Below are 72,089 nucleotides of genomic sequence, written 5' to 3' on the forward strand. Positions count from 1 at the left end.
TGTAGCTTCATCCCATGCCTCTTCTCAAGAAAGATAGTGGGAGAAAATTCCAAGTTAAACATGGACCTCTGCACCACTCTTGTTCTTTAGATTTGTGACTTTTATCCCAATACACTTAAAGCTATTTCTTGAAATGAATTTGTGCTAAAAATAAGTACAATTGAACCCAAATGTGCCAGAACTCTATACATCTGATTTGCAGGGAGTCTGCCTTTCTGCACTGCCAACTTTGTGATTTTAAGCTGAAATCTTCTGGCGTTTGCTATTTAAGTTAATGACCAGTCTCCTGAAGACTGGTGATTGTAAGACAGTCTGCTTTCATTCAGGTGAATTCTCTAGGCCAGTAACAGCATAGGAGAGTCTGAAAATTTTTTATGCTCTGTTCACTTTACACTTTCAGATACACAAAAACTTTCATTTAAAAAATAAATCAATCATGATCTGAGCTTTTTCTTATCTTTTTAAAATCGGATTGCTTTTTGTGTTGAGGAATTTAAGGTTCATTTATGAGGCCATGGATTTATTCTTATCACTTCGGATTATCTTTCCACTTGGCAAAACAATGCATTGACTCTATTTCATTTTTGTCACTGTTGTTGAGGAGTCATTACCTCTTGAAAATTGCTCTGAAGAATTTTCACATTACTAATTCTTATTAAGTCTGTTTAATAGGCAGGGTTACCACAGCATAGCAATTAGCCAGCTGACACAGGAATCCCTATGTAAAAATCATTTGCATTTGACTTCTTCTCAAGAATGGAATGTATTGCAGTTGTTGGATGAACTCATGCTTGTTCTTGACCAAAGATAACCTATTGATAATACTTAAGTGGTTTTAAGTGTAAAGAAACTGAATTACAGGTGTATGCTTCAAAACAGGAAGAAACATAGGAAGGTTTTAAGAGGAAAGGAAAATAAGATAATCCTGCATTGGGATGTGCAGAATGATGTACTAGGACTTAAACTACACCACTGGCTCGCTCCCTGGCACTTCTTGTCCCATCTTCCTCCAAATTTCTTTGCCTTCCTCCAGGAACCAGGAACAGCAGGATTTCTTAGCCTCGCCAGAAGCTGGCTGCCACTTCATGATACCAAAATGAGGTTCAAGCAGTATATACAGCAAGTATAACTGGCCTCTTTCGAGTATCTAGTTACTGTTAGCCAGCAGCTGAAAACTAGCCAAGATAAGGCAATTCAGAAAAGACAAACGGGGTTAGGGATGTATCCATTCCTTATTACTGATGAACAGAAAGCAGTAGTTAGATTAAAGATCTCTCTCAGCTCCCTAAAAATCACTTACATAGGTTGACACTGACCAATACATATGAATCTACATTTGAAATTATGCAGCTAGTGCTGCAACATATTTGCAGTGTAGTCCTGTTTCACCATCTGTGTAAAAAAGAGGGTTCCATTCTGTAAACATAGAAAGTGCCCTGATTTTTATCTAAATTGGTCCTTAATTATCTGCACTATAATCAGAAAGGAGTAAGTTTATTGAATTCTATGTATTGCTTATTTGCTCCATTATTTTCAAAAGAGCTACTAGTGTGCTCTGTGTGAATCGATGTGAAGGCTATAGGAAAGTGAAGTGTTTCCCTAGCAGAAACCAAAAATATTAACTTCTTCATCAAGCACCCACTCATTTTAATATGCTCATGGCTGAGCAGGGATTTTCCTCTAGAGCTGAGATGGAAAAGAAATGACCACTGGAAGCAAGGCTGGGTAACACCAAAGGACTATAGAGATACTCTTCACCATCGTAGGGTGAGAATTCATGTGGCTAAAGATTAGTTAGGAATGTTGTCAGTACTATAGGGAACAAAAAAAAAAGGGCCTTTTAAAATATGCAAATAGCAAAAGGACTAGAGACGACACTGATCCATTACTTGATAAAGAAGGTCACCTCACAGATAGGAATGAGTTTGAGGACTATGAGTCTGGAATGATAAACTTCCAGACTCAAACCTGCGCATGATTTTATTCTTCATTTACGTAAGCATATGGAGCCTGTTGGGATTCAGCCCAGGGTACTCAAACAGTTAGTTGATGTCATCACAGGGCTTTGCTCAATTATTTTTCAATGGTCTTGGGAACCTGGAAATGTCCTAGTTGACTGGAAGCTGGCAAACACTGTTCCAGTTTTCAAGAAGGGGAAGAAAGAATGAGCTGGTAATTACAGATCTGTCAGTCTCACTTCAGTGTCTGGTAGAATTGTGAACAAGATTACTATGGGAGCTATTGAAAAACACCCGAAAGACAATGTAGTCACTGGTCACAGTGAACATAGGTTCACAAGGGTAAAGTCCATTTAATGAGCTTAATCTCCTTTTACGACAAGGCTACCCACCCTACTGACCACGGGAAACTGGCTGATGTTACCTTTTTTTATTTCAGCAAAGCCTTCAATTTTACTCTTCATAGTATACTTCAAAAAGGATCAAAATATCCAGCATACCTCTAGACAAAAACATAATGTGATAGTCAAACAATTGGCTGAATATCTGAGCTCAGAAGTTTGTAGTAAATGGAGTTACACCAGGCTGGTGGCAGTCACTAGTGAGGCACAATAGATCTCCATTTTGTGGCTAATTCATTTCAACATTTTTATCAATCTCTTGGACAAAGGACTTGAAGATGTACAAAGAAAGTTTGCAGACAACAATAAATTGAGAGTAGCTGTTGACTCCTTCAAGGGTAAAGCAGACTTGCAGAGAGACTCTGGCAAATTAGAGGGCTGGCAGTCACCAACAACATAAAGCTTATCAAGTGCTGGATTGTAAACCTGGGAAAGAGCAACTCTGGCTATATGTACAGGCTGAGGAACGAGAGACAGGAGAGCAGCCCTATGTGGGCTATCTTGCTATCTGGCTGATAGCAAATTAAACATGAGGCAGCAGTATGCCCTAGCAGCCCAAAGGGCCAACAGTACCCTGGGATACATCAAATCATGGGAAGGGTTATCCCACTGTGCTCTGCACTGTATGGCCTCAACTGGAGCACTGTTTGCAGTTTGGGTTCCACAATACAGGAAGGACACAAAACTATTAGAGATCATCATTTGAAGCTAGTGAAGGGTCTGGAGGACAGGGTGTACAAGGAGCAACTGAGGTGCCTTGGTTTGTTCAGCCAGGAGCAGAGACTGAGGGGAGGCTTCATGGCAGCCTACAGCCAGGCTCTGCTCTCTGGTGATGGTGACAGAACCCAAGGGAATGGCACTGAGCTGTGTAAGGGGAAGGTCAGGTTGGGGGTTAGGAAAAGGTTCTTCATTACAGGATGGTGGTCACAGAACAGACTGCCCAGGGCAATGGTCACAGTCCCAAGCAGCTGGAGTTCAAGGAGCATTTGTCAGTGATCTCAGACATGAGGTTTGAACTTCAGTGATTCTGTGTGGAAGTAGGTGTTGAACTCAATGATCATTCCAACTCAGGATATTTTATGATTCTGTGATTCAAAAAGTGCTATTTTCTTTCACTAAGGCAGGCTCCCGTTACTTAAAAACCTCATGCTGAATCTGTGTAAAACTTCATTGGGAGGTAATTTTTACAACTCCTAGAGGAGCAGAGAAGCAAAGGTGACTGAAATACAAAATGTTAATAGGGACTGAAAAAGAGAACAGCCTGCAGAACACGCTGCGGCATTGCCAAGGTTCCTTTTGTAGACCAGGAGAGACACTGCCACCAGGGAGATCATTATGCAGGGGCTGATACCCTAAAGCTTTGCCTCACATTATAAAGTAGCAAAAAAGAAGTTACAGCTATAGCTCTAGGACCTCAGCATGGCCTGTATCACCTCAGAAATAGGTGATACTTGCTTTCTCAAACCCCTAAGAGAGCAATTATAGAATTATTTTGAATAATAAAACATATAAGAAATTTCATTCTCAGCTGGTACCTTATCTTGATCTCAAATGCAAGAAATCCCAGCTTACAGCAGAGGCAGTGGCAGAAGACAAGTAGAGGAAGTTTACAGGTTATAGTTTTTGGTGTTTTGAGTTGGTGTGCAGGAGGTAGATTTCTTGCACAGAAATGTTTTGAAAGTCTCCAGGTTAGTGGCCGTAGTATTACGATGCTTTCAGCACATATTTTCAATTTTCCTGTTTTCAGACGACATACAGAAATAATAACCCTGGGAGATGATTTGGTATATGAAGTCCTATACCTAGTCCAGTAGCTATCTGGATGTCCCACCAAGGGCAGAGGCTGGTCCTCCCCAGGGTCCCACTTGTTACAGCCTAGAAACACACATAAAATGGGCTCTTCCAGCCCACCCCTCAGAAAGGATAATTTGCAGAATGCCCTATGACAGATTTCAAATTAGGGTTATTTCTTTGTTACTGGCACTGCCTGATGCTCTAAATGGTCTGCTGTAACTTTTGTGGTCAATGACTCTATGTTCAGTTGGAGGCTAGGAAGAAGTGATGTCCCTCATGACTCTATCTTGAGTATTCTACTCTTTAATATCATTTTCAGGGATGGGATTGAGTTCACCCTCAGCAAATTTGCTGCTGACACTAAACTGAGCAGTGCAGCTGATACTGGAGAACGAAGGAATGTCAAATAGAGAGACCTTGATAAATTTGAAAGGTGGGCCCCTGCGTACCTAATAAGCATCAACAAAGCAAGATGCCAGGTTCTGCACTTGGATCAAGGTAATCCCAGGTATGTAAACAGACCAGGAGAAGTACCCCTTGACAGGAGTCCTGCAGAGGAGAACTTGGATGTCCTGGCTGATAAAAAACTTAACATGAGCCAGCAGTGTGCTCTTGCAGCCTAGAATACCAATGACATCCTGGGTTCTATCAGATGAGAGGTGGCCAGCAGGGTTAGGGAGTTGATTGTCTCCCTCTGTTCTGCCCTCATGAGGCCCCAGCTGTAGTATGGTGATCAAGTCTGATGTCTCCAGCACAGGAAAGATGTGGAGCTTTTAGAGAGGGTCTGGAGGAGGACTATGAAGATAACACAAGAGCTGCAGCATCTCTCCTGTGAAGATAAGCTGAAGGAACTGTTTGTTGTTGGGTTTTTTTTGTTTGATTGTTTCTTGGGTTTTTTTTGTTTGTTTGTTTTTTAATACAGGTAGACAGTGATAGGACAAGGGGGAATGGTTTTAAACTCAAGAAAGGGAAATTCAGATTGGACGTCAGAGGAAATGTTTTCCTGAGGGAGTGGTGAGGTGCTGGAACAGGTTGCCCAGAGAGGTTGTGGATGCTTTGTTCCTATACATGATTAAGGTCTGGATGGATGGGGCCATATGATCTAACACTTGATCTAGAGGCTGGCAACCCTGCCTGTGGCTGGGAGGATGGAACTTGATGATCCTTGAGGTCTCTTCCAACCCAAGCTGATTTATGATTCCATGATTCTCTGATTCTAGGTTTCTTCTTGTACCTGCAGGCTGAAGAATGAAGCAGTGACGATGGAATGGGGAAGCAATTTCTGCATCCCATGATGCAGGCCCAGGGAGCTTTCTCTTTGCTTTGTGGGTCTGATTATATTAATATAGCATGTTATCTGTCTGCTTCTCTTTGAACTAATGTTTGTATGAAATATGTGTAGAAATACCTCTTGTGCAATGTAAAATTTGCAGTATGAGTGCACAGCTTGTCTTCAGAACAGATATTAAGGGAAGACAATTGGAATGGTTGTTTTACCCTACTAAAATTACTTACTTTTTCATTTATATCATCATCTCTTTGTGAAATGACTGGATTTTCACTTTAAAAGTGTCCCATTACATGTTCAGATTTTCATTGTGTTTAAGAAAAATAAAAATTAAAAAAATAATAATAATTAAAAAAATCCTGGGAGTCCCTCAGTAATCCTTTAGAGCAAAGACCAGATCATATTCATTTCTATAGCTATGAAATTCAAAACTGCAGCTACTGAAGCTAACACCATAAATTTCAAGAAGATTCACAGAGATTTTACAGGTTAAGTATTGATGTACATGGAGGCGTTGCAGTAAGAAGCAAAAAATTAAAAATTTAAACTGACTTGATTGGCATTGTTTGGAGAAAGAGTTAATTAAAATTAGTTAGATCATTTCGAATATAGCGTTGGTACATAAAAGGTTAACATCAAGTAATATGACTGTTTCAGAAACATCTCAGCCAGAACTGACAGTTTTATATCTTCCCAGAAAATATACTTTTATTTTGCTTAGCAACACTTCAAAGCCTTCATATATCAATTGGCCCAGAAGGAAAATGTGAACGTTATTGTTTTGGCTAAACAAAAATAAAGGCTGTTCCAATAAATTTTGTGACCAAAATTAATGGGACTAAAACAACCTGTCAAAACCAATGTGTGCTTAATATTATTGTGTTGTTTACTTGTTTTCCTTTGGATCTATATACAAGCAAACATTTAAAGGATTTGAGAGTCCTTGTGAAACAAGTCTACATGGGTTTGGAGCCAACAGATAAACTTAGTACAAGAATGCATGTTACTGATGAACAAAAGTTGAAATACTACTTCAGATTTACTGAAAGATGCAAAATTCTTATATTCCCCTTTTCAATCTGTTCTATGGGAAATACTGCTATACATTGTTGAATTCGCAGTGGGGTATACATAGGTTAGCTTCGATCATAGATAATTATGCATTACACACATCTTTCAAACTTCTCACATCCCAAATCATTTTTCTGGAGGTAACTGTGGATTATGAGGAAGTTATGCAAATTCCAACCATCAGATATCAAGTTTAGCAGAGTGCAAGGCACTTTCTTTTGCATTACAGCTAAATTCTCATAAGCACCTCTACCCAAAAGAAAAATGAGCTTTTAACTTTGAGACAAAACTGATAATATTTATATGCATGATATATATATTTATCATTTATCACTTTTTATATTATATATAATTTATATATATATATATAATTAACATTATATAATATATATAATAATATATAATTAATATATATAATTAATATATAAATAATTTATATATTAATCATAGATTGATATATATTTTTAATTTCAGAATACCTCAAAATACTTTAATTCATGCAATTATTCTTACACCACGGTAAATCATTATAATTTTGGTTGCTTGCAAAACACAGAACTGTTGTTCTTCTCAAGTGCCTTGTAATTTGTGGTCACTCTGGTAATACTGGGAGATCCTCCATCAGGCAGACTATAGCAGTTGTGTTTTGAAAACAGTGAAGTTGTACTACTGAGTTAAACAGACAACTCCCAGAACACAAAGCAAGAAATACAATGTTAATGTTAATGAAATTAATCTAGAAATTTGTTTGTTTGTTTGTTTGTTTTACCATCCACAAAATGTCTATATAAAACACTCAGTTTGGCAGCAGAATCCTTTATTCAAGGTTCCTGTAGGAACAGAAAGAAATTGTATTTAACTAATACTATTAGAGCAATGATATCTGCTGTTAAAAACTGGAGTTTTATTACCATATTTGGAGTCACTCTCTAGCAACTAGGAAGAGGAATTTTCTTTTCTCCTCCATACATACCATTAAAAGATGGTCATGATGAAAATGAGTGATAAGGAGAGCATTGTGACAGTTTTATATTTGCCATGATAAAATAATGAAATAGAAGTAACAGAGGGACAAATCAAAGAGATGAAAAAAATAAAAAATGAAGGTTCAAGCTTCTTTGTGTTTCATGACAATATGTAATATTCACTAGCTATTGGAAAAAGCATCTTAACATCAAATCAAGTACCATTTTAGTTTTTTTAACTTCTACATTGCTATTATTGATACCTTCTATCAGCTATCATGGATACCTATAAAAATGCACAATAATGCCAACTCTGATAAGTTCTTACTTACAAGGTTATAGAATCACAGAACTATTTTAAGTTGGATCAGACAATTAAAGGTCATCCAGTCCAATTCCCCTGCAGTGAACAAGGATATCTACAGCTCAATCAGGTTGCTCAGAGCCAGGCTGTCCAGTCTGGCCTTAAAGGTTCCAGATATAAAGCATTCACCACCTCTCGGGGTAACCTGTTCGAGTGCTTCAATGCCTTATCATTAAAAGTCCTTTTTCATTACATCCATTCTAAATCTCTTTTTAGTTTGAAGCCATCATTTGTTGTCCTATCACAACAGACCTTGCTAAAGACCTTGTCCCCTTCCTTCTTATGTCCCCCCTTTAGATACAGAAAGACCACCATAAGGTCTCACCGGAGCTTTCTTTTCCCCATGCTGAACTGCTCCAGATCTCTCAGCATGCTTTCATAGGAGAGGTGTTTCATCCCTTGGAACCTTTTTGAGGCCCCCCTCTGGATGTGCTCCATCGGGTCTATGTCACTCCTGTACTGAGGACTCCACATCTGGATGCAGTACTCCAGGTGAGGTCTCACTGGCACAGAGTAGAGGAGCAGGATTACCTTTGACCTGTTGGCCATATTTCTTTGGACAGAGACCAGGATACAGTTGGCTTCCTGAGCTATGAGTGCACCTCGATGTCTCATGTCCAGCTGCACCCATCAGAGTATGCAGTGCCTTTTCAGCAAGGTTGGGCTCCACCCTCAAGTCTCCCAACCTTGCACTTGGATTTGTTGAATCTCATGAAATTCTCCTGTGCCAATCACTGTCTAGGTCTCTCTGGATGGCATCTACTCCCTCAAGGATGCCAACCACACCAAACAGCTTGGTGTCATTAACAAACTTGCTGAGCGTGCACTTGATCCTACTGTTGATGTCATTGATGAAGATATTAAATAAGTTCCAAATAGTCTAAAAGGGATGATATTCTGATGAGATTTTTTTCATCTAACTTTTAAATGTAAGGGGTTATTTGCTGCTCGTTAAAACTGGGGAATTTAAAATAACTGAATCCAAATAAAAGTTTAAGGCCTGTGGAGAACATCATTCCCTACATAAAATTATCTTTGCCTTAGAGGGACCATATTTGTAGGGTGTGTGGCTGTTTTTTAATCAATACTAAAATGATCCATATAAGTCTTCAAGATAATAAATTCTTTCCCCTGAAATTCAATATTACTTTACATCTACAAATTTCTAAGAGGACTCTAACAGTGTTTGCTAGATTTTGAGTCATGCCCTGGATATTGTCAGAAATATTCCATCCTGCTAAAGGATGCCTTTTACTGCAGAACTGAGTAGATGAAAGGAATGTTCACACAGGGTCATGTACAGTCTTGTTATATATATGGTTTATCATCATTCCTGAAGAGTGAGACTTTTTCAGCTTTGCTGAAAAGGTCAAGGAAGCAAAATGAGGAAATGAAATTGCATTTCTTCACCCTACACTCTTACACCCACTTGAGATCAGTCTGCTGTTTTTTATTGTGGAAATATATATTTCTGCACAGTCCATCATAAGAATTTGTTAGGATTTTTTTTACCTAAGTGGTAGAAATAATTAGTACCTATTCTCTTATTTTACTAGATTTTCTTTAAAAATGATTATGTGCTGTTGTTCAAGCTAAAGTGTCATGCCATTGATTTTTAAGAGGTTCCCAATACACCACAGATTCACTGATTTTAGGATGCCTAAGCAAACTGCATGTAGGTGTTCAAATTGTGCTTAGCTGGCTCTGTACTGATTTTGACTGTAGTGACCTATTATTATAGGTTTCCTTTCTAACATTTGAACGTAGGTGGAAAAGGGAGCATGACTTTCTTTTTATCAATATTGCTATTTTATTTTTTTTCCTAATGGCTAGGAAGCCATGAAAATTCCAGATATGCTCTGTCATTGTGTTTTCCAGGGCAACTTTTTTGTTTCTGATCATGGGACACAACACAGCAACATGACTTCAAATCACTGAAGTCTTTCATCTAAAGTCTGTACTCATTACTGGAACTCTCAGAAACCAAACCACATGCTAAAAACATGAAGGCTTTAATTTCAGCACAGCTGAAATGCTATACTGTAAGCAGTTTACTCCACGTGACAAGGTAAATAGTACCTCTGAACCTGAAAGCAAGAAAATAATTTTAGGTAATCTTTTGTGGCTTATTTTGTTTACAAAACAACAAATATACCTAAGCAGAACATGTACAGAGCATAACCTTTTTATTCCATTGAGGAAGGTATTGACACTGCAGAATCCATTAAAATAATACTTTGCTTATGTAGTGTCTTTGGAAATCTGACTGGTATCATCATCATCAGCAACAAAAACTAATGTAGACAGAAAATCTGAAGAACATGGATGCATTAGGCATTGCATGCCAAAAAATTTTTAAAAAAATAATAAAATAACAGAATCTAGGAGAGCTGTGGTTGCTCAGCTGTTCTGACCAAAAATATTTCTTGCAAGTTGAAAACCTTTCCTAAGGTAAGTTGTACTGACATTAATATATGAAGTCCTTAATATTAAGTTGTGTAATAATTACAGCTTCTTCTGTTTCATTGTCTCTGCATAGGAAGAGCTGAATATCATAGAGCTGAATTTCTACAGATATTTCTACATTTGTCTTTAATGGGGTTGGAGGGTAGAATGTTGTTTTGTTCTGTTTTGTTTTGTTTTTTAATTTCTGGCTTTCTTTTCTTTTCTTTTCTTTTTGGTTTTACTATGCACATACTCTCTCGAAACGGTAGAACTACCACAATCAGTTTCTTCTTCAGGTGGTTTCTTCCACTGTTGTACAGTTTTCCATCAAATTGGAGAAATAAGTGTTATTTAGGCCTCAACTTGGTCTGTCTTCCAGAGCTTTCTGATGCTCTGTTAAGACTAGTATGGAGGTAGAACAAAATATGCCTGCCATTGTGTTCATGTGGAATGCAGTGCAAGTTCCAGTATTAGTTACATATCCATGTGAGATTACTAAGAACCAATATACACGTTCACCATCTTCCAATGGTAAGAAATCACCAGAAAAGTTATGAAAATACACATATAAGAAATATGTAAGAAAAAAATCTCAGAAAAGAATGCAAAAGTTCTTTTTGCTGGTCTGCACACTCCAGTTCTAGTGAAACCCAGCCTCTTAACTGTAGCATTAGGTGTTACATATTAGCACTGTTAAAATAGTAAAAGAATAAAGAGCATCTGATTTATAAAAGGAAGGGAAGGCTGATTAATCAAAGCTAAATGATAAAAAGTTAGGCAGAGATTAGGAAACTTGCTTAAAATGTGTAAACTTCATTTATCAATCACATTAATTACTGAGGAACTTGTCTTCCTTACATCTTACAGTTACTGCTCATTCAAATTTTTACTTCAGTGGAAGTTAAACACTTAAGGTACTTGCTGAATTGCATTCTAAATCTTCATAATATACTTATAATTAGTTAATAGCCATTTTTCAGTAAGAAAAATAAAAAATGTCATTTAACCTAGCTCACAAAATTTTGCAAGTGCAAAGGTAAATTGTTTGTCTCTTGCATCTATTTATCCATGATTGTGGAACTTTTCCAGAATAAAATAAAATAAAAATCTGCAGAACAGTAGGAGGGTAAAAAACACAGCATCCTAACTTTCAGTCTTCAGGTACTTATTCTACAGGTCTGGTAACTGTTGAAATAATGAAACAGATTGTGCTGTTCTTTTTCCCATACTTCAACAGCAGAATATGAAATGAATGATACCTAAGGCTTTAAGTTGCCAGTGGGTGAGCTTACTTAAGTGCGCTCCTCAGCTCTATGATTCCCTTTTGACCTCAGGCAAATCAGTTTTCCAGACATAAAACATCTCCCCATTCCTTGAAGTGTTGTGAAATGTTGTATCAGAATCTCAAGAATGAGGATGCCAGCAGAGTAAAATATTTCAGAGATGACAGGCAGTATGCCTTCTTGAAACTTAATGTTGGATGATAATTCAACCTAATATTCCTAAAACCATTTAGATATGCTTAGATACTTGAGAGAGAGAAAAGCATTAAAACACAGAAGAAAAGTAGTCAGATTTCCATTGTAGCTTAAGGCACTGAAGAAGAGTATTCTTGTCACTAGTGTAATGCTACTGGAGTGGCTATAACCGGTGATCGGATCGAGCTTTCTAGCAGAATAAAGATTTCAGTTGTCCAGCTTAAAAAGGCCATTATTTGAAACATGATCCTGTAAATTTCACATTGATTAGTGATTCAAAAGCAGCCAGTTGAAGTCATTAGTCCACCTTAGAAATCTTGGTCTTTATTTTAGAATAGATAACTACATTAGATGAATGGGCTCTTACTAACTCTCCTTCAGAAGTTTGGGACATAACAGCTAGTGTAAGCGATTTCTACAGCATTAGTCGTGGGGATAGTTTTCAGCTTAGGCACAAATACTGATAATGTTAAAGATCTGAAAAATGAGCACAGAAGAGAAGAGCTGGCTCAGTGTTAACCTTCTACAGTTCAATCAATAACGTAATACAGACCCTCTTGCTAAGACAGCATCACAGTTCCTGATTGCTCCTACTTTCTGAATGCTGCAGTGCACTGAGTAAATGCTCCCTTTACCATTACAGGAAAGAAAATGGAATTAAAAATAGAAATGAGGTGGAATGGTTACTTTGGGGCTGTTTGTTTGTTTGTTTGCATGTTTATTTGTTTGAAAGGAGGTACGTTACAGAAAAACTTACCCTTTCCTTCTAAATGCATTTGGTAAGAAAGAGATCTTGCCTTAGCCATGCAGACTGAATTCTCAAACTGCAGTGGTAAAACTCTTGTTTTTCCAGTCTTCTTACAAGTTTAAGAGCCCTAAAGTAGGAGTACACTTTCAAATTTGATGCAGAATGCATTAGATTTCCTTCTGGCTCTGTGATCCTAGAAACTTACCTGGAAAGTTTCACAAATCACTATGTGGTGTGTTTACTGTTGTTCAGAGCTCAACCAATAAAAGCACCACATAACTAAAAATATTTTTCTTAAATAGTCTTAAAAAATTGCATTTCATTTTTAATTATTTCCCAATTTACAAAGCCACGTCTCTCTTGTAAATGCATATAAGCCTTTTATTTTTTTTTTTTTTTAATTCTTAGATTTATACTTACAAGTCAATATATTCTGACACTGCATGTTTGCTTTTTTCTTACACATCATTTTTCTTTTTTGTTAATTAATTTTGTCCTAAAAATTTGAATAATTAGGAGTATGAGTTTTTATTAAATATATCGTTCATCTTAAAGCCGTGCCTAAGTCTGTCCAGTGGTCTGTTTAAACTATGTGTGTTCTCTGACCAGTCTTTAGCATTACAATCTGCCTTACATCACTCTTAAACAAAACAAAACAAAACAAAACAAAAAAAACCACACTGTCAAAACTGATTCCATTATTGGTAGTCTTGCTGAGCAGCTCGAAGTCTAAATGTACTGCAGGGCTGATTAGGATTCTGGAATGGTCATATTTCTCATCTGCAAAGGTTGGCTGTTTGGAAGGACACTGAAGAGGACAAAGGTTGTTAAAAAAAAGCTTTTCTTTTGTCATACACACCTACTGTGTTACTTTTCATTTTATTTCATGAAAACATAGAAATATATCCAACATGGCATGGCAACATGATGGAAACTATAATATGATCCATGATGATTTTGAAGATTTGAAATAAAACTGAGCACTATAGAACTTTTACTAATTTCTGATAAAATTGCAGGGTTTTTTTTTTTTCAGTATTATTTTTGTGATGTTAAATATAAGCTGAATGTAAAGCATTTCATTTTAAAATATTAAGGAAATAGTGCCTATCTAATAAAGCTGTAGCCATAAAGGAAAATATAAATAATTATCTCAAGCAGATCGTGTTTGTTTCTTTTTTATTTTACTCGCACTTTAATAATTTCACCCATCAACACTTAAAATATAGATCTTTGATTCTAAAATGAATTTGCTAATTTTGCCTACATCTCATTCTCTTCTCTGATTTTAATCGTATTAAAGAGAATGTGCCTTTTATTATTAATTCATTGAAACACTCTCCTCACACCTTCACTTCTGCTGCTTCAACTGATACACTTTGGTAATTTAATGCTGAATACAAACCCATGTTGCTACAAAGCTGCCAAAGTGGTTGTTTTACTTAGACACAAATCTCTTGTTTTAAATTATGTTCTGATTTGTCAGACAGCATTCTTGGGTCTTATTTTGTTTGTTTGTTTTTTAATAATTGTGATGACTAATAGACTCTGTGTAAGAAATTATTTTTTATGGCTTCTAAGAATGCATCACCCATTTTGCTTTACCAGTTTTAAACATGTATCTGAATAACCTACTTTTGTGCTTACCGTGTCTTTTCTATTTAAGAATATTCAACATCCTCCTGGTTCCCATTGGAGACCTTAGCTAGTTCTGGGTTCTAGTGTTCCATCTTTTACTCAGAGTTATTTAACGACATGGTTCAACACACCAGGCACAGAATCTCATTCATCCTCTTCTCGCTTTCAACTCAAAGAGTTTTTAGAGAGTAAGGATACAGTAGCGTCATAAGAAAACCTGTTATCTGTGTTGCTTAGTGGCAGGCAACATGGTGTTCTGTTACAGAGGGGCTTCTTCGAGTCTCTACCCTTTGCCAGCTACAAGCCAGGAAAGAATGACACTGCCCAAAGTCAGTGTGAGAGAAAAAATAATGTGTATTGTTGATGTGGTTTTTTTGTTTTTTTTTGTTGTTTTGTTTTTTTTTTGGTTTTTTGTTTGTTTGTTTGTTTGTTTTTGTTTTTGTTTTTCTGGTAGTGTTCCCAGTGACTTTGACCCAATCTATAACCACTTTCTCAAAACCTCTTACTGAATTATTTACTTGGTTATATGCAGTGTATGTATGCATATATACCCACACAGAGATATCCATAAATATAGATGTACATGAAACAAAAGGTATTGGATAGTCCTCTAAAAATCATCTTTGTCAAACAGACTTCACCATCATAAGAAATGCTGAAAGCTGTATTGAAATAGATATGCAGAAAGCTTTCAAAGTAGTTTCTCTTGAAGCAGTCTCATTTGAAATAATAGATTCTTCATTTCAACAGAAAAAGATTCTTGAGTGAATTTAATGATGTACAATTGTATCTAAGAAATGAAGTGTTAAATTTACCTAAGTAACAGCAGAAGCTGTATTTATTACTCTTCCATTCATTTTGTCTTTGAAATGAATAGATGAGAAGTGGACACATCAAGATTCTGGACCTGTGTTTTTGTCTTAATGAAGCCAGAAGTATATGCTTACATTTCAATATGAAAAGATAAAAGATATTCTCAACAGTCCCATCTCCAACTTTAAAGGTCCCATAAAGTATCTGTGTCTCATGGTGCTGGTAAGAATGTGACTGTAGGTTCAGTGTACTTCATACCACAAAAAGAAGGCAAGGCTCCTTGCCCCTAGGGAATTGACCATAAAGGAAGAAGCTAGTCTTTGCTTTTAGATGCAGTAAAATACCATGGCTATTACCAAGTGTGTGTTCTTACTTCAAATACTACATTACATAGCTATAAAGTGTGTCTGACAAAGTGTCACAGCTACAAACCATGCACAGCTTGTAATCTGTACTTACAGCTCAGCAGCAAGATAAAAAGTCAATGACAACTCTGTGCAAAAATCCTAAAAAAAACAAATAGGGAATTTACTGATTGAATTATCACCTGGTAACAGGATATTTGAGTCCCTCTGTTCTGAATTATATTTCAGTCACCCTGTTGCTCTCATTTCGCTTCTCCAGAGATGCCACACATATAAATACATTGCGCGAATTTTCAGGCACTGTAGTTATTCTGCTACAACTAAGTTTTCATTTAAGTTTTACTATTTTCACACCCTCAGAGACAGCATTTTTCCAATGAGAGACTTCAGGAAGAGACACTGATTTCTACCTATGTTTAATGACTAACAGGCAGATGGAAAATCTATGTGACTAAAATAAAAGTCAGGAAAAAACACCTAGCACTTTAATTGAGAATTAAAATATAGCTGCAACAATACCTAACTACTATTACAGAACCTACAGCTTTCACATTATTTCATTTTTATATGACACATATCATTCATCAGAATGATGGAAAAGGATACTTCTATTCAGCTCATTAAACTGAGCTAACAGGAAGCGTTTTCATCATAATTCCTACTTTCTTTAATTACCTTTAACTTCAGTTTCTTGACTTCTTCTCTATTAGTAATGCATAAAAGTTGATCTCAAGGCGTGAAGTGGCCCTTAGCAAAACTCTAATATTTTTCTATATAATGCAGAGTTCATAAAAATCCTTAAATCCTGTTTGTGCCTAAATATTGTTTACACTTAATCACACAAGTAAAAAGGTGTAGAGAATGCATTGATGTAAATGAAGTAATTAAGCTGCATGAATACTGCATGAAAGTTTTTGTTAAAAATAAGACTTGTGTGATTTATAAAAAGTATGCTAAAATGGAGTAAATAGTTACTACAGTCTATAATAAAAAGCTTAAGATGGTTAGCAGCAGTATTCTGAAGATCTGTACATATTTTGAAGTGTAGGATAGTTTACTCTCCCCCTTTTAAACAAGTTTGTGATAGTTTTAAACAAGGTGATCTTTTATTTTGCTTAAAAAAAGAAGAGAAAAATAAACTTGCACCTAAGAAAATATACTGCCCATGCTTCTTTTTGAAAAAGTTAACTGAGTAATTATTACTGGAAATCCGGATTGTTTTAATAGAAACTGGATTTCCTGACATGATTTTGTTTTCTCATTACAGAAGTCTGTGGTATTCGTGTTTTTAACTATGTACTCAGATATATTTTTAAGTTCTGTTTTAGCAAATGGCATTTTAATTAATTATTTCATTCTTGTTTTAGACAAAGAATAAATATCTATCAAAGATCTGGATCCAGTTCCTATTATTATTGAAGTTCTCTGAAACAAATCACTTCCAAACAATATGCCACTTAAGAGGAGAGGGATTCTACTGTTTTCCTTGTCAGGCTCTGAAATGCAGTTTGCTTTGAAAGTGGGTGTGAAGACCTTCATACTAGATGGGAGGTTTCCTTCCCTGCTTTGCTCATAGGACAAAGCAGAAATCTTGTGAGACATGAAGTAGTGTTGGAGACACATTTAACAAAGCAAATATAAAGGATTAAGGTTGGGCTGAGCTACCACTGAGAACTTAATAGAAGGTGGCTGGAAGGTTTCAAACTGGAAACTGTTCTGATGCAAGCATGGCTTTTGGCATCTCAAAATTTTTACAGCAGTCTGTGAGCACAAAGTTCTAATATGTACTTGTAACATTTTGTATTTGTCTTGCTCATTTAACACTAGTAAATGGTAAGTCAGCAAATGAAGACTTGGAACCTGGCTCAGTCATTTGACTTACTTAGGTTACTTGCGGTTTTCATTAAATAAGGAAAAAGATACTTCCTCAACTGAGTCAAATTCTTTGCTGACACAAGCAGTGAAAAATCTAGAGGTCATCTGGCTTAGTGACAATATAGGATAACATATCCTCCAGTGCTTAGAAAATTTCTGAACTCTGCCTAAGAAAGTTTACATCCCTATTTAGAGTAAAGAGTATACAAACAATGTGTTCTTTCTTGCATTTCCCTTTAATTAGGCTGGAATGTCTTCCCAGTGGCCATATGTCTGTGTGTACAGCTAGGCATCTTTCATCAAAAAATGAACTGCTTGTATTATGTTAGTGTCTGTTATGGTATAAAACTAAACGATAATTTAAAGTCCATAAAGGGGTAGGAGATATGTCTTCCTAAACTGGAATGTTAGAATTATGCAAAACTGAACACCTTTGAAAATTGTTATGTATTTCTCAAGCCATTTCTCTCCACTAAGGCAACTGTTTGAAGAGGGAGATAAGTATTTTATTTTCCCTTTCCATTGCTTTGCAAATGTCATTTCAAAGGGCAAATTAAACATCTAAATATAGTGAGCTTCAGAGGTACAAAGCAGCTGTGTACAGGAGGCTCAGCCTGAGGCCCAGGTGTTAAGAGTGCAACAAGTGGTGCCAATACTTCCTGCTCACATTCTGCACCATTTTATCCTTTATGAGAATGATACTCCATATACCTCAGGTATTTTATTTTATTTTGTTTTTTGTTTTTTTTTCATTTTTTCATTACTATTTTAAACATGTTTTCAACTACTTGTGCAATACAAATTAAGAGGATTGAAAATGATTCCAGTGCTTTTTGCATGTAATCAGCAAATACTCTGGAAAGTAAAGAGCTCATGACCAAAAAAATAGAACACTGCTGAAAAATAATTGTTATGCTTTACTCTCAGGTGCTTTTAAACTTTATCCAGTTCACCCTGCTGTTAGCATTCTGCTGCTGACATCAAATGGACATTTTACATTTATCTAGACTGCGTCATAGATGTGTCCCAGAAGATGCTAGATATAAAAGATAACTTAGCAAAACCAACTAACCATTTATAATGTGCCTCAAATACCTGCTGGCTTTTGTAAAAAACGTCAAAGAGCAATCACTACATTTACAGGGAGCTGTAGAGTGTGATTCTGGCATGGACAGTAAGAAGGGTGGTTCATTCTTTGTAATAACTGATGTAAAATCAAAGCACACTTGCTACAATGCTTTAAATATGATTGTGACAGTGTGCTTTCTGGCTTGTTTGTTTTAATTTGTATTGTCTGTATGCATTTTCGACCATTATAAAAATGTTGGACCTAATCCCTTGTTAGTGTATGTTGATTACAGTGGAGCATCTGACCTGTGGTAACAAGCCATCTGAGTCTGACAAACTTTTATGTGTTTTATAGGCAGAAATTTTAAGTGCAAAATTTTAAAGATAGCTTTTAGTTCAGAAGGAATTAACCACAGCTTTATGATGCTGTCCTATTAAGGTTATGGCTCCTACCTCAACCTTCCCCACTATGTGTGTTTTGTGTTCTGTAGTGCTGAGATGCCCATGCAGTGCTGTCTCTCCCACTTTGTCTGGGCAGCAGCTGCTTCAAGCCCTGCAGCAGTGGCAGGGTGCTCAGCTGTAGGCAGCCAAGGCAAGGTTTTCCAATACATTGCCTATGGTTACATGCCATGTAACAATGTGTTGTGCTATTCTGAAGTTTTCTATCACCCCAGAACATTTTCTTTTTCTTTGTCATTTTCTCCAAGAAAATTGAACCAGGCTTATTTAAGTAAGAATATTCTGACTTCTCCTGGAAAGACAGAAACAAATTCAAGGTGGGATTTCATGAGATAGCTGAGCTATGCTTTGACCCTGCAGATAGTCAGTTCTACCTTCTGTATCAGCAGGAAGCTAATTTAGCTAAATGTGTGATTGCTTCTCTTTCAGGTCAGCGAATTTCAGCTACCACAGCTGTCCAAAACAGAAATATCATTTTGTAAAAGGTGATGACCATGAAAGCATATCAGCACGTAGCATGACAATAGGATGCATGCCTGGAAACCAGATCTGCTTCAGAAGCATCTAACAGCACATAATGAAGTAGAAAGTGTTTTCATTTGTTCCTGTTATTTTATACTGACAGTTATGTGAGCTCTGGGAAGCCAGTAATGGGAGGAAACTAAGAATGCTCTAAACAAGGTGGTTTGGTCAGTCTAGACCCTCAGTATAGGAAAAGATTGGCCACTGTGAGTTTAACAGCACAGAAGGAGTCACATTAAGCCATGCAGCCAATGACTACAGCAATGACTGGGGCTAGACCACATGAGTTTCTGTTCCTTACTTCATACTGGTCACCGTGACTTGTCATGTATGGTAGATCAGGGTTATTCACATGTACCATTCTTGTCTGAGGAGAACTAGATTCATGGTACTCAAACTGCTGTTGCACTGTCACATGGCTAATGGTATTAAAATAACAGTCATGTTCAGAGTGTCTACAACAGTCATCAAGCAGTGGATAGCTGTGACATCTCTGTGCAGACAAAAAGAATCTCTGTGCCCTTTACATTTACAATTCTGTAGTTGCTTCAAGGATTTCTTGACAGCTGCTCTTTTGCTCTGACATTATACAATGCCTAGCTTAACAGAGAACTGATGCTGCCTCTTTCTGGATCAGTTGCTACAAATAGCACAGTAACAAATCTCTTTAAATATTAGCAGCAGTAGACTACAGATTTCCATAGCACAACTTTTTCACTGTTTACATCAATACCAAAAGTGTTTGCAAAGAGTTAAGAGTTGGAAGAAGATGCAGTCACGATAGGAGAGTAGTAAACAAAGAAGATAGTGTCATAGTATTACGTTGTCTTTAATGTAATGATAATGGACAAGTAATTGTCAATAAAGTGACAGACAAGAGACAACCAGTAAGATAGAATGAGGAGTGGAGAGGAGAGGAAGATTGTAACAACTGGAAAAAATAAGAAAAAATAAGAGAAGTCTGAAGACTGAGATTATGGATGCCATTGCTTGAATATCTATAGGTTCTTTGTAGGTACTGAAACCTTCTAAATTTTCCTCTGAGACTCTCCTGCATTATTTAACCTAATTACAAATAGGAACACTAGCAAGATTATGCAAGCTTGACTTTGATTATTGCACTGTGTTCAGAAATTATCAATTTCATTGAGGAGAGTACTAGTTACAGAGGAATATATTTAAGAAGTTTGTATGAGCCAAATGAAGCTAGAAAAAGGAATTCATATTTTTTCATTAATGCATGGAGACTGTGAAGCATCCTCCACTAAATGAAATGCAGGAAAAAAGAAATAACTCCAGAATGATGAAGAGTCACCCTGTTTTTAATTAGTCTGACATTTGAGACAATGGCTGACATTACTGTTTATTTCCATTTCAGTTAAGTTGTTTTGCAAAATTCTGGTTGGCCATAAATAATAACATCATACAGGAACTCTATAACCCCAGAATTTATTTCTCTGCCTGTTACTCTTTACTGTGCTGGCTTCCTCTTAGCATTTGTATAAGCACTTCTGGGCTCATTGTAATCTCAGTCACATGCTGCCAGTATTTCAACAAGTACCTCCCGCAAAAATGTTCCTGTGTACTGTGTAGCAATTCCAGGGTCCCTCTAATGCACGGAGAAGGAGGAAAAAAATAGGAAAAAAGTACGAAAATTGGAACATTATGTTTGTTTTCAGAAACAGTAAGAGTGAAAAATGATGCTTTGTGGAATGGGCCATTTAGTACAGGGAAATAGTGTACCCTTTGTGGGGCAGAGGGATATTTCACTAGCATTTGCAAAAATACAATCTTTAAAATGTAACTAAACAAGTAAAACTAACAGAATATAGGTGATTTTGTGTATACAACTGAGATATTTTAATAGGTCCAGTGGAAACTATTATTACTTTATGTGATGAAGGGCCAGACTATCCTTAGCTTGTACACAATTTTTAATATGTCTCTATTGCCTTAATGAGAAAAAGAGAAGGCTAGTAGCAGTATTCAAAACTAATGAGGACACAGATAATTGGAGCTGAGAGAAAAAAAATATGCAAAGCCAGTACTCTATTTGAAGGCCTGTAGTTTCAAGATTTCTCCCTTAGATTAACTAGCCTGGGATGTTATTTACCTAGAGCAAAAATTCTAATTGAGACAGCTTATCTGAAAATTATAGGTAAAAGAAAGCTGTCTACATTGGGAGTAATCCAATTATATAGTAAAATATGAAATAATATTTAAATTAATAAGATGCAGACAAAATTCTTGCTACTGCCCAACCTAGACATGCATCTGATATTATCTAGAAAAGAATCTTGAATTATTTAACTGTCTTTTATTTCAAGACAAATTTGCTGACTGGATGATACAGTCTCAGGTCTTACATTTGGGCCTGACGCAGACAGACAGAGGTACTCTTTATCAGTGCCTTTGTCAGCCAAAGATATTTCCCGGCTTTTATTTTTATTGGCCGTATGTACATTTCGAAGGCTTAAATAGAAGAATTACAGCAGTTAGGATTTCTGCAAAAACATCCTGTCTCTGAGGTTCACTGGTAAGTGAAAAAACAACAACTCTCATACAGTTTTACCTCGTTACATTTTATAGCCTGTATTTGCAAGAGGCCTAGTTCCTCTACCCTAAAGGTTTATTGTGTGACTTCATGTATTCTGAAGGTGACTCCAACCCCTAACAGGACCACCCAAAACTCAATTCCTATGTTGAAAAGCACTGTCCAAACACTTCTTGAACTCTGGCAGCTTGGTGCTGTAACCACTGCCCTGGTGAGCCTCTTCCATGCCCACCACCTTTGGGTTAAGAACCTTTGCCCATTACCCAACATGAACCTTATTAACCATATTACTTAATGAGCACACTAAGAGTAAACCAGATAACGATGAAGGCTGCAGTGCTCAATGAATGAGTCCTGAGCTGGAGTGTGGAATGGTTGTATCCTTTGAGCGTCATTCAAAAAGAAGTTTTTCTGCCCTCACTTTGCTTCTTGTGTTTTTTTCATTTTCTGTGTTAACCAAAATCATTATACAAGTCTTCAATGTTTTGATGTCCAACAAACTATTGATATAATAGTAATAGACAAAAATAGCAATCATCCAAGTAATAATAGCATCTCTTTTTTTACCCTTCTCTTTTACCTTTCTCCTCTTTAGGCATACTAGGGTAGACAAAAACTATGAAAAGGGATTGAAATGTGTTAATTGGCTGTTAATATCTTCTGTTGGTTTTAATTACAGTATATTCCATGTCCAGCATTTTGTCACATTTTCTTTCTCTGGTGAAATAATGTGACCAGAATTTCAGTGGGAGTGCAATAGTTCCCATAAGTTCCATCAACATCATTCTTAGAGCCCAACACACTATTTCTGTGCCAGCAGTACTTACCTTTATGCAACTAAATCTCCAAAGTATAATTCTACTTACAAAGTCTTTCAAAAGGACAAAGCCATGTGTGGTTAAAGGCTCTGTTAAAGACAGGAAACTGGCCTTAACTACTGTGATATTGCTAAATTAAAAACGTATAAAATAGCAGGAAAGCAAGAATCTGCAAGAATGTGTCTATTCACCAGGGTCAAAAATTCTCATCTTTGGCTTGTCTATAAAGACAAAAATATCATATGTGTGGAAGAGGAGAGTTTCACTGAGGTTTTAGAGAGGTTAGCAAGCCAGGGAAGGATTGCAACATGGGTTGCAGAAGGGTCCATGTGACCAAGTTACTCGAAACATTTCTAACCAGCGCCTGCTGTGGAGGATGTGCAGAGACAGCTCCCGCGCATCTCTCTATCTCAGCTGCACCATCTCTATTGTTTTATGGAGTAATATTTATCCTTTATAGGCAAATAAAAATGAGGAAACAGCAAGGTCCATTTTTTTTTAGTAGTTTGATACCAGTTTGGTATCTTGACATGCAGACTGCCATTGAAGTCAGCATGCTGACTAGAGGTCTCCAGGTCGAGACAAAGAGCTGTGTGAAAATGGGGCTTCTGACCTAAAACCTTTACAGAATCTTGCAGGCATATGGAGCTCATTCACATTTCTGTTTCTATGAGATAATCCCCTGGTAATATGACTAGGCTTTGTAATTTATTCAGGAAAATTTCCCAGCTCCCTCTTGCTTTGTGACATCTTTTTGCAGGAGCTTCAGGGCTTCAGGTGTTTTTGTGGTGTTTTTTTGTCGGGTTTTATTTTTGGCGTTGTTTTAAGATTTGATAATCCTATTTAACAGTCTTGCAGGAGGGACTCCAGAGAGAACTTTTCAGTTACACGCAATAAGTTTTATCAGCTGCATTATTAAACCATACATTAACTGCTTTATTAAGTCTCCTTTATTAATAACAATAGAAGCTTAGAAGTAGAAGAATAGAGGGTGGCATTCTACAAAATGGTTTCAGGCTCCAATTCCAACATATCCCATATGTGAGTAGAATTATGAAATTAGTCTTCTCATGTGAGATTTCTTTAAAAATTTGCCTTCCTTTTTTCCCCTACATACTCCAACCCCTTTGTGCTTTCCTCTCTGATGCAGGACACAGGGCTGTGCTGGATCCTGAGAGAGAAAAAGACAATAGGGCAAGTCTGACTGGATTCTGTTTCCCCGACTAGACTTCAGCATCCAGGTCAGAGGATGGTAGCTCATTCCAACCAGCTGCTCTTGGCACTTGAAGCAAGGGACCAGGAAAGTGGCCTTATTCATTGCAGAATAAATGTACAAGCTGTCTCCTGTATGGAGACACAAGGGCAATGTAAAGGAGCCTGCTGGGATGCGATGGCCATGTAAGGGTGGTGGTTATAAGAGCAGCAGGAGTGTCAGAGTGAAAGTAGATGCCTGCCTGCTCCAGCCCCACAGCCTGCAGGACAGAGTGTGAGGAATACAGTGAGCATGGGATACGCTTCTCCCTGCTGCATTCCCACTCCCTGACTGCATTGTACTCAGCTGGTGGCTATATACAGACCATCACCTCCATATGACGCTTTTTTCCATAAATTTGGCCGTCTGTCTTTTGCACCCATTTATGCTTTTGTCTTCAAAAACTTCCTGTAACAACTCATTCTGCAATTCCTTGCTGTGTGAAAAGGCACTTCAGCTTATTTTTAAATTCACTGCCTGATAACTTCACTGTTATGAGACATACAGAACAATCATTGTTTATTCACTTCCTCCCTGTCAGTCCTGATTTTCTTTTTTTTCCTCAGCATATTGTATTTGCCAAGGTTACATTTTAGATCTTGTTCTGAATTTACCAAGATTGTAACGCTTAAAACGCTGCAGTTATGGAATGGAACTGAATGCCCTTTGTATTTGCCTGCTCTTGGGACTATTGTGTTGCACTCCTTCATCCATGCAAGCCAGTTCATTTACATTTTAAAACTTGGGATTTAGAATGAATATGTAAATGCACTTTCCAGTCAGTATAGTAATTCATGCCACTTAGTTTTAAATTAAATTCACGATTGTTAATTGAACTACTAGGATATAGACTATCTAACTGGATGAGGATATCCAGTAATGATTTGAGAAAAAATGAGATAAATATATAATTAAATCTGAACAGCAGTATTATCTCTTTCTTCCAAAGGTTCAGAAGCTTGTGAGAGTTTTGAATGACCTTTTCAAACAAAGATTCACCTTTTCAAACTTACCGGCATGATTCTGCCACAGAAAGGACTGTGTTCTAGGACGCATCCCTGTGAGGAGAACTGGCTGCCCCATCACCTCTGCAGATAGCCCTGCTCTCAGCAGTTGGTTCATTCTGCTGCCTCAGGGAGTGATATAAGCCAGTTACTTCTACTTATAAACAGGCTAAAATGAGTGTACATCAGTATGTTTAGCACAGAACTTTCAAAAGTACATATGGGCATCACTCATTTCTCAGGTTTTAACAGAACCATGATCTTTGACCTCTCTTCCTTGGCTTACAAAAACAACATAAAATCCATACAAGATTCCAGTGGACAATATCATCTTTCCTTGTTTATTTTGTTTAAAAAATATATACTGTTAGTTAAAAAAAAAAATAGATTACATATATACATTGGCAACACATACAAAGTGGCACATATGTACTAAGAACAATCTCCAGGTAATTTGAAAGGCTGCATCCCATACTGTCTGTAGATATTTACAGCAGAAGAGCTATCAGGAACAAGTTACCACTTACACTGAACTTTTTCTTTACATATCTACAATTGCTGTAGAACTTCTCCAGAGGCTTTAACAGCTGGGATAATCTCTCACATTAATGCATGGAATTCCTTTTGCTACATGCTTTTTGAGGGGGAAAAACATCCAACCCTCGCATTCTCTGCTGCATTATCTTTTTATGGGTATTCTCATAACTACAACACAAACAGAACAAAATGGCAAAGCCTTCTATTTGTATTTGGTTCAGCTGTCCATACATGATGAAACAGAAAGACAAGAACTTAGTATAACCATCCCCAGCTTTGAACAATTATTCAGGAAATCTTTGTTGGATTGATCACTTACTGAGTCCAAAATGCTTAAAGAATGTCTTTACAGTCAATTCAGTGCACACACGTGCACACACACACACACATACACAAAGATTTGTGCCTTTGGATCTGCTTTTCTCTCCTGTTAATTTAGAAACACGTCACTGCAGTGTGCCACCGAATGTCACAGACCAGAGTCATCTGCACTGCAAGAACAGTAATGGCTTCTTAGCTGATAAAATTATAGCATTTCTAGTGTGAGTGGCAGCTAGACTTCCTTTACTGATGCCCACCATGCAGTATGTCTACCCCTTTCAGGGGCAGACAGAGCTGCAGCAATTATTTTTCCAGTTTTCATCATTAGGTGAAACCATAAAGTAATTGGGTGCTCACACATTTTTTATCTGTTTAAGAACCGTACCAGATGTTAGAAGAATAGTGAAAGGGTCTTGTCTGCCTACACATCCAAAGGGAAATTGAAAGGAACTGAAAACAGGAGGTCATTTAAGGCAAGGACCATGCTTATTTCACTTTGCCTCCTCTCAGAGAGCCATTAATCTCAACCGCTTTGCAGAAACCCAGGAAGGTATGTATGCAGGCTCATGGGAAAGCTGTTTTCTCTTGACAGAGTGGGAAGAAAGGAGAAAAGGTCAAGAACAGTGTGTTTACCAGACCCGTGTGCTCCTCTATGTGTGCTGCTGCTGCATGCAGCTGCTTTCACTCTCAGCTGGCATTTTGCGGTTTTGAATACTATAGCACTAAATAAAATATGAGATTTTAATACCTATTATTTCATGTATCCAGTGTGGGATGCTAAAGTAAACAGAATATTGCACGAGTGCACATTTCATTCATATAAGCAAAAGCTTAAAGCAGAAATGAGGAGAACAATTAACAGCCAAAGCCCGCAGTATACAGAGCGTGGGGTACAACTAGAGATGTATAAATTTCCTTTTAAAGAAATATACTTGAAAGACCAGTTGCTTAATGTTGCAAGCTAAGGAGAACACTGACTCACTAAGTCAATATTTACTAAAACTACCAGGCCAAATTCAACTCTTGTTCTACACAGAAACAATTTTGCTGTTGTTTCACATCAATGAAAGGAACTGGTCTTGAGACCAAATCTGGAAAATGTACAAAAACCTTCATCAGGGCACGCAGTGCTATGTTTAAGGATTATTTTAAATAATTTATTTTAATTTGATTTCTATTTTTTAAATGTATAATTTTAATATTTCAATGTGGCATTTTACCTATAAATAAGCACCTTTTCCTTATCCAGCAGCACAGCAAAGCCAATAGATGCTTTTTCCCCTTTTGGGGGCCTCATAACTGCAAGCAGGGAAGAACAGCTGGTCTCTGAACAGAATCACAAGCTAACAAGAGAATGTGTTTTATACTTTTTTTGCAGCTCTTCTTAAAACTAGAGGAGACAAGGTACGAAACAGGTGTTAACAACTGAAACAGCAGGAATTTCTGACAATGTATCTTTTTTCTCCAGGTTTCATTGATAAACAAAGACAGTGCTCTGTAGTCTGATTCCTTCAATCTACTGCAAATCAAGAACAAGTCCACTAAAGCCAAATGACTTGCATGCATGCTAATTCAGTCATGCCTTCGTGCTTAAGGGTCTTTTGTTGAGGGAGTTTTTCAGTTACCAGAGCAAGAGCTCTTTCCTCAAACTCTTTTCTGAGCTATGAATGCAATGGGAAAGCTTAAAGAAATGATAAAAGAAAGAAGGTTGGAGGAAAGAGGAGGGGAAAAAAAAAATTCCGAGTGCTATTTGGTTTTAGAATCATTAAAACCTCCTTGTTAGTAGAGGTCATATAAGAAAACAGCAGAAGCACAGATTCTTAACTGTAATGCTACTCCTTTGTGATACTCCAGAAAGAATTTGGCTTTGTCTTGTCAACCACTGATGACAGAACCCAGATTTCTTTTCTCCCAGCTGTCATGAGCATATGCTAATGTTTCTGAATGAATGTGGATTAAAGATGCTTAAAATGGCTTTAACCTTTTGAAGCTTCTACTTAACTAAAATTATAGCCATCACTCATATTCCTCATACAATAAGATAGAAAAGAATGATCAACAGAAGAGGTTATAAGCAGTCTACAAATCTTATGTCTACCAAGCCAGACTTCCCTAATTAACAATATCAGAGGAACAATATGCAAGTAATCAGAGGGATGGACAGTGTACACAAAGAAAGCTTGCTGTATTTCTAGACACACACAAAACCCTTTCGAGCTACATCAACAAACCAATTGAACTTGACTACTGCATTGCATGTCTCATTTTAAGAGTTCATAAAATGAACCAAAAGCTGTTTTGGAAGGATTGCACAGCACAAGCCTTTGCTTCCAAGTGTAAATAACTATTGAATTACTCTTGGAAGAAAATTAGTTTTGTCCCAGTTTATGACAAAGAATACTAGTTTTTCTAGGTAATCCTACATATTCTGTTTGTGTTGAAGATTTGGGACAGCAATTAAAATGTTTTAAATATTTAGATTTTAATGCCTCAATGAAAACAATGTAAACATATGCCCCATGGGCTGCACTCATCCATGCAAGGCTCTGTTTCTAGATCTAATTCCCACCTAGAAATTGGTGCAAACAGAAATAGCTCCCTGTAGAAAGTAGCCTCTAGTATTCAGGTCATTTTTTACCTCACCCTTTTCTTACTTCCTCAGTAGCTATGAGCAAGGCCTGGCAATCTTGAATGGCTATAGCTGAGAACCATGGAGCCAGACTCAACATCAGCAGCATTTAGCCCTGCTCTGCAAGCATTGTTGAAACACAGAAAGTGTACTGTTTCTAGATTTTCCAAAAGTATATCTTGGTAGTCTAGTTTTCTTCCTCCATTCTGGAGAAAGCACTTGCCCTTAAAACTTCCATGCAGTTCACAAGAATCAGTGCTCCAGTTAACTCTCGCCACTGTTTTGTTACTGGATTTTTCATTTTATCCAAGGCTGATTGCAGGTCTTGTAAGACATCCCTGTAGCTGTCCCCGTAATGGGCAGCCCATGTGTAGAGAAAGTCATATGCAGGTTTCCACATCATCTGCAAATAAGGGAAGATTGTAAAAAAACTTAATTGCATAAATTGAACAATTACAAGAAAAAAAAAAAAGAAAAAAAAAAAGGTAAAAAGGTTAAAACTATGCAATAGACAGAGAAAAGAGAAAGAAGAAAAATATTTGATCCCTAGCCATTGACATGCTTTATCATGTAAGGCATATTTATTAAACAATCTAGAAACCTTATATACTTCATTGATGTGAAATTCTAGAATTCTCAGAGAAATATAAAGTTTTCATTCAGATAACTATCACAAAATCAATACACATCTATGCCTGAAAGTAAAACTAAAGGCACAAGTGTAGAAGGAAAATGCTTTTCCCCTGGACCATTTTTGAAACATATATATCCAACAGCAGTTTTGTTTAGAATTTGACTTGTGATTTTGGTGGTTAAAGCCCCACTTTGTCAAGATTCCACTGTCCCACTATGAAGCCTAGAATGTTTAAACATAGTTCTTATCTACACAAAAATATTTTCAGGTGACATCAACTGAAAGATCTATGCACTAATAGAGAAAAACAAAATAGAAGAAACAAACAAAAAAAACTGCTCAAAGTGCAGGAAAATCAAAAGTTTTTATGTTCTTAAAATTAGAGCATGCTATTTTAAAAACTATCCTGCTATAAATAAATGAAATAATACAAATTAAATATATACATATATAAGAGAAAGCAAGCTACCAGTGCTCATTATTGCAAATTACAATAAGTTTAATTATTTTATGCCTAAAAAATATGGAGTAGATCTGAGTAGATCTTTCCTAGCTGTAATGTGTCATTTACCTTGTGGCATTAATGCAGATATGGCAGCATGATTCATATACCAAGCTGGACTTGCATCTTTCAAAGTGCTGATGTACAGAGTAAGTATGCTCTTGTTTACAAACAGAAATCGAGTCTTCCCATCTGCTGCTTTTGAAAATTTAACTTAGACAACTAGTTCCGTTCTCCTCGTTGGCAACAGAGGTTGTGTAAACAAACAGCAATTTAATTATCAGTTGTATGGATGAAATACAAAGCAATAAATAAACACTTCACTTTCCTAAATAGTACTGTCATATGGTGTTCTGAGAAAAATACACTTATGCATAGTAATAAAGGTGCATGAACTGATGTGTACCCACGCATAAATACACACAGAAGTGATCAGAAGACACTTCATTCTGAAAAGATTTTTTAAGATCTTTTTCCCTTTCTTAATGGTGAAACAACTGAAGGATAATTCAGAAGGAAATTGGTTATTTCTTCAATATCCTGTTCTATGAATTTGCAACAGACAATGTAAAGCTCCACTTCCTTATTTTGCACTCTATTTATTTGATCGTTTGAGAAAACAAGTAGCTTTGCCCATGTTTTTGAACTTTTGTCCATATTTAAGCTAAGAACTAACTCCTAACTTACTTCAATACTAACTCTACTGTAGTTTCTGGCAGTGCCTCCCTCATCTTCAGCTGCTTTTCTCCTCCATCCTTAAATGCAAAAACCCATACAATTCATCTCCCTGTTAGTGTACCTCACAGTCTTATTAGTCTGGCTTCTGCCTTTAGTTTAAGCCATAAGAAAGTGCCAGTGCTTTGGGTGAAGTTTGTCATTCATGCTCTACAGGAGAGAAGGGTATCATCATTATTCAAAATGAATGGTGCCTAATGCTGATTTAAGCAAGTTAGTATTAAATTATAACTGTAATGTTACACAGGGAGGAAGAAAAGTAATTCGGTAGTTGTTGGAAGAAATGAAAAATAAGAAATTCTTTCATTTTATAAGATGCAATAATGAGTAGACAACAAAGAAGCAAACAAATGAACATTTGTAATGTACAGCCATAAATACCTGATGTTATATTTTAATGAAAAAAGCTGCTCACTGTGGTTGCATGGAGGATGGCATTGGAGAGTTTCTTTATTCTTACTTCTAGCTTGATAAGCAACACAAACAAGAAAACTGAGATTTCCTGATATGCTACTGCTGGCTATGACTTTTCTGTGTCTCCTCCTTTCTTTTCTTATAGCCTGATGGACCAGGCTATTTGAAAGATTAGGGAACAGCCTTTCTCTGGTAATCCTTACTAGTATGTGAAAAGACAAGGAGTATTAAATGATGCTATACTTTGACTTACATTGAAGGTCAGTCTGACACTGCGCAATCAGAGAACTGTCTAAAAGGCCTAAAATACAAACCATGCTTTCCTCAACTGATTTTCTTTCCTTCTTCCTTTCTTCCTTTCTCTCTTTCTCTCTTTCTCTCTTTCTCTCTTTCTTTCTCTTTCTCTTTCTCTCCTTCTTTCCTTCTTTCTTCCTTTCTTTCCTTCTCTCTTCCTTTCTTTCCTTCTTTTGTTTATTTATTTATTTATTTATTTTCCAAGACAAAAGAAAAATGTAGACAATAAGAATCTTTATGAACTGGTCATCAATAATGCAACAAGGTAGTAACCCACAAGTTCACCACGCCAAACTAATACTGCTGACCAGGCTTCTGAGGTAGGTCCTTCTCCACATTCACACACTCTGATTCAACAGCTGAACTAAATCAGGCTTGACACTGACGAATTTCAACAAACCAGATTTTTAAGGCAAGCTATTAAATCACTGCAGCATGCTGGGCAAATCACATCTCAGCTACGTGCCTGGGTTTTCCCTCTGCTCCCACTACCTCTGCTGAGTAGATAATGATGATACCTACATTCTCTGTAAAGTGATTTGGAATTTACTGATGAAAAGCACTTCAAAAGCTAGTCATCAATTGTATGCACCTCAAGCTGTCTTTGTGATCACCTAAGAGAAGATTTCTCTCACTAAGAAAAATATTCAGTTTAGAAATAGAAACATTTTTTTGGCCGATCATTCCTTCTGATGGAGAACAGTCCTTGATTAATGAATTCCTTAATGTTTTCAGACAATAGTCAGTAATTAGTCAGATCTCATTACTCCTTCAACTTTTCTTAGTTTTTCACTTACACACCAACTACTATCAGCCAAAAAAAAAAAATTAAAAAAAATTAAAAAAAAATTCAGCATTTCAAACTAAAAACTCCAGGCCAAGATAAGATTATTTTAATGGGGTTTCTTTTGTAGCTACTAAGTAAGCAAAAGGAATAGCAGCCATTCTGAAATAAATAATCAGACTAACACTAGCCTGGTGACAATCATGGGGGCTTTTGCACACAGGTATGAATTTACACCACATTAGCTATACTCATTTTGCATCCCACATAGGCACTCCCACTGAACATACACAAGAAATTTTATGAGCAGAGTACTGGTTGCTGAACACAAAGGTTAGATTCACTAGACCACTGAGAAGTTCAGGGATCTGGTGCTGGCTTTAAATATTGAACTTGACTGTACTATCTTCAGGCATAAGTTACTGTCATGGGAAGATTGAGAATCTTGTAGGTGATTTATTATACCTTGATTTATATTATGTGGAAATGTATATAGATGGATATATAAAACCTATATATTTGAAGTGAAGTAAATATGTATACAACAAAATAAATATCACATATATATGTGTATGTATATGCATTACACATATTATGCTGAAAGAAGTGTTTTAAGATTGGGTTGTTTCTACTGTCTGGGAGCTAAGAAAGGACTTCCAAATACCATGGAGGCCAGTGGAGTCACACATTGCTTAGGTATAATGAGCTCCATAATTCTCGCTCAAGAAAGCTTTGATTTTGTCAGACAAAGGAAGCTTAGCAAGTAAGACAAAAGTCTAAAAAGTTAGACAAGGCACTGCAAAAGTTAAAAATGGAAGTGACAGTCATTCACACATGAATGCAAAAATAGAGCTAATAACAAGGTTACATTTTTTTCTCTGGAAAGAGAGTAGTAGTCAAATGATTGGTAGAGTTGTATAATACCAAAAAACAACAAAACAAAACAGAAAGGAGAAATATGCATCCATGCACAAGTAATGTACCCAGAAGAACAAAACAAAGCAAACCATGAAATAGCTCAAAAAGAAAAGCAAGATTAGAAAAGTAGAAAATGTTTTTAAGTAGAAATGATAGAATTTTGCAGTAAATGCAGAACACTGTATGTGAAAGCATGGATTCTGAGTCAAATATGGGTCTGGAGCTGGAGCAAGGCATTCAGAGTAAGAACTGGTGGTTCATGATCAGAGCAGAAATCCCTTGATAGTAATAACAAAGCAGATAAGACTAAGATTAAAGACTCAACAGATTTAGACTGTAGAAAGGAAAATATGCTCAACAGGAAACAGGGAGAATCAGCTACAGAGAATGAAAAAGGAAGAAATAATATCTTGAGCTGCTGTGAAGGTGTGAATGGCAAAAGGAAGCGATTTGTTAGGTACCAAGATGTGACAGAGAAAGGATTTAGAATGGATAATGTGCATTACATGCAATAATCAGAGTATATTACAGGCAAAGGGAGAGTCAATCCTGAATACTAAAGCCCAAACAGAAAAGTCACAGTGAGCAACATTCAGTGATACACATAAGAGAATGCTCAATATGAAACCCAGTCTGAGAAGTATCAATTGTTGGCACATAACTCTGTGGGAGACAGTGGGCATAGTAAGAAGAGAAATGTAGGAAGAAAGTTAGCTGCCCAGGCTAAGATGTATAAGGAATACAGGCTGGCCCTCAATTCAGAAGTGTGGGCATGAGCCCAACCTAAGTCTTAATGACACATTTGTCACATTGCATGGATGCTATGGATACCTCTGATCGTCTTCAAATAGCACTGGAGATATACTTATCAGCCTAAATTGCCCCTTGATTGTATACACACCAAAATGCCATGTTCATATAAAAGGACAGAGGTGGAACTGGTGTCAGATTCCAGCCTGTTGTAACACTGCCTTTGTCTGATGGTGACAAATTTGACACGGGCACAGAACAGGGAAGTGTTAGTAGTAGACTTAAGCTTGCTTTCAGTGAAAGAACAAAAGCTGTACTGAAGGTGATTTGAAGGGGCTCATGCAAGGACTGGATGGTCTTCCTTACTGCAACTGAAATGACAGCAGCCAGGAAAGAGAAAGACAGAAGAATGAGCAAGATTAAAAATGAGATGGCAGGTCAATAAGGGACTGAAAGTGACCCCTGGGATGGAAAGATTTGAAACTCAAGATAGAGAGATACCAAGATCTCCACAGCAAATTAATTTGGCATAACATTCTACAAGTGGCCTCAAAGGAAAATCTAAATAATTGCAGGGAAAACTTGATAAGAATTCCTTTCCTTGAAGAGATCACAAACTAAATACAGAGTCTGTAGCTATAAAAGGAAAGAATTACACACGGCAAGGAAGAAGAAAGGTCCCTGGAAAGGAGCAAGTGTGCAAACTATGTTACCCAAAACCTTACCTCCAGAGCTACGGCTCCACTCCTCCCTTGATGGGGTACTTCGTAAGCCTCTATTTGTTGCTTTGTGAGTCGGGCTAGCTTCTCTGCAAGCTCCCGCCAGTACTTGCCAAGCTTCACAGCCGATGTCAAAATGATAGTGTCCTGGGTAAGACGGGCCACTAATCCCTGGCAATCTATTTTCAGAAGTGCCTGTAACAATCATTTTCATTAGTGTTCCTTCACAAAGGAACTTCCTACAAACATCATTATCATTTGAGTTCAGAGCACTAGTCTACATTTTTAAGCTGACAAATATTTTTCCAATAAAAACATGTTGCCAACAATTTCATAGGGAAGCTGCCCACAAGCTTAAGAAAAAAATAGGCTGGCATTCAGCTGCTTTAGCATTCCAGTCTCACAGGGATATTGCCTAGCTAAGGGATCCTGAAGGAAAAACACTTTTTTTCAACAAAAATATCTGGTCCATCAAATTATCTTAGAGCATGATATGGAACTTAAAATTGAAATTAAAGTACTGTTATACTAAGCTGTGGTCCTTAGTCTACTGCTTTTCCAGAACACTGCTTACACTGGCCAGTACCCTCTGATTTACTCCCTTCATACAATGGAAAATTTGCTAATCGTCACACAGAAATGTGAGAATGAAAGTTCTCACTTCCCTATGCCAAATGATCTTTCAAGAGCAAATGAAAAGAGAAAAATCCTGAAATGCTGCATTCTCATTTCTTATTTATTTCCTCAAGAGCTCATGAGAAAATGAGTGGTGGTTATTAACTTTTTTTTTATCCTCAAATTAACAGAAAAATGTTCCTCAGAAAATATTGGCTTGCCAGTGCAATATCAGGAACCAAAAGCAGGAAAGTTCCTCAGCTTTCAGATACTGATTTTATTTATACAGTAGCAAGCTTTTTACCTGAAAACAGCTACTTGTCTATTTTAGTCAAAAATGTTCCATAAAATTCCTCATGGAAACAGTACAATTTTTGGTAGGCAAGATGGTTGGCTAGCATAGCTACCCAAAAAATAGTCAATATGGATCCTAAACTCTTTCATACTAGTTCCCATCTAGAATAATAAAGTCACACTACTGAGAAGCAGACAGTAGTATACAGTAACGAGACCCTTTACACTTTGGCAAAGTGGACTGCCCCTCTGCCGCCATCTGTCACATGGTAATAAAATGTAATGGAATATTGACAGGAAAGTTCAGTGTTTACTGACATACCACCACTATCTTCCTCTGACTTCATGGGCCAACATAGTAAAATAGGAAGCATTACTTTCAGAGTAGGCCTCATACAAGTTTCTACCACTGCAAATAAGTACTAAAATATTTTCAGTGTTGCCCTTATTTCAACTACAACACTGAAATTGTCAAATGCGGAGAGAAAATCTTCTCTTCAACAAGCAGTTAGGTCACAGTTTCCTTACCTTAAAAATACAGGGCAATCTTAGACATACAGAAATAACAGAATTCCCCCAATGTGTGGTTATTGAATGCTTCTAATTAGAACTGTGAATCGCTTAGGTAAGCAATTTATGATTGATTCATGACTTCCATGATAAAAGGTAAACCTACTTCAACCACAGCCTATCAGCATACTACATGAGCAAGATTCCCGGTATATTTACAGAACACAGTTTAAAATAAATGGATTAAAGTATTATTTTTTCATAAGAGTCTAAATGCATTTTCCACCTGTAAGTATCTACAACATTTAGTGATATGTTCAGGTTGGTAAAAGTTCCTATGAAGGTGTAGAACATTTTCTTGTTCATATATTACTACTGATTTGCCTGTTGGCAATGCATTCCCAATAACCAAGTTAGTTCACTCAATACTTACAATAATGAGCTCATAAAGGAATAGTCTCTTTTTTTTGTTAGCATGGCAGTCTTCCTTTAGCCTCCTCACAACATGTGCAACTCTATCTGATTCTTTATCACCATGTGCCTCGTTAAAGTCATCCAAAGATATATGTGAATACCCTAGCACCTCAGCCAATGCTCTCCAGTCATAAACACTCTCTGATACTGTAGATAAAACTACTGAGTAGATATAAGTCAGTTTTTTAAATGGCAATGTAATCTGTTCAACAAGACTCCTGGTAGTCAGTTCACTGTCAGTAGTGTCCATAGCTTGCTCTTTGGAAATCACTTTTATGTTTTTACAATGTACAAGACCAATCTTTCTTCTGAGAACTCCCACATACCATTCTTTTATTCTAGCTTGTCCAATGGCCTTTACTTTATCTTCACCAAGAAGTGCTATTGTGTCTCCTTTAAAATATTCCAGCAAATAGTCAATTTTATTTTGACGTAGCACAGTTTTCAAAGCCACTCCGTAAGTACTAACATTCAAAATTTTGTTTTGAAACTTCGGGTATTTAACTGTTGGTATTAAAAGCAAAGGTGCAGATTTGATTTCTTTGCGTTTTTGTAAGCGTCGTGGCCTACTGATAATTCCACTTAATTTTGGAGCTGGATCAGGAGTCGTAACATGGAACTGTGTTACTTGGCTACTTTTTGAGACTTTAATCTGAACAAGAAAAACAAAGAAATGCATCTCCCTGCATCCTAGCATGGAAAACAGGAATTGTTGGCGGACCATTTCACCAGTTTTCAGTTCTTCCTCTTTGATATTTTTGCCTTCATCCTCCATCTTCACTTCAAAATCTGGATCACAGGAAACCAAAGAAATGCTTAGATCCTGGGGCTTTTCAAGCAGAAATGTATGTTTTCCCCACAGCTGAAACACTACAGGGGGCATATTTTTCCCTCCTTTTTTAATATCACAAACTGTAAGTTTTCCTGGAATGTAGTTATGACCAAACACTGCAAAAACCGCTGTAAAAGATGGATGAATATATTTGGGACCATAAATTCCAACTGAGACAGTTCTATGAATGTAGTCCCAGACGTTAGTGGCTGGAGGCTGGAGTTTGTTTGCTTGTACTGCAATCACTGCATACATCACATGACTCAGGTCTGATATCTTCACTTGTATAGTATCTTGATAAGTGTAGCAATTTTCTAGCTTCTTAAAAGGCCCTTCTTTATCAAGACCGAAAAAACACACGATATCACTCATAACTTGACTGAGAGGGTCACTCTTCACTTTAGCTGCAACTTTCACCTCTAGAAAAATGGCTTCCTTTGTGTTGAGGTTGCTCAATGTAAGTTCTATCAGAGGACTTACAGTGCTAGAAAGTTCATTGTTAAATGACGATGGAGGGTTAAGGATAGCCCTTAAACCGACCTCTTGGAATTCTCCAGGTAATACATGACCCACAGGGACATGAACATTGATATCGGAGTCAGGTAGCTGTACTGAACCCCCTTCATGATTCAGTTTACAAACTACATGAATGTCTGTAGCTTGTGTCTGTGCCCATCCAGGACTATGGCTCATGGCTTCTAAATCTAGGCAAGACCGAGTAAGTTGTCGGTGACTCAACCAAGCCATCTTGTAGGCTTCACGGTCAATTTGAAGGCACGTTGTGTCAGAAACTGTAGTTTTTTGAGGTGTTGGCTTATGAGGATTAAATTTTTGGTTATCAATAATATCCAAGAAGTCAGAGACACTCTTGGATCGTCCAGATCTTCTTGTTGAGCTCCTTCTTAGAAGACAATCAAGATTTAGCTCATCTCCGGAGGAAGCCAAAGAATCTCTGTCACTAGAAACTTTAGAGAACAAATAGGACTTTTCTTTCATTATAGGAAAGTATTTATTGTTTCCATTTCTATTGGAAGCAGCTATATCATGTACAAAAGGGTTGGAAGATGACAGTTCGTTCCAGAAAGGGTTAGTCTTGGAAACAGTATGGGCATGTTTGAAGAGATCAGACCACTCAATATCCACATCCATTTTGCTTTCATTGACATCTGTTTAAGAGAAGAAAAGGAAAAAAGAACACCAAGTATTTCCTAAATCACAGAAACTTGAGACATTCCATTAATTTCCAACTGACACTCTTAAAATGACTGACAGGTGACTACATTTATCATCTTCAAATATGTACGAATCAAATTGTTAAGGGATATATTTGTATGTTCTCACTTCAGATCATTACAGAGCATCAATATAGACTATCAATGATTTTAATGAGCATTAACAATTTTCATTATAACTAATAATAATAATAGTACTAACAAATCAGCACTGAAGGATGTAAAAAATTTTCTGCAAAGTACTATGAACACCAAGAAATGTTAAGTAGCATCAAGCATGCTAAGATCCCATAAGGTTTAAGCCACTACATTTCAGTAATCCTTGGTCTCTTACAAAATTCCATTGGTTTCTTTCATTTGTGACTGCCTCTATGCAAAAATTAAGCAACAATTATTTCCTTTTTCAGACACTGTGAATTCCTTTTCATGTTAGAGAGCTTGTATTTAATTCGTATCAGCATTCTCACAATTTATCTCAGTGTGAGTGGAATTTGTTCTACCAGCTTTTGTTTTAAAAAATCATTTTTATTATTTATGAATTCCTTTACAATCTGAAATTCAGAAAAAAAAATGATTTGGTGGCAAATAGTTTTTCTGAGATTGCATTTAGATAGAATAATAGAATCCTGGAAGATTTGGAAAGACCATTGAGATCATCTAGCCTTATCTTCAATAGACAAATAAATAGGAAATAAACAATAAATAGACAAATAAGGGCATATAAGTGATATTTAAATGTGTGGGGGGTTTTTGTTTTTGTTTTTTTATAAGAATACTTATCATTAACAATGTCTATTTGCTGTGAATATAAAATGCCCTAATATTTTTTACTAACAGTATACTAATAATAGTTCACAAAAAATGGCTTATATGTTGACTGACTCACACTTCCTGCTACAGAGTCTCTTTGACTTTTTGCACTAAGAGTTTCTGTCACTAATAGTTTGGCACTGTTCCATACAAGGTTATACCACCCTTTCTCTGTACTTGCTTAAAATCCTATAAGGAATTTTAATTTTAGTTTTTAAAAAACTCAGCATTTCTATTAATTCAGCATGTCTATATCCTTCATTATTACACTTCCCATAGAAGTTTTCAAGGTTATTAATTATTGCTGAAGTACAGGAATGGCAGTGCATTCAGCTAAAAAAAGAACTGAAACACTTGTACTTTTCAGTTCCAATTTTTCGTGAACTGTGACAAAAAGCCTGAACAGTGAAATTTTTCCACAGTTCCAGTAAAATCCCAAATGAGAAGAACCAAAATTGAAATTATCTGCTTCCTAGCTGCCCATCTGGAAGGCTCTAGCATTGTCTCAACCAGAGTCTTTGAAAGGAGCTGCCAGCAGGAGCAAGCGTGAGGCCACCAGACTGTGCTGGGCTGCTCAGTCACCAATTGAAAAGGCCTTTTATTTCTGTCCAGTGTCCAAAAGCTTTCCCTGCATTCCAATGCTATTACAGTAGAAACATCATATTATATATATATATATATGGAGTAAGAGTCTATGAATTTATATATACATATAAAAAAATAAAAATATCCCAGACTCCATCTTAAATTGTATGTTTCCACAGAAGTCTGAGAAGAAAGCTCTGACAGAACCCACGTCATTTGCCTGGAGTCTCTTGCATGCCAAGCGAACTGCACAAGCTACAGAAGTGCAGTACATTAGCAAGGACAGCAAGTATGAAGCTCACCATTAGTCACATCTGCAACTGGACAAAAGATAAGAGGTCTACGTTGTGAAGGAGAATGTTTCCTTAACTTTTAGTTTAAAAGAACTGTGAGATTGAAGTAATTCTGGTTTTAGCTCACATTAACAGATCACATTCAACCCAGGGTTTTCTACAGTCCAAAACTCAAGTTGTTAAGCTGAGCTAATGTCAAAATTCCTTTTTCAGATTTCTTCTATTTTAAAGAAATGCTACATTAATGAAGTTTAGCTAAGATTTCTCTCTTCTCCTCCCATCTCCATCTGCAACACATCCTAAATAGCACTTATTCATATAAGGATAATGATTCCTCCTAACCTGATTGAACTACAATTGTCATGACAGGGAAATTATCTTATGTTGGCAAGTTTCTCTTAGGGGACAGTGCAACAAACCCTGCACTCTGACACCAAGGATAAACATTATGGTTTGAGCTGCACAAAGCACAAGCAATACAAGAAAAACAAACAAACTACAACTGTTGTGCAGGAGTTTACAGGGTAGCTGTAGCTCTTAATACTATCAAGAGTTTTGCAGAAGTACAAGCTTGAGATGGAAAAGCTTAATACAGAAAACAGCATTAGAGACATACTGTAGGTGGCTGAAGGTATCCGGTCATCCACGTCAATCAGAGTGCCCTCTGACCTGCTCCGTGGAATCTCTGAGTTAGGGAGGGAGGCTGTTCCACTACTGGAAGTGTTTCCCTCCTAGGAAACAGATAAATGTGTAAAACATTAGCAAGTATGCAGGAGTTTTGCTCATGTGATGGGGTAAATGAAAAAACTTGGTAAGTGACGTTATGGCTTAAGAGCAGATTTATGGAGTTTGTCCAAGATCATTGCAGTCCTGAGTGAGTCTCACTGTCTAATTTGAAGCAAAAGCACCAGATGTGACAGCTACAGTACAATGCAGCACCCTAGCATCTGGGGAAAACAAACAAATCACGTAATTATATGTCCTGGAAGTATAAATGAGCCAGTTATACAATAATTTCCATTATGAATGGCCTGTATAAAAACTTCATAAAAATAATAATAAACATCTCATTTCCTATTTTCAATTAAGCTTGACTAGAAACATTGAAGGAGAAGGTCTAGATCTGTTCATTCCTCTGTCAAGTAATACAAAATATTTCCATCCCGATAACATTGTAAATGACAGCAGCCAATAAAACCATTAAGACATATGGAATTTTAAAAATAAATAAATAAAAACAGGGGAAGGGAATGGGCAAATTATAGATTTTTTTGTGGTCCATCCACAGGATAGAATAACAGCCTGCTTTGTTCAGCAGTCTGCTGTACTGCAACCTGACACTTCTTCAACAGAAACTTCAGCTGACTCAGATCTTGTTTTTATTGTGATTAAAAAGGGGGGGGGGGGGAAATGCCTTGAGGCAGGTTTTGCTGTGGTTATTAAAAAAAGAAAAAAAGAAAAAGAAAAAAAAAAAGGAATTTTCAGTGACGGTTCCAGTAGGTGAATTATGGGAAAAAAGAAGTACGTTTTATAATAGAAAATTACTGAATGAGAAACTGGAAGCCGTATGACTGTTTCCATTGTGCACAGTGCAGTGGCTGAAGATGTGATTTTTTTTTTTCCACTTTAAATGTAACTTGGTACCTTTTATTCCTATGACAATGGCTACCTTCAGCAAATGGCAATCTGATCAGATGCTGATTTGCACTCAGTCAGGATGGAAGGCTGATGTCTGGCTAAGGCTGACAGCTAGCCAGTGGCTTTGCTGTCATGGGGCTGCAAGCACTTTTAGGTTCCTGCTACAAGAAATCTCAGGCTTCAGCTTTAGAAAGGCTGATTTTAGATAACATTGGAAGCTTGCCTCCAAGACTAATAGTTTGTATCTTCTGCTACTAATGCCATACTGAAACCAAATCTAAAATGCCTCTTACACCCTGACACTGTAATTCCAACAGCTGATATCCCATATCTGTATAAAATTATCACCATCTGCTGTAAGGAGCATTATCTTTGATAATGCATCTGCTTTCCTACAGAGTAAATGTTTTCCATTTCTGCTGTATCTTGAAATGCTGAAAAACTGAAAATGTTGTAAAAGTATGCTGGATTTTTATCTCAGATTTCCATTTCGAGGATTTGGGGTGTTTAATCACCAGTCTTGACTGTAGAGATGTTACATTGGTATCCATAGTTTAAACTCCCAGTAAGTTTGCAAAAGGAAAGTTTACTTCTTATAGCATCAGTGCATGTGCATTGTCAGCACTGAACCCTGACTTATGATTTATTGACAGTTCTTTGAATAGTTAATAAAAAGAACAGGTATTTCAGTAGCTCTTTGAAAGGGGAGGCAGTAAGTTAAGATGAGGATAGGGCAAGAGAGGGCAAGTAGCTGCATAAAGACTAAAATAAGAACCCTTAGGGGAAGGGAGAGAGAGAAAGAAAAACAAATCTCTTACACAGTGGGTGTATGCCAGAGACATGAGAACAAGATTGCATATTGAAATCTTATACGCACTACAAACTTCTGCAGAAAGAATAAGCCAGTTCCTGAAAGGTTCCTCTGGGAACTTGTTAAAACCTTCACCACTAGCCTGGCACAAAGACAGTAGAGACAGATACTGAAAAGGAAAACCAATTTCAAAAATAAAGCCTCTCTCTCATGATGAGGGAGCCCTGTGATTTAGGCATGACTTCAGGCCAGCCAGAAAGAGGAGGAAGGAAGGGGGACAACCCAGATGTTTGTTTGCAAACAGTGACCACATTTGGTCAGGATGCCACGGGATGTGGGAAATTTTGAGGACAAGCTGTACACATACCATGGGGGTACTGTGTGCTGTGTGTCCTGAGCACAGTGACATGATCTGACAGCAGGGCTGGATCCCATTTCCTCTGTGTTCCAGCCTTAGTGCTGGGAGTGCTTAAACTCCCAGTGCCACTGTATCAGACTCTGGAAATAAGAAAGCCCAATGTTTCACCTTCTCTGTGCATAAATTTTTGATAAAATAGTATCCTGACTGCAGCTTTGGATAGGACAGCCCTATTAATTAGAAAGTTACATCAGTAAGTTCAGATGATCACCTGCACAGGAGATGAGTGCACATGGGATGAAAAACCTTGCTGAATAGGAGCAAAGGGAAAAGTTATGAAAAATCTTTGCTGCAGAAAGAGGAAATTATGTATGGGAAGAAACAGAAGCTATGCTTTTCATTTGCTGTAGCTGCTGAGTAAGAAAGATGTAACTTGACAAGTACTTAATGGTGCAGAGAATTATTTGACTGATAGTATGTCAGCTCACAGCATGAAGTGAGCAGGAAATGAAGAAGTAAAGAAGTTGGAAAGAGATAATCTACAGAGGTGACCAGAGAGCAAACCTGACTGTAGACAGACATGACACTTTTCCGTAAGAGAGAAAGAAATAGGTAGGTAGGTGCAGACTGCTGTTACTGCCTGGAGGGCCCTGATCAACCCACTGGGGCAGGGAAAGCAGAGCACATAGCTCATGGCAGGCATGCTGCAGACTGTCACAGGGGAAGAAAAACACATTAGAGGGAGAGGAAAGTCTCAAGTAGAAAGCTGAAATTTTCAGAGAAGCCAGGAGACAGATTTGCTGCAAACAGCATTTTTGCTGCGTGCAATGCCTCTGGAAATGTCTTCCAGGTCTTTTAAAATTCAAGTGCTTTTTTTTTTTCTTTTTTCTCTTCTTCTAGAGTCGCTACCAAAGAAAACATGTCCTGCTGTGCTTAAAATAGTGGTGAGGAAAAAAACAAAGTCCAAAAGCAAACACTTCCCCACTGCCTCTGCCCTCAAAAACAAGACAGAATGCATTCCTTTGCGTTTTTAATGTATCAGCATCCCAGAGTGAGACACCAGCAATATGTCTTTCATTCAACCTTAGCCCTGTTTGGCCTGCTTCAAGAAGAGTCTGCGTTAACATCAGAGTTCTACTGTGGCAGTTTCACCCCACAGACTCCTTGCACATGTAGTGATATTCAGGCATTATTCACAATGATTCATGGCATTTGTATCTAGAAGTTTTGCCATTTGCAAATACAAGACAAGCAACACAAGCAGATGATGGAGATGTACTACATTCCTCAGGCTCACTCAGCTGTCATGCAGGACAATGACTTGCTAGTTACAGAGGCTGGATTATTAAATTTACAAGTATAATTCTGAAAATGGTGCAAGGCCACCTAGTCAGAATGTTAAATACAGTATTCCTGACCTAAACAAATACACAGAATCATTTAACTTCTATCAAATGAAGAAAAGGATTTCTAAAGAGAAAGCAAAACAAAGGAGAGAGATGGTTTCAGAAGGTACTACACATCATCATCAAATCTAAAATACCTCCTGTTTTAAACAGATTAACACATCTGCAACTGAATATCAGTTACACCAATGGGTCGTATTACAACAGTCCCTTGGTACTCATGGTCTGCAGACAGGTCATTGGACATGAGCCTACCAATCTCTTGACTACAACGCTGAACTATGGTACTGTAGCTAATGGTAGCAAAGGACAATGAGCAAAGTTTTCAGTTGATGTGATACAGTCTTCAGATTACTGCCTTAGCCTAGGATACGTGAGACAGTTAAAAAATTGGTTCTGTATCTGATTTTGTACTGAGAAAGCAGTGGCTATTAATGTTCAAACTAAAGTTCTCAACCATATGTTACCTACCTTACCAATACTTAGCATCAGCAATATTAGTACCCTAGTATGATCCTATTACCTGTCACTTTGCCTATAATGGTGAGAAAATGTTTTCAATTGATACATCTACTAACTTATTCTGTTTTTAAATAATTGACTCATTTGGTACCTACTTTTCAATTCTGAAAACTTATCATATTACGATAATGTGATTTGCAGATGCAATCACACTCCTGCCTGAACCCAGGTTTTAAGGTTTCTGCAGACCCAAGATCTCTGTGTGGTGATGCTTGTAACCAACATAATCGCTGCTCATAATACTTCGTTTGAGCTAGCTTTAAAGGGAAAACTGTAGTCTTAGTGAAACAAAGAGCAGGACCTGAAGTGGGTCATCCTCTCAGTACATTTCCACAACTTCACCAGGGGCTTTTTATAGCCTCCACTTAGCTCTGCACTACCCAAAGTAGCCAGTTTGGAGAATACTTTGCAAGCAAAAAGTGCCTACACTCCCTTTACAAAGCAAACACCCTTCCTTTCATTCCACACATCTAGACTACAAAGTTGCCTGCGGTAAGTGTAAGGACAATGGCCTTTATTTTTTTACTATATATAATTTACTATTTTCCCTTGCACATGGGAACATTGCTTTCCAGAAACCTCGAGTATGCTTAGATAAATCTTGATGTTGTATTTTTATGTTTCAACTACCACACTGAAATAAGTTATGCTTTCTCTTTGGCATCAGAAAAAAAGACAGATATATAGAGAGATACAGATATAGACCTTTTTTTTCCACCCGTATAACCAAATAAATTTTTAAACAACTGAAAATGGAAAGTAAGGATGTCCTTAACAACTTTGTACCATTAAGTCATAATATTACTTCTTTATTCTGAACAGAGAACTTCCCAAGTTTATTTCCTTAATTTTTCTAAAAGCTCATTTACTTCTTCTCAAAAGCCTCTAAGAACAATGATAGTGATATTTTTTTAAAAACAAACAAGCAGACAAACACAATGGATTCTCAAGTGCCATGTTTACATAAACTTACTGTGGGAGCACAGAGTTCCTTCACTATTGAAGGTCACAGGGCTTACAACTTACTACTGACAGTTATCCCATGAGTTACACCTTCAAAAGTGATGTTGGACACCCTCTGTAAGGAGCATCTTTTATTTAGCAATCTGATTATAAATTTTCCATTTCTAAGTGATTCAGTGTTTCTTTGTGTGTGTGTGTTTCAGTGCCACCATAATATAAACTATATTGCACAGCAAAGGTAGGGCTTCTATGTAAAGTGTTCTGCATGTAAACCAGAGCCCTACTGCCTATCCTGTTCTTTTATATTTTTATAATAACCTAGAAGGATGAGAACTCAACTGGGAATCTCAGAACTTTTGCTAACTATTTATGTCCTTGTGAGCTATAGCTTTCACGTGATGATCAGTTTGTAAATACAGGATACTCCATCTGTTGAGTATTTTTCCCTTGCTTTCATCTTTTCCTGCTAATTAGGCTTTCTCATACCCAAGCTGTAGGCAGAGGTTACACTGGGTCTTTAATTGAGCAGCTTACCTGCCAGTTGAGGGACTATGGGGCCTTAGGCACCCACATGCTGTGTCTGCTTAGACAGCACTCCCAGCTTCCCTGCAGAGTGTTTATTATGCTTTTCCCAAAAAAAAAAGGCTCGTGAATTTGCAGAGGGACAGATATAAGCTGTGGTCTCTTTGAGAGCAGGGGGAAAAGAAGCAGCAATAACATCTATAGTTATGAATGATTTACAATGTCATGGCTGACAGAATAATAAAGGGAATTTTTTATTTTTATTTTTATTTTAACTAAAAGCCTGTGTCTTGGAGTCACAGTCATAGCAAAATAATAATAATAAACAAAAACAAAATAAAAATAAAAATTAGGCTTCCTTTTTCCATACACTGGATTTTGGCAACATCTAAATGTTTAATGTTCCTACAGTTATATATGGAAAGCAGTACACTTGCTATCCACTCAGAACACAAGTAAAGGATAACAATTTCCAGGAAATCCAGTGCAGGAAAAATAGTGAACTTGTTCTTCATCAGAATCCAGCATTCATGCATTTCATCAAGTCACATATTTCCCAAAAGTAACTAATTGAAGGGCTGAGCACAGGAAGGGGAAAAATCCCTCTTGACTTTTAACATTTAATGTCTCAGCTAGTCCAGTGGCGTGATAAGTGAAACCCTTCAAAAGCTGCACTCTCTTCATGGCGCTAGTCAAAGCACCAAGGAATCCACCAGCAGAGAAAGGTGATTGTTTTATTCACTCACAGTGCTTCTAAGCTCTTAACTTTATAATTAGAATCAATATAGTGATGTTAAGCATGTATATCAGCTGGACAAGTTGCAAAGATGTAGGATTTTTTTCCTATACCAAACTAAAACAGACACAATAATGCAATGTGACTGACAGTGTGCCTGGACCCAGTCTTGAACTTCCAGCCGTGAAATTGACATACCTCCCTAGGTACTGAACCTACATTTCCTACAGCCATAGACTGAAGATACTTAAGCAAAACATGCAACATGAACCTCAGAGAAAATTCAGCTTGAAATGCTGTCTGTATGAGGCACTATGGTGCGCCCTTTTAGGAAAATGAGGTGAATGCCTGAAGAAAGACCCCAGCCTAGGTTGTTAAGTGGATCTAGTTTAGAGAGTTTCTAACTATAGCATAGTCATTCTCCAGCACACTCAAAAATTACATTTTGTTTTACTTCTGACATTGTAACTGACACACGAATAAGTGACAGAACAAATAGTATATCTGACAAATTATGAATTGTTTTTTTTTATTATTTATTTTTTAAAGAAAAAGCAGATACGTGTCTTTCATGTACTGATCTGTTTTGGCTTGTTTAATAGTCCTTGGCATTTTAGCAAAATCAGGAAGAGAGCATCCAGTGGAGTCTTAATCACTGTGACTCTTCCAAAGGAATATTGCAGAAAGCCCATATTTTCTTTTCTGCTTTTTGTGGGAACCATAGACTACAAAACTTGGTCAGGACTTTTTCTCTGGCAGTGAGATGTCATTTCATTGAAAACATTTGTGCATGCATTGCTAGTGACAGGATACCCTTTAAGTTGCACTTGCCAATATTTTGAAGTTATTTTTGATATTGTTTGCTGAAACTGTAATTTTGAAGGGAAGAATTGAGAAGGAGTCAAAAAAAAAAGCAAATTTTGTTCTCAAAAAGTCATACCCAGTACCTCTTATTATATTTCAGACACTCCCTATACAAATATTCTTGACTGGAAAAAAATTTTTAAAAAAATTAAAAATCTTACTTATTTTAAAAGGAATTTATGTTTAAATGGGTAATTTCTCTACCAGTGAAGGACATTTTAATCTCCAAATTGTATTCTTAGATATTTATGAATAGATTGTTAAAAATGACATACTTTTACAGAAATAATATGATTAATATGAAATAATAGAGCCACATGGATCCTGAAGTGGTGATGATCCAGCAAAAAGAATTAAGTCAGAGGAAGATAAATTACCATATAATATCTGATCCCATGTAATAATCTATCTCTGATCGCAGCAAACTAGGTATTTCAGAATTAAGAAGTACTACATATGAAGACAGAGGAACGGCTGCTTTAAACATTGCTGGTAGTTTAATACATGCATGTGATGCTGAAGATTGCATGCATGTTATTCTAAGGAAACATTCGATTTCAAGATTTGAGTCAACAAGTTCCCAAAAAATTCCTTGCCCTTAAATGTCTAAAGTTAGTTCTCAAATCTTGCTGCTTTACATTTCATTGACTGAACTATCTGTTCCTATTTAGAGAGAAGCACATGCCATGCCTGTACTTCTCTTATTTACTACCCAATGGTCATCCATTTTTATGCAATGATGACAAAGTCATCCTTCAAAGGGAGAAATAAGTGAATATAAGCACTGTGTGAGCTAGCTTTTCCAGCCCTACTCTTCCTCCAGTCCCTACATTCTTTAGTTCTTCATTTTCTCCATTGCACTGCCATGTCCAACTGGGTTTCCAACAGCAGTACTTCCTCTTGCAATGCATACCGTTAGCATGGATGCAATACCTCAGTGGAAAGTTAGGTTTCCTATTCAGGAAAACCACATGATTTTAGTGCTACAGATAGTGTTGCCCATTGAAAGCACATTTGTATATTCCTTTTTCTGCCCCTGCGGAGTGCTCAGAGGCAGAAACCATACCTGAAGTCCTCAACAACATCTGTGGTTGACCGTTTGAATAGATGGATAAATTACTCATATGACAAATAAGAGAAGACCATATTTTAGCCCAGACATTCTTACACTGACTTTAATACCTTTCCTTCTAATCCTCTCCAAAAGCAACACAACAGCTTCAGCTCTCACTTCCTAGGCTGCTACAGGCACCATACCTCCACCTTGACATGTTCCATCTCTTCCTTCTAAGCCAACATCACTGACTTCTGAGGGCAAAATTTGATGAAGCAGATGAAAGTTATAGTGGCTCAGGAGTAGTTTGAGAAGGTACTACACAGAAGCCTGCCTGCCCATTCATTAAACTTTCTTTACTCAGCTCTATTTTTCCATGCCATTTGCCATGAATAAAACACTTTTTCTTTCTTCCTTTTGGTTGATATGTCAGTGGTGAGAAGAAAAAGATAACAAAGCTTTTGCTATTTTCTTACTTCCTAACTATATACAGGTGCATTTGCTATGGCAGTGAGTGTTAGAGATGCAGAGGGAATGAGCATAGGCCAGCGGGTCAAGCACCAGAATCTCATCTCTCTGCCCTGTCCCTGTTCAAGATTTTTTACATAAAGTATACTCATTTTCAGTAATAATACAGCTACTGCAAGACTGGGCCAGTGTCCAGCCTTGTGAAAATCTAGGTTCCAACCCTTTGTTTTGGTTTAACCTTTATAGAAACTGAACGTACCTTTCACTTCATATAAACTAAGCAAATTCAGTATTTTGTAATACTAACTGTCTTAAAAGGCTGCAGTTCTTTGACCTCACTGCAAAATCCTGTGTCTCATTTGCTATCTAAAACCACCTCTGCAGCCACATGATGCTCCATTCACTAAAAGGAATAACCACCTGGCATATGAAGTAAAACAGCTATGTAGACTATTGCCAGCCTACTGTTGTCAAGAAAATGTTACAGAAAATTTATCTGGGATCACTAGGATATTTAAACACTGATGATGAATTAATTTCATATATATTATTTTAAAAGGCAGTTTTCTTATACTACCTTAAGTTGAGGTTCTTCTGACACTGTTTTTGCAGAAATGTGGCTATCTCTGCCTGCTGGAAGAAAATGACAACAGTGCCTCATACACTGGCTACAGCAAACTGGAAAGAACAGAACCACCATTTCAAATATGCCTTAACAGCCTAGGGTACAAAGATCCCACAAGTACCAGCACAGACCATGTCATTTGGGATTACTGCCTACATGAAGCTGGAGTTCCTCTAGTTGCCCATTTTCAGTTTGATCATTGATAGCAGAATAAAGTTTGCTTTGAAATGAAACCAGGTACAAGGTTACAAGTTGTATAAACTGAAATCCAGACCATGGTTATAAAGGCTTTCTAGAGTTTTGTATTTCTGACTTCGGAACCTGAAGGTATCTGCCATGTGCTAACTCTGAGGATTCAGCCTACGCAGCAACACCTTCCAAATGCCACCCCTAAAGAAATCTTTTTGGTTTCATCTTTGTAAGTTTGCTGTCCTTGTTCCACATGAACTGAAATGTGGGAGGAAGCTTCCACATCTTTACCATAAGGCCATTGCCTTTGATGTTAGAGCATTACACTCCTTGGCAGGAAGTCTGGAGTTTTGCATCTTTAACCAGCTCCTACTACTTCAGATAATAAGTGTTCAAAAATACATGTTATGAGAAATACTTCAGATTCCTGTAAATGAAATTAAACTTCTTTTTTTTTTTTTAAATACAATTTGGTATTTTATAATTTTTCTACAGCGAACAACATACAAAGCACATGAACAGTGCGTCTGAAAGACATTAGACCAAGAAACTCACTCCTGCCACTGCATGCATATCCTTGCCATTACTGTCAGGGGTTCCTCGTTTGAAGTATACAGGTGTCAAAACATGCAGTTATCATATTAGCATTTAACTTGTAAACATCAAACATGCACCTTGATGTGTAATAGCAAGTTACTTTGCTTAAGAGATTTTATTCCTTGGCTGCAGAGAGACTGGAGATTCCTGTTACTTCTCTTTGCTACAGACATGTGCAAACGTGTTTGTGTCATTTATTATTTGAGATTTTCAGTCTCCTGTTATGGTAAAAAGAGAAGACTTCCATCTTTCATGTCACCAGTGATGACAAGCAGATATTTACAGAACATAAGATTCTCCAACCAAGAAGTATCAACTACAGAGAGCAGGAGGAATGTGAGATATGGAAGTCAAAATACAAAGGATATGTTCTGCTTCCAAAGTTTAGATGAAACTTAGTGAAAGTTATTATCCTCAGAACTGCAATAGACTGTCCTGAGCTTTACACCATGACTGTATGTTTATCAAGGCAGACTGAGTGTAACTGAATAGTTTGTATTGCTCTGTACGCTAGGTCAGATTATTTTATTTTATTTAGGTGATATCATTAAATTCATCTCATGCTACTGATTCTAGTACGTCTTTACAATGCTGAGTCAATGCCTGTAGTCTTCATTAGGTATGCTGAATCACTAACATGCACACAAATACTTTTGTCTTAACGTTCTTTAGAGATTGGCAATTAAAAAAAAAAAAAAAAAAAAAAAAAGCTTAAAGCATAATCCACAGAGAACATTTTGCCTGCAGGAGAAGAGTGAGCATTCACTCACTCCACTTTCTCCATATTAAGAAAGAAGCGATTTGCAACCCAAGGAAGGCATTGGCTGCTCAAGACACAGACATACCCGTCCCACCTCTCCCAAGAGGAACAGGGCTTGAGGCACATGGACTTTAGGACTATGGGCACGGAAACTCAAAAGCTGGCAGCTTGTCTATTTGTTGGACACTTTCAGAATCACTAGATGTGATTTATTCACAGATTTCAAAGCCAAAAGAAACAAATTTATTGCCTTTACTCTTCCTGTGCAGAACCAAGGGCTCAGACGTTCACCTTACTATTATTCTGCCAAGCTAAATACACTTTTATTGACTTGGAACAGTTAGAGAGACATCCAATCTCAAGACCCAGAGCTGATGTTTATATTATGGTGGGACACGAATGAGGGTTACGGTTTAGTTTTTCATTTATATCCTGGCAGACCTAGCTGCAACAGCAACCCTCTCCTAAGCTTCAAACAAATACACAGTAAGCCCATCCTGGTCACAAGGAGCACAAGACAAGGAAGGGCAGAGACAGAAGCTGGTAGGAGGGAGGAGTGGAGAAAACCAGTTTACAGACCAAAAACTAAAACATGAGGAGATCAATAGGCATGTTACCATGTCTTCCACTCCTACCATAAGAGCTGCATAAACAAGCACTGAGCTTAAAAATCTGGCTCAGAACACACAGGAAACCAGTGACAGAACACAGGACATTTGAGTGCCTTGGGAAGAAAGCTACCATGGCAAACAGGGCTTTGACAGTCACTGCGTAAGTATTACAAGAGCCATTCTTCATCTCAAAATGCTCACACTCTAAAGAGGCAACTAACTGAAGAATAAGGCAAGCATTAGAAACAGCTCCTGAGAGCTGTGTAGCACGGGCACATCTGGCCTTGCTTTTCAGCTATCAGAAGAAATCAAAAGCAGCAGTTATGTTTAACACGTTGTAGAAAATTACCAATATAGAGAGAGATTATACACACTCACCACTGTTTTTCTTTATTACTTTATAAAACAAAAAAAGAAAACAAACAAAAAGTAGTGATGGTGAATGCAACTTCTGTTAAGTGCAGCTTTCAAGAAAATTGTCCAATTATGATTTACAACTAAATTATTTATGAATCCTTCGAATATTTCAAAGCACCTCAGAACAGCACTTATCCCACTGAGCTACCATGCTAGCTTCTCCCACAGTCCTCATAGCTATGTGGAGTTTATCTGTGGGTTTTTTTAGCTCACTGAATTAATGTAACCCACAAATTAGCCCTACGTACTACCTAGCTGCAGGACTGGGAAACTTTGCCCCATACCAGCTCATAGTAGTTTGTCCAATGCATGGAAAGTGCAGGGTAAGGTTTTGTTTAGCTGTCCTCTTCCCACCCCTTGAGAGATGGGGTGAACACTTATGAACACTTCAGCTAGAAGCTCCTTCTGGTGAGAACTGCTAGATGTTTCCTTGGGTGTATTTCTTGCATTGCTCATTTCACTTTTATAATATATAGTATAAAACCTACTGGAAGTGAGTTAGACAGACCAAGTTTCAAATCGAAAGTCAAAAAACTTCACATACCCACACACTGAGCAGAAGAGCAAGCAGCCATTACTCAGGTTCAAAGCACTATAATTTCATACAGAACAGCAGGTGACAAATTATGCTGCAGGAATTAGGGCAGCATTACAAGTAAACAGGGAGTTCTTGTCTCCCTGATATGTTGAACCCTTCATCTTTACAGAGACCCTTAAATTAGGGCAAGCAGATCAGAGCAAAGGAGCTCAAAAAGGTGATCACCACACTATAGGCTTTTCTACAGGGCTCAGAGTTAGTGCTGCATGAGATCACCTATGAATAAAGCTAACCACCTAAAAGTCTTGCCAGTGGCCCCACCCCTCCCCTCGGTTATTTCAGGCTAAGTCATTTCCTTTTAATTATGCCGCTTAGTGCATGTAGAAATACAGTTTCTTCTTCTTGTAAATACATACCCAAATTCTGTTCCCAATTAGATCATAGGACTGAAATTGGACTGCAGGATCTGCCAGAGATGGATCACAAGTTTTGATCCTACTGGTGAAAGTTTTGATCTTGATAGACCCAGGCTAAGGTGGGAACTCAAACAACTCATTAAGTCACCGCACAAATGTTTTCTTAAACAGCTTACTGCAGCCAGCAGGCAAGGAGATGTTTGCTTTGGTGTGACAGTAAGAGGACTGGCACAGTGGGCAAGCAATGCCGTTAGCAGGTAGGACTAGTAAGTAAAAGCACAAACAGAATTAATACCATTATTTTTTTAACCAGAATTCTGTGAAAACTGAAGTAAAAGTCCATTACGTAGGTCACTCCAGAAGTAATGTCTCCTATTTATTACCATGGAAACTATAAGAACTGCAAAGAGTGCCATAGCACTATTGATAGAGAATTCTCAGTTACAAAACACTACTCTTCAGTATTGTCACGTCCCCTTAGCTATGCATTTTTGTCAGTAATGAACAAAAGCCTGCATGTCACACACCTTAAGAATCTATGGCAGTGGAGGTGATCCACTGTTACTGTCACTGCTGCTGAAATGCACCACCCCACATGTTCACTGTTTGGTCTCTGGGAAGTTTCAGCAGATGTCAATGAATGTCAGTGGGTACCATTTTTTTCTGCATAGAGGAATTTAATTCCATTCCTCTGATTCATCCACACTTCCGTATCAGATGCCGTTCTGTCAGACTGCCCCTCTGCTGCATCTATATCATGGTAACAAAACATAAAGAAATATTGGCAGGAAGGTTCAAGTTCTACTGCCATAGCATCAACATCTGCCCCTGACACCATGGGCCAACATGTCAAAATAGCAGGCATTACTTTTGGCGCAGTTCTTTCACTTGAGAATCATCTTAAATGTTTGTGAGCTCCCATTTGGAGCAAGTGAGAATTATATGCTTCTATGGAGAGAGGGATGGACATCAGAGTACTCAGAGCAAGCTCGGGATAGAACTAAGGTCAAATCTGTCATGTTTTTAAGGCTTAAACAAGAGACATGATCACATGGCAATTGTGTTTAAGGCTAAGACTGCTCTTGGGCATGCTACTTGGCTGCAGGGCTGGCTGTTCCAGAAACCAGCAGCCTTACTGTTACTTATCTGGTCTCACAGTGAGCTGTCCCAGGCACCAATGAGTCAGTATTTATCTGTACTGCTCTGTGGGATGTAATAGTAAGGTGAGAGAAGTGGGACTACCATGTTCAGCAGCAAGTAGCCATTAGAGCAGCTTAAACGTAAAGCAAGACCTTTCCCAAAGTAAAATAGCAGCTCCCCGTGTCTCAGGCATGTTGTGAAGAGGAATACAAAGAACATTTTGACTTCAAATTCTTCAATGGAAACATACTTTCTCTAAGAACTTGAAAAGATCCTTTTCCCATTGATACAGCTAAGGAAAATGGCTGATTCAACTGTCTACATTTAGGATTCCTGTAACTGTCATCCAGAGTCTTTTGGACTACAAATCCTAAGAGCAGAAGATCTAGAAGTGCCTGTTGTAGGCTGCCAAAATGCCCACTGGGTTTCAGAACAGAGTCACCCATACACTAAGAAGAAGGCAGCATCCTCAGGTTCGTAAGAAAGATTTCATCCATAGCTGGCTTCCTCCTGAGCAGACTGGCTCAAACAGAGAAGCTCAGCTGTGCAAGTAAGGGACTCCCATCATCACAGTGAATGCCTCCTATGAAATTCATTTAAAGGAACCTAAAAACCTTTCCCATCCCCCACAAAGAGTACAATATATTATCCTTGAAAGTTCTAAGGCTTCACTTTCCTGAAGCTTTTCATGGTTCAAAGCCCTGCATCAACTTTGCTTCCACTCCTCCTTATGCATGCACTCCTGTGGCTAAGCACACTGAAGTACACAATAGACACTGAAGTAGACACTCACTTCACTGAAGTTCTGTTGGGTGGGAAGGCAAGGTCAGTGAAAAGTAAGCTGAAAGTGTTTGCTCACAAAGCAAAATATTTTGGTTACTCGTGCTCCAAGAAACTACAAAGAACTACCAGAAATTTTAATAACTTGAGCAGCATAAGATTAAGTTTGCTGCATATAAGAACATCAAGTGGCATTTTTGGAGGTACACTTTTTAAATGTTCCTATGAATTGAGTTTTAAACTAGTTTCAGTTTCTTAGGAAAAATTTACTAATGACTCTGGACAAGTTTGCCTGAAGTACAGAGATGCCAAAAAGTCAAATAAGATACAGGACTGTACTAAGAAGCAGATGAAAATATGGAAAAATATTACAGAGCCAACACATATACATGTTTCATATGAATATATGACCTCAGCTTTACTGAGAATGCTTCTCTAGAAGTTAAAGAGACTTAAGGTTAAATCAGTCTAAACTTTGTGTAATAGCAGCAGGGTATGGGATTATCAAGACAGGGACACTGTTAAAACAGCTCCTTTCTGTTTTTCCAACCACATTCCATTTCCCATCATTGGATCTGGGAGGAAACTTAGGATCCTATGTAGTATTTTGTAGTAGAAGGGGTGGAAGCGTCTGTAGTTCCAGAGAGATCTATGCTTACTATGTTCTCTTTTTTTTCCTTCAAGTACACAGCATAGAGTTTCTGGTGCAGAAGTCTGACATACCACAGATGCCACTGACAAATAGCTCAGATATAAAGGAGATCCTTTAGTGCCCATCATATTCCATTGACTGATTGGCTCTTCGGATTCAGTCTTTTGGTTTTTACATTAACATGATTTATATTCTTTCACTTTGTGAATTTGGAGTTTCATTCACCTATTCTGCATTCTTATTTTAAGACTGAACTTCCCCAAATGGGACTCATTCCAAAGTTTACAGTAGCATGAACATGGATAGTTTCTAAAGTTCATCTACTGTGGAAAAGAGAAAATAAAGGCATCTGATGTGAGAGTACATTTCAAAATTTTGTTTTCCCTATGAAACCTTCATAGAAATCCCTCACAGAGAGTCCACCAAACACCAACATTCTTGGGCCACAAGCTGAAAGTCCCTATGACAGAGTTAAGAGAAAACTGAGTAACAGAAGCATGCAATTGAACACAATTAACCATTCTCATAATGAGAGGAGAGGAGAAAATAGACAGAGAAGAATAACATTTAAAACCAAACATTTAAATACTCAATAAGCCTTTTACTGCAATATATAATTGCTTGTTGAACAGATTCCCAGAGGATATTGTTGAACTAAAGAGTTTAGTGGACACAACTGAAGGTATTCCTCATTTTTAATGTACTCAACATCAACACAATTTTACAGCTTCCAGGAAGACAGTAATCAGCTTCTATTTGTGCTGTAAATCTCCCTGGATGTCACCCATCCAAAACAGACACCATCAAGCTAGTTCCAATGTGTAAGTTCTTCACTGGAGCATTTCATGTCAACCTCTGTAAAAAATACGGTTTGGGGCTATGAAGAGTGTTGTTTCCAATGTGACAATTTGTTTCTCCCAAAATCTGTGCAATGCATGCTAAAAATGATCCCTTCCCTCCCCCACTTATTCAGGAGGATACTTACTTTCGGTTCATAGTAAATGTACCTCCAAATGATTCTCAAGCTCTAAGATTTTGAACAGACTCCTTTAAAGAGTAATTTTTATCAAAGCAGAGGTGTTACTAGCTGAGCAATAATAACAGGTGGGAAGAGAACAAAAACTGTTTCTTCCTTGTCTTACATTTAAATGTGTGGTTGTTTTGTTTGTTTGTTTGTGGGGTTGGGATTTTATTTCATTTAAACAGACTAGCCAGCTCCACTTGTCATATTTTTAGCCATAGAGAGAGTTTTTTCAAGGTCTGTCAGCAGTTTTTTTGCAGTCAGCAGAGATACAACCTTTCAAGAATCCTTTTAATACAGAACAAATACGTTAAATGTCAGAAGCATACATGCTCTTTAAACTCTGTTTTTCTGATTTCTAATAGCTTTCTTGTTAACAATGAAGATGCTGATGTGGTGTTCAGCACACCCTCTTGCATGTTCCAGACCTCTCTCTGACAAAGCGCTTGGGGCCAGAGCAACTGCTGCATGCATCAACAGGAATATTTCTGTTCATACAGAAGAAAAGAGAAACAGAAACAGAAAGAGAAAAAAAAACAGAACCTAGCAACAACAAGGAAGTAAATCAATAAATAAAAGCACATGCCCACCCAACCAGCAGTGGCTTTTTTTTTCACAAAAGATGAAAGACATGGAAGGTCAGCTTAATACTGGCTAATTTAAAGTTTTTAGGGTCTCAGTATTATTTTTCCTCTCAGGAGTGGCAATCACCAGCAATTAGCAAGCATAGTGCCTTCTTCCATACATTTTAAACTACCTTAGGGTACAGTATCATGCAATCCAAAATATACAAAGGTTCTGCACCTTCTCTAGAGGTACCCGGCACTAGCTATAGCCAGAAACAGGATAGCAGACTGCAGCTTTACTACTAAGTAAACAATAATTGCAGTATCTCAGACCCTCAGAAATACTTTAAATACAAACATACAAACACTTCATATATATATATATATATATATATATATATATATATATAAAAAAAAAAAAAAAAACGAAAAATAAAACAATAAAACAACTCACCATTCTGGAAACTAAGATCCTCCACTTAGATCCAAATTATGCCGTGGTTCGGGACATCAGCCCTGTTGAAAGAGCACCTATTTCTTTGCTCTGGCTTTGAAAAATACCAGCGTGCTGAGGGCTGGGTTAGCTGCTAAGAGCACACCTGGTGTGTGTCTGTCTCGGAGAGGTGCTGAACAATGCCTGCTGGAATTTGCAGTCTAGCAAGTACCTAGCACCACTTGTGCAAGAAGTCAGAAGAGAGTGAAGGAACTACATTACCCACAACTGCCTTCAGCTGGTTTATGATTACACCTGAAACCAGAAGAGGTGGTGTGGGAGTTTCGCCCTGGGGAGGAGAGATAGGCGCACGTGGAAAAGAAGAGAATGTGTTCTCCTTATGCGCTTCCAGGAGCTGTTTAAGGTTTTCTGCTTTCACAAGCCACATGACAGATCTGTTGAATGTGCTTGGAGGGGGCAAAGGAAGGGCTTCTGATAAAGTTCAGGGTTAGAAATAATTAGATTTAGAGGCAATGAATACAGCGACCAAAATTGCATGAACCTGTTGGACCGGTTTGGGGATCTCCGTGCATGTAAGGTAATCAGACAACTGGGTATGAGGAAGCAAATGAACAAGGGGCTGCAATGGCTTGAGAAGACACCTATAGAGGAGCCAAGGCAGAAACATTCCAAGCAGAAAGATTTCCTTTTGGCCCTGTGACCTTTAGGAAATTGCGTTTTCCCAAGCATGATATCACAGTTGATGCAATACTTATTTCAGCATTCTTTAGGATATAAAGACAAAGACCATAGTCACAGAGAGGTATGATAAATGGTCTTTGAAGCAGGCAAGTCATGGGTAGTTGGAGAAAATATGATTTTCCTGTCCAGTTTTTATGTGCCAACAGTATTTTAGTAGCACTTAAAATTCACAGCTGAAGATTTCTTTTGATGAAAAGAAGCTTTGCAGGCTTTCTAAGCCAACCTCCAAAAAGCTGAAATACAAACCAAGATAAAAAAATTGTAGAAAAACAGAATCCTGGAGCAGATGGTGTCAATACTGGTGGGCAATTTCCAAAAAAAAATAAAAATAAAAATGTGTGGTTCTGTCCAACCAGGGCTAGTAGAAAAGTGAAATCAAGTTAAGCAAATAGTTTCATCTGGTAAAAGTGTAAGGGGAAATGTATTTGAAGGAATAGTAGCAGCACCATTTCAACTAAAGGGTCATTCCATTGCAGCACCTACTATTTTTCAAATCCTTCAGAGAATTCAATACTTTCTCTTCTACCTGCTCATCCAGAAACAGCCTTCCTAACTGATTTTATGGGATCATGAAAATCTATTTCATATAATAAACTGAGGCAGTGATGGTGACAGAGATTAAAAAGAAGATATGCTCCAAATGTCCTAACCAACTAGATGGATCATTAAAAGGGCTCTGCTCTGCTGTCAGAAGCAGGAGGTTAGAGAACAGAAAACTTAACTGATTTCTATTTCCACTGCCTTTTTGAACATCTAGTTTGGAAACTCAAGGCCTGGAAATAGAACACATAGTTCAGTTAAAATTTTGTCATGAGATTAAAGGAAACATTTTCAGGGACATCTATTAGTTTGCTTGGAGATACTGAGAAAGCAAATATTTAATTTTTGTGATATATCTTACTTTCTTGGGGTTTTTAATTATATTTTTAAATTTTATTTATTTGTTTGTTTGTTTGTTTGTTTATGTGTTGGTGGGTTGTTGGTTTTTTGTTTGTTTGTTTGTTTCCTTGTTTTTTGAGTTAGGAATTACTATCCCTCTCTAATACAGGAGACAATGACACCTCCAAACAAGCTGAAATTCATTGCTACAGTAATATCATTTGAATAGGAATGAAGATTTTGGTATCTTAATCTCTAAATTTAAACCCCATTTCTTTTATCTCAAATTATTCCTTAAAATTTCTATTTAGCTAAAATACCTTCCTGAGACTTCATTTTCCTGAGTAGATCATCATTAGCTCAGAGAAGGAACATTAGTTCAGAGTAGAAATATTTTTAGAGCTGTATGTTTTTGACAGTCCTTCCTTTTGATTGGAAAAAACAAAAACACAAGGAAAAAAAAAAAAAAAAACCAACACAAAGTATTTTACCTTAAACAGAAGAGCTGATTATTTTCAATATCTTTTTTGATTATTTTCAATATCTTTTTTTTTTTTTCCAGAGGAATGAATGAAAACTCAGTCAAGCTAATCTGCTTCTCAACTGTTTCTCAACTGGGAAAATATTGTAGAGGATATCTGTACCTGTAGCTTGGACATTGCTGACCCATGTAAAACACCTACAAGATTCCAGTTCACCTTTTGACTTCAGAACAGGGCTTGAGTAGTAATATAGTTTATCAGGGTGTTCTGTACAAGGGTGAACAGTAATGAGTTCCCATGTTATTATTAAAGTTTGCTACTTTTGTCATGTTACTTAATAGAACCTGCCATCTAAACTAAGTGTTTAAAAGACAATGCTGCATACCCTGTTTCCTCTCCAAAACCACATTTGACTGGTCTGCTTTCCTTTCCAGACTCCACAGAAACCCGTACTCTGCAGCAACTTTTCTGTGAAAATCATTTGATGAGACGTTGTAATCTCCTACAGCTTGATTCATTTTCAAAGCAAAAGCCTCTCATGAAGTAGATTAACATGTTAGGTTTTAGGAATGCTAAGCATTATGTGGATAGTTAGTAAGCAGTTCTGTGAGTTTAATTAACTGCACTGTTTACATACAGGGGAAACCCACATGCTGGACACACAGACAAATGCAATAGCAGATGCTCACAAGCTCATTTGGTAATATATTTTTTCACTTTTTTTTTTTGTTTGCTAGTCTCAGTCTACTTCACAGATATGCTTCTGTCTTGAAATGAGTGGAATTTGAGGAGGATATTTTAGTATATAAGTGGGGCATAAAAGGGAAGATCTAGAAGCTGAGAAAACCTGGGAAGAGCAGGAAGTCTGTGGTGCAAGCTGGACACGATGGGTGAGCCCTCAGGAACACATTCACTAGTGTAGAAAGGGCAGAAGAGCTGTTCAGCAGCATACAGGGCTGTCAGCTCCAGGGTACAAGAAACATAATGGGATATTTGCCTCACTTTGGAATGGGGTGAGTGCCACCAAACCACATCCTTTGGCTTTTGCAACCTTACTGGTAGTGGTAGCAGGATCCTGGAAAGCCTGGGAGTATTAGATGTCATAATTTGGCTTGATGTAACGGAACACATATGGGAAGTGGCCACCATGTCTTCACTTCTTATTTGATTACATGTGCCTTACACTTTACTGATTTTTCCTTTTTGTTTGTTTAAATAATTACAAATTTTGATGTCTAATACCAGCAATGATTACAGGGTCAAAGGGATCGCTTCAACTCTGTCTGTAAAGATTTGTTTTCAACAATTTGAATAGCTGGCCAGAAACAGAGTACCTTTTTTGGACCTGACCTCAGTTTTGCTGCAGTTCTCTTCAGAATGATAAGCACCAGGGTTTTAAAGTATATTATACATTGTTCTCATTCCATTTGTTTCAGTTATTCCTAAAGCTTACAAGAGATAAAATATGAAGCCCCTGCCCATCAAGTCATTAAAAAAGAAGAATCATAAATCTCAAGCTACAAGACAGTTACCTAATGATTTTCCTGAAAATTAGCTGTGGCTACTACACGATTATTTATGTATACATGTAACAGGAAAAAAGGTACCATGTCAGGTCATTCTGGATATAAATAAACCACTCACACATGGTCAAATACAGGGTTTTTTTCTCCCCCAGACAGTGAAAGGAAAGCTTCCATAACAGACAGTATTCTGGCTGAAGATGTTTACATATGGGATAACAGCTTCCCTACACCTACTAGCAAAATAATATTTAATAACTAAGAGAGATGTGGGGGTGAGAATTGATTTCCTGCCAGGTCTATGCTAGAGCACCAACATACCATACTATAATTATGCTGGCAGAAAAAGTTTTGGCTGGTTGTGCTGATTCCAGAACCTTGAGTATAATCTATACCAGCAAAAGCACTGATGCTGCCAGTTCTGCATCCACATTAGGGCTTTTGCCAATATACAATATTGCCAAAAATCACATTCCTAAGGGACATTACTTATACTAACAAAAGTTTCTAATACAAAGCAGGCTTTACAAACACTAACGAATACTCCACCCAAGCAGGCGAAACAGTGAACCAGAGATATCAGGGAGTTCTGCACAAATGTGAGTAAGAACTTATTCACAGTGAGGGTGATGGAGCACTGGAACAGGCTGCCCAGGGGGGTAGTGGATTCTCCTCTGAAGATAATCAAGACCCACCTGGATGCCTATCTGTGCAGCCTGCTCTAGGGGGTCTCCTTTGCAGGGGGATTGGATTCAGTGGTCTCTGGAGGTCCCTTCCAGCCACTAAAATACTGTGATTCTATGAAAGCTTTTAACCAGTTTCCTAAGGATGGGATATAGTCATGGGCAATGTTAATCTGAAAAGTCTCAAATCATTATATATCCTTAGCAGGACGTCTTAGAATTCAGCCAAGGTGAAGATTTGCTTTTAAAAAAAGCATCTGTTGTATTTTAATGAACACAGAACCCTTGGAATCAGTTCTGCATGGGAAACAACAGCCAATGTCCACAGCAGGAATGTATACTAAAACTGCTGAAGTCAGTAGGCCCAACTGAAACAGCACTGGGCAGCACAGGATTTAGTAAAGAAAACATATTGAGTAGCAGGTGCTATACCTATGTTTATTATATCTACTTGTACTCTGAAAAAAAAAAAAAATTAAAAAAATTGAAATCAGTTCTCCAAAGTGATCTGGATCAAGAATTGAAACTCGTTAGAAGACAAATCACAGTTGTTTTGAGTAGAATATATCAACAGGAAAAACATCATGGTTTTCCTGTCGTATTTATGTTAGTGAAGGAATGAGTATAGCATGCCCTTACATGAGTGGAATGTTATAAATATCTTATTAAATTATTTTTAAAAGAGGAGTGGGAGGAATTGTTTGCTTCATTTGTGTTTGTAGTTCTTCTATTTAGTGAATAAAAAAACTTTAAAAAGAATCATCAAATCCAAACATTAACATGAATAGCTAGCTGGAAAATTGGACCGAAGAACATCAGGGCGAGAGCTTTCTTAAATGAGGAACCTGTGGTTGCCAAAAGGGACTTGGAAGAAGGCCTCTGAGAGTGGCAAAGGGAGATAAGAGACCTCTTTCTCTCCTGAAATAGCAAGAGCATTGAAACTTGAGCTGTAGGCAAGGACCCGCATGTCTTTTGTGACATGGGACCATTTGTTTCCTTTCTGTAAATACAACTGTTTAGTTTGGTTTGTTTCTAGATTACTTTATGCAAAGTCTATTCTTTAAACAAACAATTTTTCTTTTGTTTACACCATTTTCACTCTGTTGCTAGTAAACCTCTCTTCCACAACAGAATCTGCTACTCTCCGCAAAGTCACTTACTACATTCCCATGGGGAACACGCACAAGGTGACCTCAGAGAAGAAAAACAAATTTAGCTTTAGTATGCAAGCCTACTGCCTCAGTCAATAATGCACAGACAAAGACTCACGTGACCCAGGTGGTGTTTTGGGGAGACGCATCATAGAGAAGAGCTTGCAGTAATGCCTTCAGAACCAAGGCAGGAACAACAGTAGATGAAAGGGCCTCATAATACTTTTTTATATGCGGCGTTGAACTGGGAGGAGAATAACAACTTTTGGATCAGGAAAGGCCTACTTTTCTCCTAGATCCTCATTAAATCCCCTAGACTAATTAAGAATGATCTTTTCACTTACATTGCTTGTCAACAATGAAAATTATTTATGTGACAGTAAACACAAATCCTGCACACAGGATTCCAGGCCAAGAAGTTTGGGTATTCAAGATTAGTCAACAGCAAATAAAGAAATACTTTTTCACTTTAGAATATTTTCTTCAGTATTTAAGAAAATCTTATTGTACTCTGCAGAATGTTGGTAGAAAATAACATTACCTGAGAAGGGAATAAGAGTTTAGTTAGTGGTGGTTTTACCCCAGTTTCCTCCATGTATATGCAAAGAGACACTCATGATGTGTCACATCAAGGACTGTGCATGCATTCCCACGTTTCTTGAATCCATCATCCATTTCAGCTCATTTCAACACAGTGCAAGTTAAATGAAAAAAATGTCATTCATGTAGAAAAACATAGTTAAGGATCTCTATGGAGAAAAGGTTACCATGTTATTAGGCTTCAGGGAATCACACAGTATAATGAGTGAGGGACCTCTATGAATTTGCATAGAGGTTTCAGGACTTGTCCTTTTTAATAGTGGAAAATCCAGTTCAAAACACAAATTTATGAGAAATGTACCTCCAGAAGTTTCTCTTCCTTGTAGGTATGCATTTTCATTTTTCTTTTTGTTAGCCAGTGTCCACATAGTGGGAAGAAAGGTATTTATTTATACAACATAAACATAAACAATCAGAATCTAATCCCACTGTAGATCCCAGGCAGGTCTGCTGAATTAAGTAGTATGTGCCTAGCTTTGACCATAGACAGCTTTGACCATAGTTGTAAACATGGACCAGTTTTTCAGCAACTGCTATATTGAGAACTGGAAAATCTGGTCACAGGCACCTCACTGGGAGTCACCAGATAATAGATTCTCTCTGAAATACAAGGCTTTTTTTTAATGTCTAAATGGAAAGCAGGTTTTTCTGAGAACCAGATTTTGACTAGCAGGCTGAGACCTGAAAAATGTGTCCTACCTCCAGTGCAGATTTAAAACTGATTGTCTCCGTGTTAGTGTTGAAGAACAGCATAAATAGTGTGGGTTTCATGTTCTTTGTCTTTTAAAACTGAAAATAACTGGTTTTTATTTTTTCTTTCCATTTCAGGTTGATATAAATGCAGTTCTGGAAATGCAAGAACACATTAAAATTTTTCTGCTATAATTTCTTACCAACTTGAATAATTATTCCCTAAGTATACATCAATTACAGCATAATTATGATTCATTTATAATTAACTGAATTGTATTAAGTAAATTATGGTAAAATTTATGTATAAACTAAGTATTCATTTCTTTATCACAAATTGTATCTCCAGTAATATAGAATCTAATAAACCTATAAAACTTAGGGATGCAAATACAATGTTTTCTTTGTTGTAAAGTGAGGACATATTTTTTTAGAAGAGAATATTTTGTCAGTTTAGTAGAAAAACTTCTTTCCGTTTTAAGTTTATTTATGCATTATAGCTCATATTCAGTGGTAAACCCAAATATAATTGATTTGCTGAACCAAAAAAGGAGTGAAACAGGGAGTCAACAGCATGGGTGTGAATGGAACTAAAAGCTTGCTTCTGGCCCCTTCATGCTGTCACCCGGCACCTTTAATTAGAGCATGTTGTTGGTTGCAGTGCCATATCTTTGAAATGCATTTACAATAGGCCAGATGACAGCATATTTTTTGCAGTAGTTTAAGCCTACTACAGATTCAACCTCTTACACTCATTACTTTAGTGCCTAATACCTTAAGAATTCATCAGTCATATTTACTACATTAATATTTCAGATAAAGAAGTGTAAAGGTGTCCTTTAAAATGCTGTGTTCCTCCAAACAGGAGTTACAGTTTGGGTGATTTTGCACAAACTATGTGCAAAACTACCATGGAACTGTAAAGGAGATCTGGAGTGATCACATTTCATTCATTAATTACATTTATATAACTTTTGTGTTTTCTTTTGTGTTGCATTTTTCATGTATTTTCCTCAGATGATTTAGTTATTTTTTTTATCAACCCCATCTAGGTAAGTTTGTCCCAGACATAAGATACAAAACCAGGGATCCGAGCCCTTAATTTCTGTATAATTATTACCCAGAAGAAAAAAACACTGCTCTCACTGTTTGATACAGAAGGAAAGGAAAAATCTTAGAGCACAGAGAGAAACACCACCAAGGAAAAACAACTACTCAGCTGTGTACCCATTCAGTTGTTCATTAAGTTTGAGTCAGCAAAACATCAGCTAATCTTACTGTTGATGCAGTTCTGATGCATATTTAATTATGTATTTTTGTTTTTGTATTAAGGAATAACATTATCATACTGACATTGCATATGTATGCATTTTATTTGTGAGCTGGAGTCTAAGCGCTGGAGTATGCATCTAACAGGCATACAAGCCAGACTGTGCCACCAGCCTGCTAATGCTGCCTTGCTTTTAATAACTGCAATGCAATCTCCTCGAATCTCTGCAAGCAGCCATCAAGTCTGTAAAACTCTATTTCTGGAAATGATCATTTTTTCTACAAGAAGAAATTTCTGGTGTGCTCTGAGCATATCACGCTTTCTTGTAAGGCAGGCTAATCCTACTTCCTTCACAAAAGGCCTGGCTGTGTCATCCTTACAAGGGAAAGCTGGACCTGGCTTGAACTCCCACGAGACACACAGGCAGTAAGATCTGTGCAGGCATTTGCTCAGAGATTACTCAAATGTTCTTTCTGCAGTGTAATTCCAAAGCAACCTGGGAAGGCTGCAGGCAAAGTTTTCAGTTGTCCCTGTGTTGTGTTAGGGGACCTCAAACCCTGCATAAGCAAGAGGTTGCAGCAAGACTTGGGGATGCTCCTATGTCAGCTCCGCATGGCTACAGCATAAGGCACTGAGACATCCACCACCACCACCTCATGATTCCTCTGTTGCTGAAATAACTTCACTTGTTTAATCCGAGAGACGCAAAATGGCCCCAAGACCTTCCTAGGTCTTAAACATTGCCTAACTGAGGAACTGATTACCTAAAAGGAAAGATCACTTCTGGCTGCCTTGAGAGCAGAAGGACCAGAAACAAAGAGAATTTCAGGAAAAGGGCCACTCTAAGAACTTGTCAGCTTTGAAAATAACAATTGCTACCTGTGGGCACATGGTTTTTAAGCAAGACCTTATTCAGTACTGCCACCAGTCACACCTGACTACCAAAATGTTCTCCACCTACCCTCCCCATCTCTGCCAATATGAAATTTTTAGGTTATCTCTTTCAAGGCTAGAAATGAATTGCCAGCTAAGAGAAAATCTGTCAGGTATAACAAATAACATAATTTAACACACTGAGGATGCAGTTATAAAAGAGAAGTTATGCCAGATATTTTATTAATCATAGCATCTCCACTAAGCATAGAGTAATTCCAGGTTGCATTTTTGAAGGATCCCACTCCTATATATGCCAACACCACTGTTGAACATGAAACATTTCTTTGGTGTATGAGTAACTGAAAGCTCTGGATATAGGAGTATGTTTGGTTCCAAGGCCCAGAGGCCTTCATGGGACCTGTCAAGGAAGGCAGGTTCTGCAGCACACTGAATATATTCAGCGCTGACAGGCTCAAGGGAATACTCACTCAGAAATCTTGCAAGGTTTGTCTCCATTGTCTTCATTATGAATATAATGAATGTTTTTGTTGACACCTACAGAAGTAGGATAAGATCAAGTAATTAACTATTTCAGATCTCATTAAAAGACATGGGTGGTTTCAGGAGACATTTTCCAGCAAAGCACAACCAGCAGTCACTTAACCTAACATATTCCAGTACTGTACCCAATTTTACCTGCTTTTAATTTCTTTCCCCTCCCAAGCAAACGCAGTGAGGAAGATAGGTGATAAAACCACACCAAAGCTGATTGTGGTGCTCACAGCTGCAACTTTGCTGACATCAGACAACTTGGAATTCAGAGCAGTGGTGGCACTGCCCTGTGGGTGGTGGAAGTCCAAGCATAAGCAAAACATTTTAAAAGGCTGTAAATTTATCACAAGTAGTTAGTTGCATTTCAGTAAATATACATAGAATATTGAATCTGTCTGTGAAATAAGATCGTTTCAAAATAAGATGGTCAATCATGTTTGCAATTAGAACCATTAAGCCAAAGTATGTCTGGATGTTCCTATTCAGGTTGATATCATTATAAATTTCCAGATCTTAAATAGTTTGTACCTCTTCTGTTTGATGTTTGGTTGAGTACTAAACAATGGTAAACAAATTTACTTGAGACCCACAAATAAAAAAGTCATGTAATACTTTGTTGAACTTGACAATCTAGTTATGTCTGCCCCACTTTCTTTGGAACTTTTCCTTGGAATCTTAGACACATCCAAAAATTTCTCACATCTTTTTGGTGGATGTCATAGAATATAACCCTGGGCAAATTGTTCCTGACAAAATGTCTGTGTCAGCTCAGAAATTACACCCTTCACTGATTTTTATCCTAGCTTCTCTGCCAAGAATTCTTCAGCTCTTCTGGCATAACATATCAGGTGAGTGCTCCTCATTGCATACATAGTCCAAAACTGTACTTATGAAAACTATCTTACTGAAGTCCTATTCTGTCATTTGAATTACAATGTGATGATCTTTGTTTGATATCTTCTTTCCAAATTCCAGTTATTTGAGTGAACAGAAGCAAGATTTTCCTTCTTTTACTGCAACTTTCATTGGAAAATAGGTCTACCCTGCCTGGAAACTTTCCGTAACCTTGGAAATAAAAAGAATGATTTTTAAAACAATATTTTGCAATCAGTTCAAACAATCATTTTAAATTCTTTCTCTACATCTCTCCCAGTTTTCCCACTGTACCACATGCTACGCAGCTCAGAAATTAAAGACACTTCTTCCCCATGCATACACAATTGTTTTGGTCAAATTCCTTATGATGTCATAATTACTCTTCGTTATACGGCCTGAAGAATAATATCTCATTTGTATCACATTAAATTTGGTAGTTTGGGATAGTTACGGATATATTAGATATAACAGCAGTATTTTGCTTTCTCTACCCAAGCTAAATTTCTAGCACAGTCATTGCAGTGGAGAAACAGAACTCTTGTCTTCTCCTTTTCACTCCTTTACATGGTATGGATCTTTCCACAGCATTGGAATCCTCATAGAAGATTTCATGACAGTAGGTGAACCTCAGCACTGAACAAAATATTATCTTTACCACTGTAACTACTTCTCACTAAGTAATGTAGTGGACTCAATATGAACATTCTGTCAGTATCCATGCAGACTTGCACGAAGTCAGTTGCTTTTTGTGCAGGAAGTTTGCTGCTTCATCAGCCACAGTCAGTTTCTGTTTACAAGAAACCATTGCGAAAACACTGCTCACAATTTGAAAAGCCATGATTTCTGTTATCTCATTTTGAGTAACTGGAATTGCACATTTATTTTGACCCTTTTCCAGTTGCTGTAATTTCCAGGATCACATCTGTTTTTAGGAAGCAGTTGAATAAAGTGTTCAGCTTCTGAGGAACAGTTGTGTCTTCAGCTTCAGTCCAATGATCTCACAATATAAGTGTTGGTCTTGGAAGATGATGAACAACATTGAGAATTCTGTTATCATTTTCCCTTTCCCTTATTTCTCCTATGAATACTGAAAGCCTTCTAAGTCACTGACATTCTTCGTGGCTGCTTGAAAAGAAAGACTTTTGATGCCTCACGCTTCTTTTTCCACTTCAACTATCCAAGCACAGTAATATCTTCTTATGAGTACTTAATGAGAAGTAATTTAGCATTAAAAACTACATGACCACAGAATTGAAGTACATGGTCACAGACTTCAAAATTGAACCCCTGAAATTCATCAAGTTACAGTGAGCAGAGGAGTGGTTTCATCTTCCACTGTTACATAAAAGGGAAGATTTCAGTGACCTCTGATGAAATGTTTGAGATATTTTACTGGAATTAAGCACTGATTCTTATTTTATGTGATTATAAATATAATCCATGATCACACCAATAAAAAGCTCTTTTTCTTTGTGAGTTTCCTTTCTGAATAAATAACATTTAAAAATGTATTTCACTTTAAATATATTTCACCTTATCTTCAAAAAAAGTTTTAAACTTTCTCTTTGTTGTGTTCAGTCACTAGAAGTCTTTTAACACTTGACAACTGAAACTGGTTAGCTGATTTTTGATTTAGCTCTTAACTGTTCTCTGCATAGTAATCCGAACTACAGGAGAATGAAGAAGGGAAAGCCAGAAAGATGCATTTCTATACACAGGATTAGAAAACCCTGAAATACATTTTTTGGTGATGGAGTGAAGAAGGAACAATTCATATCTGTTTGTTTACTTGAAAGGTTACTCCTGTGATTTGGTAAAACGGTGTTTTACCTCTGGCAAGGCATTTGGTTAAACAAACAAAGAATATTCTGTTGAAATTATAATTTGGCAGCACACTTCTTTACCTCTGATTCATCAGTTTTTTTGCTGATGTTTAGAGCCACAAAGAAATATTTCATTTCTGCTGATGTTACTTTTTCTCATGAAAACAGACTGGAAGCATTTGGTAGAAAATCTCCTATAGCAAGTAAATAGCAAGGTGTATTTTTCTGCCTTCTGATTTTCCCAAAGCATCCTTCGCTTAGCCACTGTTCCCTAAGAGGAAAAGCAGTAGCTCATTTGTAAGAAAGCAGAGAACCTCATGTTCATCTGTTAGTTCAGGAGTTAGTAGAGATCTAGGTTTCCAGTTTCCAGTTTTTAGGTGTTAATGATGTGTTTCTTAACTAAATATGTGATTCTGTGATTCTGTGAAAATAAATGGTCATTTCAGCATGCATAACGATTTCATATACACCTTAAGAAGTTTCTCAGTACTGTGATCTATTTACTTTTGTTGCTATTTCTCTAAAGATCTTTTCTCAGTCATGAGTGACTGAATTCACTGTGGTACCTGATATATTTTTTATTGTTGTTACTTTAACTTCTGGGGCATAAAAGTTTTTAATTATATGTTTAACTTGAAATATTTGTATTTGATTGAAATGTGCATTTACACATCTTCGTGTTGTCATATATTTAAGCAGAAAACGTATTCAAAATTCAATTTCTACAGTAACATGCATTATTTTAGAACTAGTTTATATTCAGTAATAGATGTCACACACACATGTCATATGAGATGTTGAACAAAAATGTGATTAATTGATTTTAATCTATAGCAACTTGCTTTCAGATGATGGAAATTAAGAAATTATTGGCTGTGAGCAGTACATAAACATTTGAAATCAGAGTTAAAAGACATATTTAAAAGAAAATGCTCTAACTTCTTTTACAAATGTTTCCACTGACAAAATACCCATGAGTCATATTTTAAAAGCTTTGCAATAAAAAAGCTGCTATAACAGGGCTCTGTTCCACACGCACACACAAAACCATTGGAAACTTACATCTGTTTGATAGTGGAATAATTCTATTCCAGAACATATTTTTTTGCCAGCTTTTTTTCCTATGGAAGCAGCAAATCTTTCCCTGTGAAATATGAGGCTGGAAACAAAGTGTACTCAATCATCAAAAAAAAAAATGTACAAATGTATAGATCCTCCTTCTAGAAGGATAACACAAGTAGAAAGAAAAACATACTTTACTTACAGGTCAGATCACAAACTCACTTCTTAAATGTAGAACTTTGTGTGTCATTAAATAAAGGATTAAATATTATTGACAAGAGAAAAAAATGAAGTGAAATTGAAGTTTCTAAAACATTTTCTAAAAACTTAGTCTTTATGTCAATTGCATAAAATACTTTCAAAATTTACATTCTAGATCACTGATTAATATGTGAATGAAAATTGAGTCAGCTTAAATATTTCAGCTAAGAATGAAGTAGATGGATATAAATAAGTCACTCAGAAAATAATGCCTCCTATTTCTTTCCATGGCAAATACAGTCGGTACAAAGAGAAAATAACACTATTTTGATAGAGCAACTTCTCAGCTACAGAGTACTATTTTACAACATAGTCATCATCATTAGCTGATTTGCATAGGTAAGGTGATCAAGGTGCTTTGTTTTCTGGTGTGACAGCTACGCATGGCTGTTCAGGACACAGCTTGCCTTTCACATCACTGTCACCTCCACTGAAATGTGTCTTCCTCCAGCTCGCTGTGCTCACATCCACTGCTAGGTCTCTGTGAAGTTTCAGCAGGTGTCATGAATGTCAGTGGGTGCCTTTTTTTCTGTGTGGAGGAATTCAGTTCCACTTCTTTGCTCCATAAGCACTTCTATGTCAGATGCCATTCTGTCAGACTGTGCCTCCACTGCCATCTGTCTCAGGGTAACAAAATGTAATGGAATATTGGCAGAAAGGTTCAACCTCAACTGCCTATCACCAACATCTGCCTCTTATGCCATGGGCCAACATGATAAAATAGGAGGTGTTACTTTTGCAGCAGCCCTA

At 37.3% G+C, this 72,089-nt stretch overlaps 1 protein-coding gene across 1 annotated transcript; it reads right to left on the minus strand.

Moving 5' to 3' along the window:
* Window positions 1–23,601: 23,601 nt before the first annotated feature.
* MACC1 (MET transcriptional regulator MACC1) lies at window positions 23,602–58,121 on the minus strand. The gene is made up of 5 exons (XM_015853867.2): window positions 57,871–58,121; window positions 40,379–40,493; window positions 35,970–38,008; window positions 34,124–34,312; window positions 23,602–28,770 (listed from the first exon to the last, which is right to left on the minus strand). Exons 1-5 carry the CDS (start codon window positions 57,871–57,873, stop codon window positions 28,555–28,557), a joined length of 2,562 nt encoding a protein of 853 aa, XP_015709353.1. The 5' UTR covers window positions 57,874–58,121; the 3' UTR covers window positions 23,602–28,554.
* Between the last annotated feature and the right edge of the window lie 13,968 nt (window positions 58,122–72,089).

Source organism: Coturnix japonica, chromosome 2 (genome assembly GCF_001577835.2).
Source record: "Coturnix japonica isolate 7356 chromosome 2, Coturnix japonica 2.1, whole genome shotgun sequence".
Taxonomy (NCBI): Eukaryota; Metazoa; Chordata; class Aves; order Galliformes; family Phasianidae; genus Coturnix; species Coturnix japonica.

Coding starts and splice junctions, on each gene's coding strand:
- MACC1 (XM_015853867.2), bottom strand. Junction 34,313..35,969: donor TCCTTTATGAGCTCATTATT/GTAAGTATTGAG, acceptor TGATTGTTACAG/GCACTTCTGAAAATAGATTG. Junction 28,771..34,123: donor GTGGAGCCGTAGCTCTGGAG/GTAAGGTTTTGG, acceptor CCTTATTTGCAG/ATGATGTGGAAACCTGCATA.